The sequence below is a fragment of the Balaenoptera ricei genome, chromosome 17 (assembly GCF_028023285.1).
Source record: "Balaenoptera ricei isolate mBalRic1 chromosome 17, mBalRic1.hap2, whole genome shotgun sequence".
NCBI classification, from domain to species: Eukaryota; Metazoa; Chordata; class Mammalia; order Artiodactyla; family Balaenopteridae; genus Balaenoptera; species Balaenoptera ricei.
The window spans coordinates 40,700,537-40,772,625 of NC_082655.1; positions in this window are offsets into that span (position 1 = coordinate 40,700,537).

The following is a 72,089-nucleotide window of genomic DNA, read 5'->3' on the forward strand; positions in this document are numbered from 1 at the left end:
TGGGATTCCTGCACCTCCCTCACCCATCCCCCCATCCCCACAGTCCAGATAAATATCACCCCTTCTGAGAAGGCATTCCTACTTCTCTATCTCAAAGTTGTGGTCCACACAAGAATGGGTATGGCATGATTGAAAGTAAATATCTGCAAACGATGACTTTGCCTCCGATGTCACTGAGAAAATTGGAGCAGTCATAGGTGATTTTCCCCAGAATCCTGCCACCACATCTTTCTACCATCACTATCTGTCCCCATGCAGCTGACATATTCTGCCTGCCTGCCTGCTGCTGTAGATTAGCATTGTACGCTCCTGTATAAGGCCAGTTCCTCTGTCTGTATCTTTGCTCCCACCCACCCCATGTTACCTACCAAAGGATAGCACTCCAGCAATCCTTCCTGTCTCTCTAGCACCATCAATTTTTTTTTTTCACTCTTTACTGGATCACTCCTATTAGCATTCAGACCAGCTGTTATCTCTCCTATCTTAAAAGATAACCCTTTTCTTTGACCTTACTTTCCTCACCAGTTACCAGCTGATTCCTTTTAATTTCTTTGGCAAAACTGCTCAAAAGAAATTTCTATAGTCACTGTTTCTATTTCTTTTCTCCTATTTTCTCTAAAACCTTATGTCAGTCTAGGTTTGTCCTCACTGCTACTCCAAAACCACTCTTGTCGATGTCACTAATGATGTAACGTAGCTCAGCCTGTGATCCTTTTCTCTGTTTACGGTCACTCTCTTGGTGATACATGAGCCCCAATGGCTTTAAAGGTCATCAATATGCTGATAACTGCTGATTTTATATCTCCAGTCCAAATCTCTCCCCAGTTCCCAAACTCCACTCCACCTGCTTGCTTGACAGCTCCACTTGAATGTCCAATAGGTATCTCAAAATATGTCCAGAACCAAACCTCTGCCCACATCCTGCTCCCCACACAGCTATCTCCATCTCAGATGATAGTAAATCTCTCTTGCCTGTTGCTTGGGCTAAGGTCTTGGAATCGTGACTCCTCTTTTTTTCTCATATCCCATGATCAGATCATGCTAGAGGTGCTTCTGGATATATCCAGAAACTGACTGCTTCTCACTGCCTTCACTTCTCCCATCTATCCTAGAGCCACAGTCCCTTCTCATCTGGACCATTGCACTAACCTTCTAACAAGTCTGTGGTTCTAGACTTGCCCCACTGAGGTCTATGTCCAGCATCAGCTGGAGTCAGCCTCTTAAAGTGTAAGTCAGATTATGTTACTTCTATACTCAAAACTCTGCAGTGCCTCATCATTTTACTCAGGTGAAAAGTAAAGTCCTTACCATGGCCAAAAGGCCCATCATGACCGGTGAATTCTAGGCCTCTTTGACCTCCTCTTCTGCTTCCCTCCTCCTCACTCACTGCCTTACAGCCACTTTGGGCCCTGCTCCTTTACCTCAAAAGCTCTAGGCATGTTCCTGCCTTAGAATGTTAGTTCAAATTTTCTTCTGCCTCCAGAGTTCTTGCCTAGATATTCCATGGCTCACTCATCTCCTTCATGGGCAGAAGTATTGTTTACTTTGTTCCCTAGTGTATCTCAAGTGCCCAGAACTTAGTATATGCACATAGTATATACACAGTAATTCTCTCTCTCCTCACATATACACATACGCTTTCCCCTTGCTCCTTTCCTCCCTTTCTTTTTCTTTTCTTTTCCTTCCCTCACTCCCTTCCTTCCTCTCTTTCCAGACACTTTAAAACAACAAACCCAATTAAAAAGTGGGCAATGAATAGACATCTAACCAAAGAAGATGTAGAGACGGCAAATAAGCATATGAAAAGATGCTTAAAATCACTTATCATTAGGGAAATGCAAGTTAAAAGAACAACAAAATATTCCTATATACCTATTAGAATGGCAAAAATCCCAGAACTGATAATACCAGTTGCCGGCAAAGATGTGAAGCAATGGGAATTCTAATTGATTTCTGGTGGGGATGCAAAATGGTACAGCAATGTTGAAAGACAGTTTGACAGTTTTTACAAAGTTGAACATGGTCTGAACCAGCAGCCGTACTCCTAGATATTTACCCAACCATTTAAAAAACTCATGTCTATGTAGAAACATGCACACAAATGTTTATAGCAGTTTTATTTATAATCACTAAAAACTGGAAGCACACATGTGATACAGTGAAAACGGCACTTTACTTGTGTGATCTTCCTAATAAAATCTTATAACCCCAGTCTAATCATGAGAAAAACATCAGAAAAATACCCAATTCTACAAAATACAAGTGCTCCTCCAAACTGTCAAGGTCATGAAAAATAAGGAAAGGCTGAGAAACTATCATAGCTAAGAAGAGGCTAATAGACACGATGACTAAATATGATGAAATATCCTGCATGAGAGGCTAGAACAGAAAAAAAAGTTAAAACTAAGGAAATCTGAATAAACTATGCACTTTAGTTAATAATAATACACCAAAATTGATAAATTAATTATGAGAAATGCACCAAACTAATGCAAGATGTTAATAATAAGGGATCTAGGTATGGAGAATATGGAAACTCTCTGCTATCTTCACAATTTCTCTGTAAATTAAAAAGTAAAGTTGAACGTGTTTTTTTTTTTTTTTTTTAAACCACTAGGCCACCAGGGAACTCCATAGATGTATATTTTTAAAAAACTCTAAAGCAATCTCAAATTTACAGAATACTTGAAAGTACAAAGAACTTTTATTTCCTAAACCATTTGAGATCATGCCCCCAGATGCCCCATCACACTCAGAAACTTGAGTGTGTAATTTCTACAAACAAGAACATTCTCCTATATACCCACAATACAACCATCAGTATCAGGAAATTAACATTGATGTATCACTACCGTTTACTCCACAGACTCCATTCGAGTTCCGCCAATTATCCCAATAATGTCCTTTATCACAAGGGAGTCAGTCCAGAATCAGACATTGCATTTAGTTGTCAAATCTCTTTAATATCTTTCAATTTGGAATCTTTCTTCAATATTTTCCTGATTTTCATGACCTTGATATATTTTGAAGATTACAGGCCATTTCTGTACAATGTCTCTCAACTTGAGTTTGTATAATGTTTCCTATGACTAGACTCAAGTTATGCGTACTTGGCAGGAATATCACAGAAGCAGTAGTGTTCTTATGACATGACATCAGGTGTGGATTTGTCCAACCACACCATCAAGATGATGCTGGTCATCTTGATCACTTAATTTAGGTGGTGTCTGCCAGTCTCCTCCATTGTAAAGTTGCCCTTTGTCCTTTAGTATTTAATAATTATTTGGGGGGATATACTTTGAGACAATGTAGATATCTTCTTTCTCTTCAATCTTTTGTTTGTTCATTTGTTTCTTTATATCAGTTTGGTTTCTTGGTGTCCTATTGTATTCAATGGGTTATATAATACTGTCATTTTTAATGTTGATGTGTTTGAACCTAAAATCTCTCTAGCTGCTGAGTTTTCTATGCCAGGGTTAGGACTCTTTAGGCTATAGGAGGTGATCAAACACTAAAGCCCTGTATTTCTCTATTGGGTTGGGGAAGGTTTAAAGATATTGCACAGAAAGTGTCAGTTGTGTTACTGTGGATCAATTTTCAGCTCATACTCTAAGCAGGAAGTGCCTTTCCTGCCAAAAGGATTTCTAAATTTCTCTTTCATTTCTACAGTATACATGATACAGATGAGGCAAGAGAGAGAACAGGTCTATAATTGTCAGTAAGGGGCTGAGTCAATACACAGACATTTTAGTTAGGTGTAGAAATGGTGCATACCATTTCTACAGTGGTATGCCTACTTAGGACCATTGAAAAGTGCAGCAAGCAGTGTGCAGGACACAAAGGCCCACAAAGCCTTCTGAGGAGACCACCAATGAGGATTTAAATGCTGGCTTTGAGCAATGAGTAATCAAAGTTTAAAACTTTCAAAAAATTTGTAGCAAGGGTCATAAAGCAAAATGTAGCCAACACTACTCAGATTGAAGAAGCCAGACCATACTAGACCATACTAAGCCTTCAGCCCCTGTAGGGGAGGGTTGCCACCACTTCATGACTCAGTATGCTGGACTGTCTCTCAGGGACTCAACACTCTTTCTCATTCCATTCTCTCCCCTCTAGTTTAGTAGTTGGAAGCCTGGAATTACATTTTCCAAATCCCTACCAGCAAATTCTAGATTAGGTTTTTTCAATGAGAGACATCGTATTAAGATGTAGAGTCGTGGGGTTTTTTTTGTTTGCTTGTTTGTTTGTTTTTATTCAGGAATGGTGAGGCCAACAGACCAGGAGACAACTGCCATTGAAAAGATAGTTTGTTATACTTAGAGATCCCAAGAGGATGGGGCATGCCAAGCCATGGGGGCCACACAGGGATGCATCAGCGTCGGTCAGGAGGCAGAGAGAGTGGGGGGAATATAAGAAGAGCCTTTATGTGATTTCCATGGAAGGAATGGGAGGCAGGTCACCAGGTTTAGGACTGGCTAGTTTGAGTAATTTCAGAGAGCTCTAGGTCGTAGGGGCTGTCCCTAGTTGTCTGGTATCTGGCCTAAGGTGATTAAGGTAGGTGGTTAGTGGCCCAGAGTGTGAGAGCCAATAAAGGAGGCGACTGGGGCTATGGACTCTGGATTGGTTGGTTTGCATGTGAAAAGGATTCACAAGTGATTAGTTTCCTATCTCTAGGAATTAGCTCATCCTGGGACGGGCAGTCACTCCTGTGTCAGCAAGGCCACAAGATGTCAGAGCATCAGAAAATATAGGCACTGACATGAGACGTGGAAGCCTATGCAGAAGCAGATGTCACATACTGTTATTCTGGCAGGAGTAGGCAGACAGGCTTTGGCAGTGGTGAGATTTTGTGGCAATCCCAGAGACACTTCCTGTTAAACACACATCTTGGTGCTCTGACCACTGCCTGGAATTTCTTGGAGTTCCTGTAATTTTCGACCCTCTAAAAGCTAATAGCACCCCTGAAATCTAGCTGTGGCCTTCTCTGACCTTCCCTTTGACATTCTTCCAGTGGTTTTATAAATACCCAATTCCCAGCATTAAGATCTTTCTGCTTGAAATACCTAGAGTGATTTCTGTTTTTCTGACCAAACCCTGACTGAGATTACCGTGTACCTTTTATAGTCCATTGTTGATAAGTATGCTAATTGGACTTCTATCAAGATTCTGGTGCCTAGAATTGGCAAAAGCATGTGCACAATTTCCTTTCTGGAATTCTGCCTTAACAGAGTTAATTCCTCCCTGGTGAGCTGCATGCCACAGAGTCTTTTTATCCTCTGTATTCCCAAAGCACTGTGTCTTTATTCCTACAGTGGTATGCCTATCTAGGACCATAATGATTTATATACAAAATTGTCCTTTCTGTAAGATCTGTGAGCTCCTTTAGGACAGGGACCTTGTATATAATACCTCATGGTGTAGTCTTAGAATTTTACATGCTTCTTGACACACTGAAAATGGATGGATACACTTCACAGTAAGTGAGCATGTCCAGCCTTGGCTATAAGAAGGAGCGCAAACAATTATCACAAAAATGACACCTGTTTATTGATTGTACTATATGCTAGGTGTTTTACGATTGACACACCATTTAATCCTCACAAAAACCTTGTAATGTAATAATATTTAAGACTGAGACTTAGAAAGGTTTGGTCTTGCTCAGAGTCACACAGCTAAAAAAATTGCCACCACCAGGAGGTAAACTCAGTTCTGACAGTCTCCAAAGCCTGGTTCTGTCCATTATACCATTCACCCTCCCTGACAACAAGGCAGGTGTCAAGAACAAGGAAAGAGACAGTGAAATATAAAGGCCAGAGCGTTACAAATGTCAAAACAAGGTGAAGACTCTGTAATACATAGTCATCCAAGCTTAGAATGAGGGAATAGAGACAAGCAGAGGAACTGACCTATTATATGAGGGAAAGAGCTCAGAGGCCAGGTGAGTGAGTGTGTGAACAATGGAGCAGGAACAATTGAGGGGGATCAGGCTAACTGGAGCCATCTTTTTTCCTCTTGTCCTATAAAGTATCCCAGAACTGCACAGTATTGGAAGGCCAGATAAGGAGAGTAGAGGCAGTGAGTGGCTTTACTCACTACATGTAAAATTCCTTAAAGAAATGCAGTCCTGCTCTCCCCACCCTTTTCTTCAACATTGGAAAACAAAACAAACCAACAACCAAAAAAAAAAAAAAACCCCACAAAAAACAAAGTCCACGGAGAGCTACTTAAAACCAATTGAAATATCAACACCCTTGGAAAAAGGGTTTGGGGCAGAGTAAACTCAGTTACTCTTGGAATGAGAACAAGGAAGAAAATGAAGAGCTTGGCTTTCAAGGATTTAGAAAGTTACACAGAGGAACAAATTCCCAGCTGAGTGGGGATTTGTTTTCTCGACTTATCTAAGATCAGAGCTAACTGTCCCAGTGGTTCTGAAGGTCCCTAAATGTTTCTTTCTACTTGGGTGGAGCTCTTTTGGCCTATTTGGAACTGGATGCATCTCTTTGTAAATCACAGTCTATCTTTGTGGTTGCCCACCTACCTCCCTAAGAGCTTTTTGAAGGAAAACATGATGTTTTATTCATCTTCATATTTTCATCACTCAGCACCATTCCTGACTCGTGTTAGTTGAGGAAATTAATGATGATTAAATGAATAAACAAATGCAAATAAATACATAAGTAGATAAATAAGAATGAACTAATTTCCCTAGAATATACCTTATTTCTGTTCTATTTAAAGACATAAACAAAATACTTGTGTCTTAAACTTGTATGTTTTAATGGTAAATAATGGACAGGCTCTGGAAAATATTCCTGGCAAGCAAGGTTGTGGACTGATAGCTTTCAAAACTTGAGCTGCAAGACTGTTTCCTGTTTGGTGGTCTGGCTATTAAGATCTTGAGATTGTCACAGGCAGGTGAGCTGATAGAACTAACGTGAAGTTTTCTCATCCAGTACGGAAATGTAAATGAAATTCAATCTTAGAAAATTGATGGGTACTGAGACTTGACAAAGGGAAAAATTCTACTTGCTGTGATCTTATTATTTTTCTTTAAAACTACGAGGATTATTTCTTCCCTTTACTTTTCCTGCCAACTTCTCACAGAGCAGTGTGCACACATTATCAAATTGTACAATACTGTGTATTGGTTTTCCAGGGCAGAGTATCAAAGGCCTTCATGAGGAAAGAAAAGGTTTTTGTAGAATGACACTGGATACTCTAAACAGTCTCGTGTTCTTTGCCTTCCAAAACCGGAGCTCCTTTTTGATCAGATTTTACATTTGAATATTTTGAATATAAGACATTTAGGGCAGAAGAACAGTGTCCTTATTCTGTTAACATTTGACGTATTTTAGGAAAAAGAAGGGAAACAAGAAAGCCTTAAGGGAAAAAAGAAATCTTTCAGAATAATCAGTATGGATTTATTATTTTTAATTCTTTTATGTATGCAAAATTGGATATGTCAGTAAGTGATCTTGCTTTTATCCTGTTCATCACCTGTATTATTTCAGATCAATGGCTAACTCTGACAATGACTCACCATACTCAATTTAAAGTTATCCAAATCGTTTACAGTCGAATCATTTCCACCTTTTCTTTGGGGACCTAGAAGAAAACAAATATTACATTTGATTTTTTAGGAATTTTTTTTAGTTGACTAGGTTAAAATGTTAAATTTAAAAGATTTGTAGTTATCCACATTGACTGGTGAATTCCATCCTGAAGTTCAACACTACAAATTGTTTTTGAAGAATATATGCCAAGGCAACAACTTCCAACACAGCTCCAGAGAATGAGATCCTTTTATTGATATTATTAATCTCTCACTCTATAGGCTAGCAGTACTCTCCTTCTGACCTCCCTTCCTCTAGCCTCCCAGAACAGTCTAATCAGAAGAGAATAGCCCCAGAAATATAGTCTTGATAGATCGCTGTCATTCTGTAGGACACTTGTTCTCAAAGGAAACTTTCCAGATGTGAATTAAAAGAACACTAACAAGCAATAGGCAGGTCAGAACGTGAATGTCTCCTTAATAAATGTTCTTGGATGACGGAATCAAAGAGTTTGAAATTGAGACCAGCATGTTTCTGTTTTTCCATTAAATTCATAAATAACATTTTCCATTCACCTGTATTTGTTTTAGATGTGCTTCAGCTTCCAGAGGAATTTAAGAGCATGAGTCTTAAAAATGAGATGAACTTAGAGGATCAAATAGTCTTAGGGTTTTTTTAAGCAAGGAAGTTAACAAAGGCCAACTTTTTCAAATATTCTAATGCATATATAAATATTTTTACCAGCTCACATTTTTTTTTCCAGTCTATCCCCCTAGCTACGTCCCTGCTCTAAGTTTTTCTCTCTGAGCCACAGTAGTCCAACTTATAAAGAAAGTAAAACCTTAATACAGAAACACTGTTTACTTTCTTCTTATCTTTTATGCACAGGTAGTATTTTCTACAATAAGAGTCCACAATAAAATAGATTTCTGAGTTTTCTATTAAAAAGCTAAGACTAACCAAAGAGATTCCTTAAACTAGGAATCAGGGTATCATCTTTGGTATCTGCTCTCCAGAAGCTTATAGTCTAGCACCCATCAAAAGTGGAAATGTTTTGTAGTGTATATATGTCCATAGCTAGTGGGAAATAACTGCATAGCACAGGGAGATCAGCTCGGTGCTTTGTGTCCACCTAGAGGGGTGGGATAGGGAGGGTGGGAGGGAGATGCAAGAGGGAGGAGATATGGGGATATATGTATATGTATAGCTGATTCACTTTGTTATAAAGCAGAAACTAACACACCATTGTAAAGCAATTATACTCCAATAAAGATGTAAAAAAAAAAAAAAAGGGTAAATGTACTCCTAGGCTGTGCATCGCAAGTGGCAGTGAGTGGAGGAGAAAATGTGTGCTGTGGATGATGGGAGGAGACAGGGGAGTCAGTAGGACAGGAGCAACTAGAGAAGGCTTCACAGAGGAGTTGAAATTGAAGTTGAGTCTTCAATGACAGTGTGCTTGTTTCCTGTGGATGCTGTAACAAAATACCACACACTGGGTGGCTTAAAACTGGGCCATGCTTTCTTTGAAGGCTCTGGAGGAGAATCTTTCCTTATCTCTTCTAGCTTCTGGTAGTTGCTGACAATCCTTGACAGTCCCTTGTGGCAGCTGAAGTACAATTTCTGTTTCCACCAAAACGTGGTACACTTCCCTGTGTGTGTCTCTTTCTGTGTCTCTCCTCCTTTAAGGACACAAGTCATTGGATTAGGGCCCATCCTAATCCAGTACGGCTTCATTTTAACTTGACTGCATCTGCAAAGACCTTATTTCCAAATAAGCTCATATTCACAGATAATGAGTCTTAGGACTTAAACATGTCTTCTGGGGGGACATGATTCACACCATAACAGACAGTACCTTAGATGATGTTTCTTAGTATCAGAACCTGAAACAGGGAATTGTGAGAGCTGCATTTTGAAGAAAGTGTTCTCACAAGAGGGCGAGAGAGGGAAGCACGTTGGGGTGGGGGCTGGAAGTCAGTCAAGAAAGTGGGCATAACTTCCTAGTGAGGCTGTTCCCATTGGCCCAAGGCAATTCTTGAGCAGGAGGCAGCTGTGAGCATCTAGCAGCCAACACGTGCAGCAGCTGGGGACTGGGGACATCTAAATCGACCTGGTGGGGCTCCAACAGCATTCACTTTATTTCACCCCTGATCCTACCCGGAGCTGCTTGCCTTTCATGACAAGTTCCCTCCAACCAGGCACAATTTCCTTTAAATTCTGGTTGTCGTATTTTATGTTAAAGTTTATGAGGATTAGTGGCTAGTGGCTGCTGCAGTTGGTCCTGAGGATGTAGCTGATTCTCATAAACTCCCTCCCTCTACATGTCCCTTACCCCTTGACTAGAACTTCTGCTGGTCTAAATGGCTCAAAAGGGGAGATGGGTCTGAGCTTCTCTGTCTACCATCAATTTGTCAGGTCTCAGTTGCTCTACTTAACCATTTATAGTGAAAGCCTGGCGTGAGATATTGAGTGACCCAGTGGATCATGAGTACCCAACATATTTCTTCCTACCTCCTCATGATGATCAGGATTAACAACTCCTGCTCTTGTAGTGAGTTCTTTCTGTACCTGCTGCTCTACTGCCACAGGCAGCCCAAAGAGATCAGGTGGCAGTCTTAGCTTTTGATTTAGTGGAACTCTTACTGTATCCCTTGACTGCAGTATCTCTCTTCCAAGACCTGGGACTTTGAGACCCCCATAACCTAAAGTTTTGGAGATGGGAATCACAAATTCCCCAAGTGTGTCACTGGGAGTGGTGGTCAGCTGGGTGACTTCTTACTTCCATGTCGTGGTTCTCAAATCTATGTATTCTTCCTATTGGAGACACAGCACCATGTGATGGTAATTGGTTTAAGAACTATACTACATCCTTAAGGATGACACCTCATCATTGCAAGGTCATCTCTAAGCAGGAACCTTAACTGCCTCTTCAAGAGGCCATTCCAATGCTCACAGTTTCTGGATGATGCCATATACCATCCAGAGATCTGACACCAAATGTGGGGGGTTTTCCACACCAAGCAATTCTCTAATTCTCAGAAAGCACTGACTAGGTGTCTCACAATTTAACCAGTTCTCTGAGTACTTCCTTTGGATTTTCTCTCACATCCAACAGTACCTTTCCAGCACCATAATCTTCATCCCAATTGCCCTCTAAATAGTGCCTTCATTGATTGATTTTAACTCCTCTAAACCAATTTTTACTAATGTATTTGGCTCAAATTGATCATAGTGACTTGAATAGAGGTTTATTTCACAGGTAGGCAACTGATATCTTTGATTTAACAGACCAGCAATGTTAGAATTGACATCTATGTTTTTTCTGTTGAACATTTCTGTATGATAGCAAAATGGCTACACTCATCACATCCATGTTCAAGGCAGGAAGAATGCAGGGGTTTGGCCCGCTGCATCTATAAACTTCTATTGAAACAAACACATTCCCAGGAATTTCCCCAGTAGATTTTCCATTATTACTCATTTCCAGATCTGGAGGAAGCTGGGCATGTGGTATTGTGTTGACTGGCTTAGACTATCATGATCCAACTCCTAGAGATGGGCACATAGCGTCTGTGAACAAAAGTGGGATTTGCTTATTTATTTTTTTTAATTAATTAATTTATTTATTTATTTTTGGTTGTGTTGGGTCTTCGTTTCTGTGCCAGGGCTTTCTCTAGTTGCGGCGAGCGGGGGCCACTCTTCATCGCGGTGCGCGGACCTCTCACTATCGCGGCCTCTCTTGTTGCGGAGCACAGGCTCCAGACGCGCAGGCTCAGTAGTTGTGTCTCACGGGCCCAGTTGCTCCGCGGCATGTGGGATCTTCCCAGACCAGGGCTCGAACCCGTGTCCCCTGAATTAACAGGCAGACTCTCAACCACTGCGCCACCAGGGAAGCCCCTCTCTTTTTCTTGAGCCAGTTCTTTCCTGTCCTTTTTTAAAAGTTGTTGATTTGTTGGAGAAACTAGGTCATTTGCCCTATCCTGGATTTGGCTGGTTACTTCCTTGTGGTGGTGTTTTACTCAATTCCTCTATCCTCTATACAGTCATCCCTCTGTATCTGTGGGTTCTGTATCCACTTATTCAACCAACCCCGGATTGAAAATATTCAGAAAAAAAAAATCCGGAAAGTTCCAAAAAGCAAAACTAGACTTTGCCATGCTCCGGGCAACTCCGGGCAACTATTTGCATTTGTATTGCACTTACAACTATTTACATAGTATTTATATTGTATCAGATGTTATAAGTAATCTAGAGATGATTTAAAGTATACTGGAGGATGTGTGTAGGTTTTATGCAAACACTATGCCATATTATATGAGACTTGAGGATCTGCAGATTTTGGTATCCACAGGGCTCGGGTGTGGGTTGTCTTGGATCAGTCACCCCCAGGTACTGAAGGACGACTGTAATTCCTGTAGATTGGTAGTTAGAATTAGGGACCTTATTATATTAATGTTCCTCAAACATTAATTTCATCTGTTCCTCTTTTTCACTCCTGCTCAAAAGTCTTCAGAGGTCCTTGCCTAGAGCAACATTCCCAGACACGATTGATTAAATCATAGGCTATTAGTGATTAACTCAGTCTCTAGCCTCTCTCCCCTACCCTAAAGTCAGGGGGTGAGCCTGAAATTTCCAACACTGTAGTCACAGGTTGGCTTCCCTGGCAATGAGTCCCCATCCATAGAGGCCTTCCAAAAGTCATCTCATTAACATAAACTCAGGTGTGGTTAAAGGGGTTTGATATGAATCACAAAGATGCTCTTTCCACCTTTATCAATCTAGAGCTGTCTCAGGAGCAGGGGACAAAAACCAAATGGTATAGCAAGAGATATTCCTACTACCCTTACCACTTAGAATATTACAAAGGTTTTAAGAGATCTAGCCAGATTACAAGATGGAGACTAAAACATATATTTCTACTTACATCACACTATTACACTAGTGATAAAAAATAAAGTCAGTTTTAACTTTTTAGTCAATAATATTGCACAAGCAGTGCCACACATTTCCTACTACATTATATTATGATGCCTATAATTTTTAGTAATGCTGTGAGTCAGATCCTTCCATTATCAAGTTTCACCTAATGGTTTTAGAACCCTGTGGGGATCACTGCCTGAAGCCATTATTTCATTAGGAGTGTCAAAATGGTGATTCTCTAATTCTGTTCTTTTTTTAAAAATTTTATTTATTTTTTTATACAGCAGGTTATTATTAGTTATCCATTTTATACATATTAGTGTGTATATGTCAATCCCAATCTCCTAATTCATCACACCACCCCCCCCCCACCACTTCCCCCCTTGGTGTCCATGTTCTCTACATCTGTGTCTCAATTTCTGCCCAGCAAACCAGTTCATCTGTACCATTTTTCTAGGTTCCACATATATGCATTAATATATGATATTTGTTTTTCTCTTTCTGACTTACTTCACTCTGTATGACAGTCTCTAGATCCATCCACGTCTCTGCAAATTACCCAATTTTGTTCCTTTTTATGGCTGAGTAATATTCCATTGAATATATGTACCACATTTTCTTTATCCATTTGTCTGTCGATAGGCATTTAGGTTGCTTCCATGACCTGGCTATTGTAAATAGCACAGCAATGAACATTGTGGTGCATGTGTCTTTTTGAATTATGGTTTTCTCGGGGTATATGCCCAGTAGTGGGATTGCTGGGTCATATGGTAATTCTGTTATTAGTTTTTTAAGGAACCTCCATACTGTTGTCCATAGTGGCTGTATCAATTTACATTCCCACCAACAGTGCAAGAGGTTTCCCTTTTCTCCACACCCTCTCCAGCATTTGTTGTTTGTAGATTTTCTGATGATGTCATTCTAAATGGTGGGAGGTGATATCTCACTGTAGTTTTGATTTGCATTTCTCTAATAATTAGTGATGTTGAGCAGCTTTTCATGTGCTTCTTGGCCATCTGTATATCTTCTTTGGAGAAATGTCTATTTAGGTCTTCTGCCCATTTTTGGATTGGGTTTTTTTTTTTAATATTGAGCTGCATGAGCTGTTTATATATTTTGGAAATTAATCCTTTGTCTGTTGATTCATTTGCAAATATTTTCTCCCATTCTGAAGGTTGTCTTTTCATCTTGTTAGTAGTTTCCTTTGCTGTGCAAAAACTTTTAAGTTTCATTAGGTCCCATTGGTTATTTTTGATTTTATTTCCATTACTCTAAGAGGTGGATCAAAAAATATCTTGCTGTGATTTATGTCAAAGAGTGTTCTTCCTATGTTTTCCTCTAAGAGTTTTATAGTGTCTGGTTTACATTTAGGTCTCTAATCCATTTTGAGTTTATTTTTGTATATGGTGTTAGGGAGTGTTCTAATTTCATTCTTTTACATGTAGCTGTCCAGTTTTCCCAGCACCACTTATTGAAGAGACTGTCTTTTCTCCATTGTATATCCTTGCCTCCTTTGTCATAGATTAGTTGACCATAGGTGCGTGGGTTTATATCTTGGCCTTCTATCCTGTTCCATTGATCTATAGTTCTGTTTTTGTGCCAGTACCGTATTGTCTTGATTACTGTAGCTTTGTAGTATAGTCTGAAGTCAGGGAGTCTAATTCCTCCAGCTCCATTTTTTTCCCTCAAGACTGCTTTGGCTATTTTGGATCTTTTGTGTTTCCATACAAATTTTAAGACTTTTTGTCCTTTTTCTGTAAAAAATGCCATTGGTAATTTAACAGGGATTGCATTGAATCTGTAGATTGCTTTGGGTAGTATAGTCATTTTCACAATATTGATTCTTCCAATTCAAGAACATGGTATATCTCTCCAACTGTTGATATCATCTTTTATTTCTTTCATCAGTGTCTTATAGTTTTCTGCATACAGGTCTTTTGTCTCCCTAGGTAGGTTTATTCCTAGGTATTTTATTCTTTTTGTTGCAATTGTAACTGGGAGTGTTTCCTTAATTTCTCTTTCAGATTTTTCATCGTTAGTGTATAGGAATGCAAGAGATTTCTGTGCATTAATTTTGTATCCTGTTACTTTGCCAAATCCATTGATTAGCTCTAGTAGTTTTCTGGTGGCATCTTTAGGATTCTCTATGTATAGTATCATGTCATCTGAAAACAGTGACAGTTTTAATTATTCTTTTCCAATTTGTATTCCTTTTATTTCTTTTTCTTCTCTGACTGCCATGGCTAGGACTTCCAAAACTATGTTGAATAATAATGGTGAGAGTGGACCTCCTTGTCTTGTTCCTGATCTTAGAGGAAATCGTTTCAGTTTTTCACCATTGAGAATGATGTTTGCTGTGGGTTTTCATATATGGTCTTTATTATGTTGAAATAGGTTCCCTCTATGCCCACTTTCTGGATAGTTTTTATTATAAAAGGGTTTTGAATTTTTTCAAAAACTTTTTCTGCATCTATTGAGATGATCATATGGTTTTTCTTCTTCAATTTGTTAATATGGTGTATCTCATTGATTGATTTGTGTATATTGAAGAATCCTTGCGTCTCTGGGATAAATCCCACTTGGTCATGGTGTATGATCCTTTTAATGTGCTGTTGGATTCTGTTTGCTAGTGTTTTGTTGAGGATTTTTGCATGCATATTCATCAGTGATATTGGTCTGTAATTTTCTTTTTTTGTAGTATCTTTGTCTGGTTTCGGTATCAGGGTGATGGTGACCTCATAGAATGAGTTTTGGAATTTTCCTTCCTCTGCAATTCTTCGGAAGAATTTGAGAGGGATGGGTGTTAGGTCTTTCTAAATGTTTGATTTGGGTTTGTTGTTTTAGGTCCTTTTCTTCTTTTGTGTTTCCCAGGTACAGAAGTTCCTTTAGCATTTGTTGTAGAGCTGGTTTGGTGGTGCTGAATTCTCTTCGCTTTTGTTTGTCTGTAAAGCTTCTGATTTCTCCATCGAATCTGAATTAGATCCTTGCTGGGTAGAGTGCTCTTGGTTGTAGGTTCTTCCCTTTCATCACTTTAAATATGTCATGCTACTCCCTTCTGGCTTGTAGAGTTTCTGCTGAGAAATCAGCTGTTAACCTTATGGGAGTTCCCTTGTATGTTATTTGTTGTTTTTCCCTTGCTGCTTTCAATACTTTTTCTTTGTCTTTAATTTTTGCCACTTTGATTACTATGTGTCTCAGTGTGTTTCTCCTTGGGTTTATCCTGTATGGGACTCTCTGTGCTTCCTGGAATTGGGTGGCTATTTCCTTTCCCATGTTAGGGAAGTTTTCGACTATAATCTCTTTAAATGTTTTCTCACGTCCTTTCTCTCTCTCTTCTCCTTCTGGGACCCCTATAATTTGAATGTTATTGCTTTTAATGCTGTCTCAGAGGTCTCTTAGGCTGTCTTCATTTCTCTTCAGTTTTTTTCTTTATTCTGTTTCACGGCAGTGAATTCCACCATTCTGTCTTCCAGGTCACTCCTCCGTTCTTCTGCCTCAGTTATTCTGCTATTGGTTCCTTCTAGTGTATTTTTCATTTCAGTTACTGTATTGTTCACCTCTGTTTGTTTGTTCTTTAATTCTTCTCAGTCTTGTTAAACATTTCTTGCATCTTCTCGATATTTGCCTCCATTCTTTTTCTGAGGTCCTGGATCATCTTCACTATCATTATTCTGAATTCTTTTTCTGGAAGGTTGCCTATCTCCACTTCCTTTAGTTGTTTTTCTGGGGTTTTATCTTGTTCCTTCATCTGGTACATAGCCCTCTGCCTTTTCATCTTGTCTATCTTTCTGTGAATGTGGTTTTTGTTCCACAGGCTGCAGGATTGTAGTTCTTCTTGCTTCTGCTGTCTGCCCTCTGGTGGATTAGGCTATCTAAAAGGCTTGTGCAAGTTTCCTGATAGGAGGGACTGGTGGTGGGCAGAGCTTGCTGTTGCTCTGGTGGGCAGAGCTCAGTAAAACTTTAATCGGCTTGTCTGCTGATGGCTGGGGCTGGGTTCCCTCCCTATTGGTTGTTTGGTCTGAGGCTACCCAACACTGGAGCCTACCCGGGCTCTTTGGTGGGGCTAATGGCAGACTCTGGGAGGGCTCACGCCAAGGAGTACTTCCCAGAACTTCTGCTGCTAGTGTCCTTGTCCTCATGGTGAGACACAGCCACCCCCTGCCTCTGCAGGAGACCCTCCAACACTAACTGGTAGGTCCGGTTCAGTCTCCTATGGGGTCACTGCTCCTTCCCCTGGGTCCTGATGTGCACACTACTTTGTGTGTGCCCTGCAAGAGTGGAGTCTCTGTTTTCCTCAGTCCTGTTGAAGTCCTGTATCAAATCCCGCTAGCCTTCAAAGTCTGATTCTCTAGGAATTCCTCCTCCCGTTGCCGGTCACCCAGGTTGGGAAGCCTGACGTGGGGCTCAGAACCTTCATTCCAGTGGGTGGACTTCTGTGGTATAAGTGTTCTCCAGTTTGTGAGTCACCAACCCAGCAGTTATGGGATTTGATTTTATTGTGATTGCGCCCCTCCTGCAGTCTCATTGTGGCTTCTCCTTTGTCTTTGGATGTGGGGTATCTTTTTTGGTGAGTTCCAGTGTCTTCCTGTTGGTGATTGTTCAGCAGTTAGTTGTGATTCTAGTGCTCTTGAAAGAGGGATTGAGAGCACATCCTTCTACTCCTCCATCTTGAACCAATCTCTCTCTCTAATTCTATCCTTTATTTATTGGCTGGAATTCCTCTATAAAGATGAACATTACCTTTACATCTATTTGGTATCTCTGAAATACAGCTTCTGTGGGAAAGATAGAATAAATGCTTCTTTTCCTTGATAAAGTTGCACAGCAAATAATTGATGTTCTCACAATCTGAATGATGTCCAACTAAGAATGTTTTTTTTGTAATGTAGTATTATAAACTCAGGGAATTTTATATATTTGATGTGCTTTAAATCCATTGCCATCGTTATTGTTTAAAAATTCTTTTGTAATTGGGAATCCCTTCAAGTTGTCCGTTTGACAGGACCCAGTTAGTCTTTGATACTTTCTAGCATTCTGGCACAAAGCAGTGCTCCAAATAAGGAATCATTCATTTCTTCAGAGATCTCTTGTTCTTTTTCTATGGAAATGGTATTGCAGGCCATTTAATCTGAGTGGTTAGGATGCACATTGCTACTGGATTGTTCTTGGGTCTGAGTATTTTTAGTGGACAGCACTAAGAAATATGATTTTTTTTAAAAGAGACAATTATGTGTTCATTTTAATATTTCCAATTCAAATTTAATATCATAACCCCTATATTGTTAACCCCAACAAACAGTTAATTTTTAGAACAACACTAGAATAATTACTACATGTTGGGAAGGTCAGATGACATACAGGAAAAGATAATGAGAGTCATGAGACCCAACTTTCTGCTCTGACTTAACAAAGTTCTAGTTAAACTCTTTGGACTTCAATTTCTCTCTGTGCAACATAAGTAGGTCAAACATGATGACCACTATAATCCTTCCAGCTCTAAAATTCTCTGCATCTATGAACTTAGACTCTTTACATTGAATAAGCATTTTTTAAACATCTTTATTGGAGTATAATTGTTTTACAATGGTGTATTAGTTTCTGCTTTATAACAAAGTGAATCAGCTATACACATACATATATCCCCATATCGCTTCCCTCTTGTGTCTCCCTCCCATCCTCCCTATCCCACCCCTCTAGGTGGTCACAAAGCACTGAACTGATCTCCCTGTGCTTTGCAACTGCTTCCCAATAGCTATCTATTTTACATTTGGTAGTGTATATATGTCCATGTCACTCTCTCACTTCGTCCCAGCTTACTTTTCTCCCACCCCATGTCCTCAAGTCCATTCTCTACATCTGCGTCTTTATTCCTGTCCTGCCTCCAGGTTCTTCAGAACCGTTTGTTATTTTTTATTTTTAGATTCCATATATATGTGTTAGCATATGGTATTCGTTTTTCTCTTTCAGACTTATTCACTCTGTATGACAGAATCTAGGTCCATCCACCTCACTGCATATAACTCAATTTCATTTCCTTTTATAGCTGAGTAATATTCCATTGAATATATGTGCCACATCTTCTTTATCCATTCATCTGTCGATGGACACTTAGGTTGCTTCCATGTCCTGGCTACTGTAAATAGAGATGCAATGAACATTGTGGTACATGACTCTTTTCAAATTATGGTTTTCTCCAGGTGTATGCCCAGTAGTGGGATTGCTGGGTTGTATGGTAGTTCTACTTTTAGTTTTTTAAGGAACATCCATACTGTTCTCCATAGTGGCTGTATCAATTTACATTCCCACTAACAGTGCAGGAGAGTTCCCTTTTCTCCACACACTCTCCAGCATTTATTGTTTGTAGATTTTTTGATGACGGCCATTCTGACTGGTGTGAGGTGATATCTCATTGTAGTTTTGATTTGCATTTCTCTAATGATTAGTGATGTTGAGCATCCTTTCATGAGTTTGTTGGCAATCTGTATATCTTCTTTGGAGAAATGTTTATTTCAGTCTTCTGCCCATTTTTGGATTAGGTTGTTTGTTTTTTGATATTGAATTGCATGAGCTGCTGGTAAATTTTGTAGGTTAATTCTTTGTCAGTTGCTTCCTTTGCAAATATTTTCTCCCATTCTGAAGGTTGTCTTTTCATCTTGTTTTTAGTTTTCTTTGCTGTGCAAAGCTTTTAAGTTTCATTTGGTCCTGTTTGTTTATTTTTGTTTTTATTTCCATTTCTCTAAGAGGTGGGTGAAAAAGTATCTTGCTGTGGTTTATGTCATAGAGTGTTCTGCCTATGTTTTCCTCTAAGAGTTTTACAGGATGTTGCCTTACATTTAGGTCTTTAATCCATTTTGAGTTTATTTTTGTTTATGGTGTTAGGGAGTGTTCTAAATTCATTCTTTTACTTGTAGCTGTCCAGTTTTCTCAGCACCACTTATTGAAGAGGCTGTCTTTTCTCCATTGTATTTTCTTGCCTCTTTTATCAAAGATAAGGTGACCATATGTGCATGGGTTTATCTCTGGGTTTTGTATCCTGTTCCATTAATCTATATTTCTGTTTTTGTGCCAGTACCATACTGTCTTGATTACTGTAGCTTTATAGTATAGTCTGATGTCCAGAAGCCTGATTCCTCCAGCTCTGTTTTTCTTTCTCAAGATTGCTTTGGCTATTCGGGGTCTTTTGTGTTTCCATACAAATTATGAAATTTTTTGTTCTAGTTCTGTGAAAAATGCCATTGGTAGTTTGATAAGGATTGTATTGAATCTGTAGATTGCTTTGGGTAGTATAGTCATTTTCACAATGTTGATTCTTTCAATCCGAGAACATGGTATATTTCTCCATCTGTTTCTATCATCTTTAATTTCTTTCATCAGTGTCTTATAGTTTTCTACATGCAGGGCTTTTGTCTCCTTAGGTAAGTTTATTCCCAGGTATTTTATTCTTTTTGTTCCAGTGGTAAATGAGAGTGTTTCCTTAATTTCTCTTTCAGAGAAAGAGAAAATCCTATATATCAGTAGTGTATAGGAATGCAAGAGATTTCTGTGCATTAATTTTTTTCCTGCTATTTTACCAAATTCATTGATTAGCTCTAGTAGTTTTCTGGTGGCATCTTCAGGATTCACTAAGTGTAGTATCATGTCATCTGCAAACAGTGACAGCTTTACTTCCTCTTTTCCTATTTGGATTCTTTTTATTTCTTTTTCTTCTCTGACTGCTTTGGCTAAAAATTCCGTAACTATGTTGAATAATAGTGGTGAGAGTGGGCAACCTTGTCTTGTTCCTGATCTCAGAGGAAATGGTTTCATTTTTTCACTATTTGAGAACGATGTTGGCTGTGGATTTGTCATATATGGCCTTTATTATGTTGAGGTAAGTTCCCTCTATGCCTACTTATGGGAGGGTTTTTATCATAAATGGGTGTTGAATTTTGTCAAAAGCTTTATCTGCATCTATTGAGATGATCATATGGTTTTTAGCTTTAAGTTGTTAATATGGTGTATCACATTGATTGATTTGCGTATATTGAAGAATCCTTGCATTCCTGGGATAAAACCGACTTGATCATGGTGTATGATCCTTTTAATGTGCTGTTGGATTCTGTTTGCTAGTATTTTGTTGAGGATATTTGCATATATGTTCATCAGTGATATGGTCTGTAGTTTTCTTTCTTTGTGACATCTTTGTCTGGTTTTGTTATCAGGGTGATGGTGGCCTTGTAAAATGAGTTTGGGTGTATTCCTCCCTCTCCTATATTTTGGAAGAATTTGAGAAGGCTAGGTGTTAGCTCTTCTCTTAATGTTTGATAGAATTTGCCTGTGAAGCTCTCTGGACCTGGGCTTTGTTTCTTGGAAGATTTTTAATCACAGTTTCAATTTCAGTGCTTGTGATTGGTCTGTTCATATTTTCTATTTCTTCCTGGTTCATTCTCAGAAGGTTGTGCTTTTCTAAGAATTTGTCCATTTCTTCCAGATTGTCCACTTTATTGGCATATATTTGCTTCTAGTAATCTCTCATGATCCTTTGTGTCTCTGCAGTGTCAGTTGTTACCTCTCCTTTTTCATTTCTAATTCTATTGATTTGAATCTTCTCCCTATTTTTATGGTTGAGTCTGGCTAATGGTTTATCAGTTTGTTTTCTTCTCAAAGAACCAGGTTTTAGTTTTATTGCTCTTTGCTATTGTTTTCTTCATTTTTTTTTCATTTATTTCTGATTTGATCTTTATGATTTCTTTCTTGGTAACTTTGGGGTTTTTTTGTTCTTCTTTCTCTAATTGCTTTAGGTGTACATTTAGGTTTTTTATTTGAGACGTTTCTTGTTTCTTGAGGTAGGATTGTATTGCTATAAACTTCCCTCTTAGAACTGCTTTTGCTGTATCCTATAGGTTTTGGGTCATCGTGTTTTCATTGTCATTTGTTTCTAGGTATTTTTTTACTTCTCTTTGATTTCTTCAGTGATCTCCTTGTTATTTAGTAGTGTATTGTTTAGCCTCCATGTGTTTGTATTTTTTACAGACTTTTTCCTGTAATTGACATCTAGTCTCATAGTGTTGTAGTTGGAAATGATACTTGATACGATTTCAATTTTCTTTAATTTACCAAGGCTTGATTTGTGACCCAAGATATGATCTATCCTGGATAATGTTCCTTGAGCACTTGAGAAGAAAGTGTATCCTGTCATTTTTGGTTGGAATGTCCTATAAATATTGATTAGGTCCATCTTGTTTAATGTATCTTTTAAAGCTTATTCTTCCTTATTTATTTTCATTTTAGATGATCCATCCATTGGTGAAAGTGGGGTGGTAAAATCCCCTACTATGACTGTGTTACTCTCGATTTCCCCTTTTATGGCTGTTAGCATTTGCTTATGTATTGAGGTGCTCCTATGTTGGGTGCATAAAGATTTCCAATTGTTATATCTTCTTCTTGGATTGATCCCTTGATCATTATGTAGTGTCCTTCTTTGTCTCTTGTAATAGTCTTTATTTTAAAGCCTATTTTGTCTTATATGAGAATTGGTACTCCAGCTTTCTTTTGATTTCCATTTGAAATATCTTTTTCCATCCCCTCACTTTCAGTCTGTATGTGTCCCTAGGTCGGAAGTGTGTCTCTTGTAGACAGCATATATACGGGTCTTGTTTTTGTGTCCATTGAGCCAGTCTATTTCTTTTGGTTGGAGTATTTAATCCATTTACATTTAAGTTAATTATCGATATGTATGTTCCCACTACAATTTTCTTAGTTGTTTTGGGTTTGTAATTGTAGGTCTTTTCCTTCTCTTGTGTTTCCTGCCTAGAGAAGTTCCTTTAGCATTTTTTGTAAAGCTGGTTTGGTGGTGTTGAATTCTCTTAGCTTTTGTTTGTCTGTAAAGTTTTTAATTTCTCCATCGAATCTGAATGTGATCCTTGTTGGGTTGTGTAATCTTGGTTGTAGGTTTTTCTCTGTCATCCCTTTAAATATGTTCTGCCACTCCCTTCTGCCTTGCAGAGTTTCTGCTGAAAGATCAGTGGTTATCCTTGTGGGGATTTCCTTGTATGTTGTTTGTTGTTTTTCCCTCGCTGCTTTGTATTTAATTTTTGATAGTTTGATTAATATGTGTCTTGGCCTGTTTCTCCTTGGATTTATCCTGTATGGGATTCTCTGAGCTTCCTGGTCTTGATTGACTATTTCCTTTCCCATATTAGGGAAGATTTCAACTATAATCTCTTCAAATATTTTCTCAGTCCCTTTCTTTTTCTCTTCTTCTTCTGGAACCCTATAATTCAAATATTGGTGCATTTAATGTTATCGCAGAGGTCTCTGAGACTGTCCTCAATTCTTTTCTTTCTTTTTTCTTTATTCTGCTCTGCAGTAGTTATTTCCACTATTTATCTTCCAGGTGACTTATCCATTCTTCTGCCTCAGTTATTGTGCTATTGATTCCTTCTGGAGAATTTTAAATTTCATTTATTGTGTTGTTCATCATTGTTTGTTAGCTCTTTCGTTCTTCTAGGTCCTTGTTAAATGTTTCTTGTATTTTCTCCATTCTATTTCCAAGATTTTGGATCATCTTTACTATCTTTACTGTGAATTCTTTTTCGAGTAGACTGCATATTTCCTCTTCCTTTGTTTGGTGTGGTGGGTTTTTACCTTGCTCCTTCATCTGCTGTGTGTTTCTCTGTCTTCTCATTTTGCTTAGCTTACTGTGTTTGGGGTCTCCTTTTCGCAGGCTGCAGGTTCATAGTTCCCATTGTTTTTGGTGTCTGCTCCCATTGTTTTTGGTTCAGTGGGCTTTTTAGGCTTTCTGGTGGAGGGGACTGGTGCCTGTGTTCTGGTGGTTGAGGCTGGATTTTGTTTTTCTCATTGGCAGTACCACATCCAGTGGTGTGTTTTGGGGTGTCTCTTACCTTACTATGATTTTAGGCAGCCTCTCTGCTAATGGGTGACTTTGTGTTCCTGTCTTGCTAGTTGTTTGGCATAGGGTGTCCAGCACTGTAGCTTGCTGGTCATTGAGTGGACGTGGGTCTTAGCATTGAGATGGAGATCTCTGGGAAAGGTTTTGCCGTTTGATATTATGTGGATCCAGGAGGTCTCTGGTGGACCAATGTCCTGAACTCGGCTCTCCCACCTCAGAGGCACAGGCCTGACACCTGGCCGGAGCACCAAGACGCTGTCAGCCACATGGTTCCTGAGAAAAGGGAGAAAAAAAGAAAGAAAGAAAGAAAAAATAATAAAATAAAATAATTAAAATAAAAAATATAAAAATTTTTAAAAATTAAAAAGTAATAAAAAGAAAAAGAAAGAAAAAACAGAGCAACCAAACCAAAAAACAAATCCACCAATGATAGGAAGTGCTAAAAACTATACTAAAAAAAAAAAAAAAAGGACAGACAGAACTCTAGGACAAATGGTAAAAGCAAAGCTATACAGACAAAATCACACAAAGAAGCATATACATACATGCTCACAAAAAAAGAAAAAGGAAAAAATTATATATATCTATTTAAAAAAACAAAGGAAGAGAGGAACCAAATCAATAAACAAATCTATCTACCAATGATAATAAAGTTTAAATACAAAACTAAGATAAATATAAGACCAGAAACAAATTAGATGCAGAAAGCAAACCTCAAGTTTACAGTTGCTCCCAAAGTCCACCACCTTACTTTTGGGATGATTCGTTGTCTATTTAGGTATTCCACAGATGCAGGGTACATCAAGTTGATTGTGGAGATTTAATCTGCTGCTCCTGAGGCTGCTGGGAGAGATTTCCCTTTCTCTTCTTTGTTCGCACAGCTCCTGGGGTTCAGCTTTGGATGTGTCCCCACCTCTGCGTGTAGGTCGCCTGAGGGCACGTATTCCCCACACAGACAGGACATTGTTAAAGGAGTGGCTGATTAGGGGGCTCTGGCTCACTCAGGTAGGAGGAAGGATGGGTACGGAGTGCGGGGCAAACCTGCGGCGGCAGAGGCCAGCCTGAGATTGCAACAGCCTGAGGCCCGCTGTGTGTTCTCTGGGGGAAGTTGTCTCTGGATCACATGACCCTGGCAGTGGCGGGCTGCACAGGCTCCCGGGAGGGGAGGTGTGGATAGTGACCTGTACTTGCACACAGGCTGCTTGGTGGCTGCAGCAGCAGCCTTAGCATCTCATGCCTGTCTCTGGGGTCTGTGCTGGTAGCAGTGGCTCATGCCCATCTCTGGAGCTCATTTAGGTGGTGCTCTGAATCCCCTCTCCTCATGCACCTTGAAACAATGGTCTCTTTCCTCTTAGGCAGGTCCAGACTTTTTCCTGGACTCCCTCTTGGCTAGCTGTGGTGCACTAGCCCTTTCAGGCTGTGTTCACACAGTGAACCCCAGTCCTCTCCTTGGATCTGAACTCTGAAGCCTGAGCCTCAGCTCCCAGCCCCCACCCACCCCAGAGGGTGAGCAGACAAGCCTCTCAGACTGGTGAGTGCTGGTTGGCTCCAATCCTCTGTGCGGGTATCTCTCCACTTTGCCCTCTGCACCCCTGTTGCTGCACTCTCCTCCATGGCTCTGAAGCTTACCCCCGCTACCCCCTGTCTCTGCCAGTGAAGGGGCTTCCTAGTGTGTGGAAACTTTTCCTCTTTCACAGCTCCCTCCCAGAGGTGCAGGTCCTGTCCCTATTCTTTTGTCTGTTTTTTCTTTTTTCTTTTGCCCTCCCCAGGTACGTGGGGTCTTCTGCTAGCATTCAGTAGGTGTTTTGTAGGAGTTGTTCCACATGTAGATGTATTTCTGATGTATTTGTGGGGAGGAAGGTGATCTCCACGTCTTACTCCTCTGCCATCTTGAAGGTCTCCTCTGGGTATGCATTTTTTATGCACTTAACAAACATTTATTGAGGGAGTAAATGAATAAACAATGTCCTTAAAAATAATACCCATATTGAACATTTTTTTTTAGTAATTTGTGACTAATAAACATTAGTTGAATGATTTTGTTGGATTTTTCTTGAATGTACTACCTTTTTTAGGCATGGAGAAGAATTCAAGTAAAAATAAAGTGAGATCCCTATCTCAGGGAAATTTGGGCCTGGGTAAGGAAATAAGACCTGTCCCTGGCTTGTTCTTGGTAAAAATCCGCTGAAACCCAGGCTGTATGTTAATCAGGGGTATTATTTCCAAGACATGGGAAGAGCATAGGGCTGAAAGTGCAGCATTTGGATTCAGATAGGTAAAGATTTCCATTTATTAATAGCTATCAGCTTTGGATTTCTCAATAGGTGCTAGATATTATGCTTAATACTTTTAAAGTAAAATCTAATTTAGACTTCTTTTAATGGTATGGGATTTTGGTGTATCAGATTAAAGATGGCTGTAACTTTTGATGCTTCTCCCAACAATGGGTAGAGTTTATATGCCCTCTTCTTGAGTGCAGGCTGGATTTTGCCTGCTTTGACCAACAGAGTACAGAAATGAGTCTATCCCGTTCAGGTTTAGCCTTTAAGAGGACTGGTAGCTCTCAGTTCACTCTCTTAGAGCCCTGAGTAGTCCAATAAAAAGTTTGACTATCCTGATGGGGAGACCACATGGAAAGGCCTGAGGCTCTATGGAGAGGGTTAGGGGCCCAACTGGTCCCAGCCTTCAGACATCCCTACCAAGGTGCCAGGCATGTGACTAGAACCACAGTGGACCCTCTAGCCCAGCCCAGCCACCAGCTGTGACCCTATTCAATGCCAAGTGGAACAGAGTAACCACCTAGCAAAGCCTGGCCCTAACACCTGACGCAAAATCATGAGCTAGAATAAAATTGTTATTTAAAGCAACTAAGTTTTTGAGTAGGTAATTATGCAGCAGTAGATAACTTGAACACTTGGGTAAATAATTTAACTTCTCTGAAGCTCAGTTTCTTCATCTGTATAATGGAGATACCATCATCATTATCATCAGTATCATTTCTGCTTAACATTTACTGAAAGCTTACTATGTGCCAGACATGGTTCTGCATACTGCACATTTAAACTTTCCAAAAACCTTATGAAATATGTGCTATTAATATTCCCAATTTCCAGATGGTAACTGGGGCACGGAGAGGTTAAGTGACTTAAACAAGATCACACAGTTAGTAAATGGCAGAGATAAGATTCAGACTCAGGTGGCCTGACTGCTAGATGAGGTTTATAGAGCATAGAGTACAGTGTCATCCATACAGTGGGGGCTCAGTTTATGATGATGGTGGTGGTGGTGGTGGTGATAGTAGCAGTAATGATTGTTACCATCACACAGGAAAATTGTCTTGGGGAATCTGGTTTTGAGCAAACATCACAAGGAAAGAAAAAAATTGAGATATGTAGGGTGACAGGGAAAATGGCTTTGACTGGAAGGCAAGAACAAGATCTAGCAGAGGGGCATGCAGACATGGTAGAAAATGCTGCCAGGTGAGGGGGAGTGTAGGAGTAGAAAGCAAGGCTAAACTGATGCTTAGACAAGTAATTCAAAGCAGTACTCTATAGGGTCTTTCAACTCAAAAGGAGAAAGTGACAGGCTGGGCCATGGGTAATTTACTATGGCATCCAATCAGGCCACACATTCACGAAATGCGTGACTTACCACTGCTCTGCATTACCATGCTCCTCTCTCCAATTAGGGGAAATACCCTGTTCATTTATGAAGTGGTTCGTGGGCATCTGCATGATCCCACCACTGAGGAGACGTGATGGGGTCATATCAACATGACCAAGGTCAAGTGATCAAAAGTTATTTACAGCCCATTAGGCTCTGTTTGTGTCAGCCAAGCATATCCTGTGCAGCCTTCCTAAATGAAGTAAATATGCTGGATCCCGGGCTTTCAGCATGGCTGTGTAGCCAGGGATATTTGTAATTTATCTGAGAAATCCAAACAGCAACAGCCAAAGTGATGGGTCATCGTGTTCTACCTGAGTGCTCATGGAGAACCTATCTTTTCCTGAGTAAGGATTTCAGAGAATCATCAAGTGTGAATTCTGGAAGAGACCATAATCTAATCCACTCATCTGAGAGATGCATAAACTGACAGCTATCAAAGCAAAAGGATTTGTCCATTAGTGTCAGAGGTCAGTATAGAACTATGTATAATGTTTTGTCACTTCTATTTTCCCTTAGAATATGTAGTGATTCAAGATTACTTAATAGGGGACTTCCCTGGTGGCACACTGCTTAAGAATCCACCTGCCAGTGTAGGGGACAGGGATTCGATCCCTGGTCCGGGAAGATCCCACATGCGGCGGAGCAACTAAGCCTGTGCACCACAACTACTGAGCATGCACTATACAGACTGTGAGCCACAACTACTGAGCCTGCACACCACAACTACTGAAGCCTGCGTGCCTAGAGCCCCTGTTCTGCAACAAGAGAAGCCACTGCATTGAGAAGCCCATGCACCACAACAAAGAGTGGCCCCCACTCACAACAACTTGAGAAAGCCCGTGCACAGCAACGAAGATCCAACACAGCCAAAAATTAATTAATTAATCAATTAAAAAAATAAAAATAAATGTAATCGTTAAAAAAAAGATTACTTAATAAATGCCATTGGAATAACTAGATACCAAACTGAGGTAAATCCTTTAGATTCACATCTTATAACACAAGATAAACTCCAGACTAATGACTTAATTGCAAAACTGTCATCCCAAAGAAAACAGTAGAAACTATACTATGTTTGGAGAAGCATGATATATGTAATTAAGTCAAATTGAAGCAATAAGGTAATTTAACAGATTTGACTACGTTAAAAAATTTTAACTGTACAGTAAAGGTAGCCAACATGCAATCAAAAGAAATATCACAAATTGGGAAGCTCTTTAATAATATAGCAAGATTTAAAAGCTAACTGGCAAGAAACATAAACAGATAATTTGCCCAAACAGGATATAATTATTAAACACATAGGAAAATGTCAAACTTCATTAATAATCAAAGACATAGTTAAAACAAGGTACAATTATATACCTATTAAATAAGCAAAAGTTTTAATTTTCTTGATAGCAAACAATACTAAGTAGATAGTAATGACATCATTTTCTGATGTCATACATTGGTACAGCTATTTTAGGAAATAATATAATAATATTATTAGGAACCATATAATATTTTTATAACTTCGGCTTGGTAATCCCACTCTTGAGAATTTATCCAAAGTAACCCCTTGACTCATTAATGACACCCAAATCTGCTGCTCAATTTCTGATCCTTAGATGTGTTTTAGTTTCTTATTTCCAGTGCAACTCTCCCGGGTACCTTAAACTCTTCCTGTCCAAAATGAATTTCACCTTCTCTCCTCTAAACTGTGTAGCAAGTCCCTTTTAATCTCTGCATCACTAGCACCTAACCCATGCTTTGCACATAGTAGGCATACAATAAAGTTGAATGAACAAACTACACCCATGTTTTTATCTTCCAGGCCAGGCTAGGAAGCTTGAAGTTATCTTTTACTGTTCTTCTCCTTCTTCCTTAGATAAGGTCTGTCACAAGATTTTTTTCTTTCACAATGTCTCCTGGCCTCTCCATTCTTCTCAGATCTTTCTTGCATCCAGGCCCCACACTTTGTTAACTGGAGTAGCCTCCTGATTTATCTTTTGGTTCTCAAGTTTCTCTCTTTCCCAAACCACCCCACGAGAGTATAACCTCTAATTTATCAATACCAATTAGGGATCATCGGTGTAAACAACAGAAAGCAAATCTGTCCAACATAAGCAATAAAAAGGATATTTTGGAAGGTTGGTGGGGAGCTCACAGAATGGGAGGAAGAGCTGATCAATCAAGTATCAGAAAGATCAGAAACCAGGGCTATTCCTTTATTTCAACAACACGGATTTGTATACTGTCTCTCTTGGCTTACCACCATTAGATGAATAGCCCCAAGTGCTTTTCAGGGCAGTAATAATTTTCTTACTGTCCTGTAAGTCCAACAGCAAGGATTATGTAATTTATTTTGCAGCCCTAGAGTACTGAGTGCATAGTATATACTTGACTGACACAGACAAATGACAGGAAAGAAACATGAGCTGACTTGTGGCAGAGTATGGGGTAGGACACTGGGGAAAAGTGACTCCAAAGGAAATCTGGAATTCCATTTCGCTGATCCTGACCTGTATCTACCAGAGCTACTGTCTTCTCTTCTAGGTCTCTGAGAGAGAGCAAGCCAGCAAGGATAATCTGGGAAAATGCCCCCTTGTTGTTACTAGTTAGTACTTTGAGCCCATATTATTATGTAGCCTTCCACTCTGATAAAAGAGCTGGATCAACTATGAGATGGGAGACTTCTTTACTCCTTTTTCTCCTGAGTTATCCATTGGGCTACTAAGAGGCCCTATGTCTGCATCACCATGCCATAAGGAGGAAAGAGAAAGGAAGAGCCCCTTCAAGCCATTCAATAGGAAAGGTCTCAAGAAGGATGAGGTGATCCTCCAAAGGGCAATCCTAATGGAAGGTAAAGTTTGCTCCTATCACAAATTCTGATCTCTTGGCCCTGGTCTGATTGTGAGCCTTGGGTACCTACTGGTGCCCTCCTGGAGGGAGAGAATCATGCTGAATTCACTCTTCCTAGTACAATGGCTCCCCAATCCGGCTGTGCATCAGAATCACTTGAAGAAGCTATTAAAATCTGGGCCCTATTCTGGGTAGAATTCTGGGGAGGGACCTAGGATTCACATGGAAACAAGTTCCCCAGGTGATTTTCAGGCAGTCAACCCAGCACTGGCACATGGCTTGGATTTGAGGAAATACTGCCCTAGAAATTGGGGCAGTGCCATTACACATCACATTTTGTCCTTTCTTGGGTTAACCCAAGAATATCTAGGCTCCATGATCAATCAGAGATGCGAGTGTCCTTTTCCATGGGTGAGAATCACCAAAGTATCAGAAAATTCCTTCATAAGACATTGTAAGGACAATGCTCTTACATATTCTGCTGTAATCAATGAAGTTAGAATATTGTTAGAAATTATGATATCTTGGTAAATTCCAGAATATAGTTTATGCATTTACATGATCAAAATACATTTTCCCTTGCAAAACAAGTTTAGATTAACTTTCCAAATGTATGATACAAAATACATATGTTTTCCTCCAAAATAATTTATTTATAAAATTAAAATACAAGCTAAACAATATACTTAAGCAGATTTGACCTTCAGACTTTATCTTTCCCCAGCCTTTGATTTCCTGAGACCTAGCAAATAATAACAGTTAATATTTGGTGAGCATTTGCCATGTGCCAGACACCGTTCTAATTTTTACTTGTGTTAACTCATTTAATTCTTTCAGTAACCCCATGAAATAGGTACAACTTATCCTTCTGCAGATGAGGACACTGGGGTAGAGAGAAGTTAAGGAGCTTATCCCAGGTCATTCAGCTAGTAAGTGGTGATACTAAGATTCAAACCCTGGAGGTCTTGAGCCCTTGTCCATATTAGCCAAGCCATGCTGCCTTTGTAAGCTTTTCTACACCAATTGCGGCACAGACCTCTCTTCCAGGAAATACCACTTTCCCTATTAAAGTAGATCCTGTCTGTTCCTTCTGGATTAATATGTTCATCCTGCAACCCTAGGGATTCACGGTGAGTTAAAGAGAGAAAGGAGGATTGAGAAATCAAATATCGTGCCATCTACCAAACCAAGAACCTGTAGGTAACCTTGCCCTGAATCTAGAACTGAGCTCTTGTGAATGCCAAGATCAGATTCCTGATGATATTTGTGAAAAGTCGCTCAACAGTTCATTCAGTTGCACTTATAGGTAGAGAATCCCTGTTAGTAGCAAACTCTATCTTTCAAAGTCTCCCCCATAGTTTCTCTGGAACTTTGCTCATGAAAAGACAAGTTGCTCTGGCTCTAGAATGAATGATTATCCCTGCTGACACCAAATTACTTTCTCCAGACCCAATCTCAGTGCAGAAGTCTTCCTTCCCACCTGGGAATTTGCACTGAGAGTTTGGGCTGTTGCTGCAGTGTTTTGCCCCTGAGTGGACCTGCCATCCAGATCCTCGTCCCTCATGCCTGTGTTTTCCCTGATCTTCTGGACCATGTCAGATACTCATCATGATGAGTGAAGCAAACCTCCAAACCCTGCAGATGCTCAGCCAGCCACCTACTATGGGTTTCAAAGAAAATGTGCAAAACGGAATGGACATGCAAATGAACATTTTCTCTGTGGCTCAAATTAACCTGGAGACCTGTGTAGTTCAATCTCAGAACATTGTTGTGTCCCAGAAACAAATTCAAAGTCAAGAGTAAATAAAAGGGATTTCTAGTCTTTATGCTCCAATGAACATTAAAGGAGACACATAGAAATGCTTCCTGAACCTCCTTTCCTCTCATCCATTTCCCCTATTCATGCAGCTGCTCCCCAGTCTCCCCTCCATCCCACATTGTCCTTTTCTCCTCCTTGCCTCCATTCCTTCACTTCCCTCCATCATACCTCATTAAGTCAATCAACTTAACCTTGCTCCCCAGAAGAAAGAAGACTCCTTCAAAATGGACAAGAGGCTTTGGAAATTGAGCTGACAAAGGATTTTCTCTGTGGGAACTTTGGGAAGGTTGAGGCTTGAGTCTCTGAACACTGTTATCTTAATATTTCTTTTCCTTCTCTTCCTCCCTTCTTCCCTTCCTCCCTTCTTCCCGTCCTTCCTTCCTTCCTCCTTCCCTCCCTCCCTCCTTTCTTTCTTTCTTTCTTTCTTTCTATCTTTCTTTCTTCCTTTCTTTCTTTCTTTCTTTCTTTCTTTCTTTTTCTTTCTTTCTTCCTTCCTTCCTTCCTTTCTTCCTTTCTTTCTTTCTTTCTTTCTTTCTCTCTTTCATTTCTTTCTTCCATGCTGTACATTACATGCCCACGACTTACTTATTCTATAACAGGAAATTTGTGCCTTTGGCCCATTTCACCCACTCCCCTCCTTGCCTCTATGTTCTCGCCTCTTCTAGCCATACTTCATTCTGTGGGTCAGTTTGAACACCTTCTCCACCTTATTGAGATAGTGATAAATTTAACAAAGAGCATAGACTTACAATTATAACCTTCAAAAGACAAGAAAATATTTTAGGTAGGTGGGGAATAAATGGTCACACCAAAAATAGACTATGATATTTGTGTTAAGCAAGTTTTTGTGTTTTAAACATTTTCTGTGTACTGAATAATTTCCAATAATCCATACTCTCTAAAATGCAATAAAAACTAGTATATTTTCACAGTAGAGGTTTTTCTTCAAAAATTCTGTGACAAATATATTTAATGTGGTGTTGCCATAATGCCATTTCAGTTTTCTTGCTGGATAAATCCATCTTATGAATGTTGTACAGGAAATCTGGGGTATGTTTTCTGTTTTAGCAATCAGAAATTTGGAGGTACTCAATTCCTTGTTTAAATCTCTTGAAGTAGGGCTTACCATATTAATGGTAATTAATTTATGGCATAATTTAAAGTTGTAGAAATAAAATGTTGATTGCCTCTGGCGACTACTGATCTTTTTTTTTTTTTAACATCTTTATTGGGGTATAATTGCTTTACAATGGTGTGTTAGTTTCTGCTTTATAACAAAGTGAATCAGTTATACATATACGTATGTTCCCATATCCCTTCCCTCTTGCGTCTCCCTCCTTCCCACCCTCCCTATCCCACCCCTCTAGGTGGTCACAAACCACCGAGCTGATCTCCCTGTGCTATGCGGCTGCTTCCCACTAGCTATCTATTTTACGTTTGGTAGTGTATATATGTCCATGCCACTCGCTCACTTTGTCACAGCTTACCCTTCCCCCTCCCCATATCCTCAAGTCCATTCTCTAGTAGGTCTGTGTCTTTATTCCCGTCTTGCCCCAGGTTCTTCATGACTTTTTTTTTTCTTAGTTTCCGTATATATGTGTTAGCATACGGTATTTGTTTTTCTCTTTCTGACTTACTTCACTCTGTATGACAGACTCTAGGTCCATCCACCTCACTACAAATAACTTTCATTTCATTTCATTTCATTTCATTTCTGAAACTTTCGTTTCATTTCTTTTTATGGCTGAGTAATATTCCGTTGTATATATGTGCCACATCTTCTTTATCCATTCATCTGTTGATGGACACTTAGGTTGCTTCCATGTCCTGGCTATTGTAAATAGAGCTGCAATGAACATTTTGGTACATGACTCTTTTTGAATTATGGTTTTCTCAGGGTATATGCCCGGTAGTGGGATTGCTGGGTCATATGGTAGTTCTATTTTTAGTTTTTTTAAGGAACCTCCATACTGTTCTCCATAGTGGCTGTATCAATTTACATTCCCACCAACAGCAACTACTGATCTTTTCTCCGTATCTATGAGCTCTGTTTTTTTCTTCATATGGTATTTGTCTTTCCCTGTCAAACTTAATTCACTTAGTATAATGCCCTCAATGCCCATTCGTGTTGTCACAAATAACAAGATTTCATTATTTTTTTATGGCTGAATAATATTCCATCATATATATATATATATATATATATATATATATATATATATATAGTTTGCTTGTTTTTGTTTTTTCTTTATCCATTCATCCATCAATGTACACAAGTTGTTTCATATCTTGGCTAATGTATACAATGCTGCAATAAACCTGTGGGTACATATATCTTTTTGAGTTAGAATTTATATTTTCTTCAGACAGATACCCAGAAGTGGAATTGCTGGATCATATTGTAGTTCTATTTTAATTTCTTGAGGAACCTCCATACTGTTTTTCATAGTGACTGCACTGATATTTATCTTGTCACATTACCAACTGGAACTTTTTATGAAATGCCTATCTGGTCTTCTTTCCTCATGAGTTAGTTTAGACTGTATTTGGACTGGGAGGATTCTTTTGCCTAGACTATCATAGTGGCTACATGGCTGGGACGAGGAAGAGAAAAGGGAAGCAATTTTTACAAAGGGCTTTTCTAGAAAAGCTAAGAGGACAAGGGAGATTCTGAAAGGAGAGGGAGTCCTGGTGGGCACTCCAGACAGGATCAAGAGCTTTGAACCTCATGGCTTCTCCCACCAAATGCTCCACCCCAGACACCTTGGTCCAACTGACCCACACATCACAACAGAGCTCTTCCTCTTGAGGATTTGGGGACCTGAACTCCCTCTAGAGGTTGAAATGTGCCACTAAGAGCAAGTCATTAGAATATATAATGCATAGGGATTGAAAGGAAGCCAAGTGTGAAAAACTATGCGAATAATGAATTTACTACTTCTAACCCAGTAAAATAATGAAGGCTTCGTAAAGAAGGTGACAGAAAGAATGAGGGAGTGATTGAATGAACGATCATATGGGTGTTCTATTGCTTTAGTTTATACTTGATTGCACAAATTTTCTCATTCTGAATATTTGAAAATACACATGAACTATAGGATGCATATATCTGTTTGGGAGATTAGATATTTCTTGATTCTCTTTCTGGAATTTCTCTAGGTTTCTCCTTGCTATTCTACTTCCCAGCCTGGCTGGCTTCTGTGCAGGAGTGCTTGGCTCTTCCTGAGCTATGGTTTATGAAAGCAGTCCCTTGGAGTCTCTGTTGGGTAGACATAGTTTCATTTTATGTCTGCAATCTTCCAAAAAGTTTTGAAGCTCCCCAAAGCTCTAAATCCAGGACCAGCTATTTTGAAATAGGATAAAGAGACTAGAAAAAGCAAACTGAACTCTATCTCCCCTACCCACCCTTCTTCCATGTTAACTTTAACTGGGGTGATGGTATTCAGGAGAGAGGAGCCACCCAACAAGAAACACAGAATGATTCTTTTCTTCAACATTGTGGGAAATAATGGGTTTGCTTTGAATGCTGTGTGCTGGGGGGCCAGTGATCCTCAAGCAGTTGAACCACTTTCCAAGTTGTTTTTAACTAAACTTTTGCCCCAGGGTTTAAGAAATCTCCCTCTTTAATTGATGTCTTTAGTCAGTGGTTGCTTATAATCAAGAAGATTGCACTTAAAAAGGATAGAGGCTGGTCTTATTATTTGCATTAGAAGATTTTGCTTTGCAATTACAAGCCAGGGAGTCTAGAATCAGTAGATCTTATACAGAGAGAACGGCAGACATTTTAGTGCAAACTGTGCATATTCATCAAGAAAAGCTGTGCTGTGCTGTTTGTAACAAGAAGTACCATTGGCTTTTCATCTTTGGAGCTTCTGATATCCTAGTCCATTTGTTTTATAATGAAATTATTGGTGATATTCATTTATCAAGTACTTACTGCTTAATAGTATGTGCCAGGCATTGTACAGAAAGCTTTGTAAACAATGAGTTGAGGATAGAGTTTCAGGCAAAGAAACAGATTGTTGAATTTAAGGCTATATGATCAGGAAGACTTGGGAAGGACATACATCAGGGGTCAGCAAATTTTTCCATTAGGGGCTAGATAGAAAATATTTTAGGCTTTCTGTTGTGCTAACGGTCTCTGACACAAATACTCCACTCTGCTGAATGTTGAAATGTGAAATTGACCATAGACAACACATAAATGATGAGCATGTGTTGTCTTTTAAGTTGTGTTTATTTTTTTTTTTTTTTATTTTTTTTTTAGAAATTCACGTTCTTTTATTTATTTATTTATGACTGTGTTGAGACTTCGTTTCTGTGTGAGGGCTTTCTCTAGTTGCGGCAAGTGGGGACCACTCTTGATCGCGGTGCGCGGGCCTCTCACCATCGCGGCCTCTCTTGTTGCGGAGCACAGGCTCCAGACACGCAGGCTCAGTAATTGTGGCTCACGGGCCCAGTTGCTCCGTGGCATGTGGGATCTTCCCAGACCAGGGCTCGAACCCGTGTCCCCTGCATTGGCAGGCAGATTCTCAACCACTGCGCCACCAGGGAAGCCTTAAGTTGTGTTTATTTATGGGCATTGAAATTTGAATTTCATGTAATTTTTACATGTCACAAGAATACTCTTTATTTTGATTTTTTTCAACCCTTAACAAATGTAAACACCATTTTTGGCTCATAGGACTTACAGAAACAGGCAATGGAATAGATTTGGCTCATGGGCAGTAGTTTGCTGATCCCAGACGTGAAATAATCTCTAGGACCATCTTGCCACCATTTGGGAAGTACCTGACTGCAATGGAAGAGAGAGAGACCAGTGCATTCCTTTGTCTCAGGTGTGATTGTGTGTAGCAGTCTCACAGAGGCATTAGAGTTGGTAAGATGTTTAATTCTATTCTAAATATTGGAAAGATAATTAGAGAAGGACACTCCCCACACTCCACTCCTCCCCGTATTAGGTGTTCCAATGTGCAAAACCCTTCATTTGAGGTCATTCTTCCCAATGTCTAAACTCAATCCATTGTGCTAGAGGTAAGGGAGTATCACCAAAATGAGACCAAATTCTGAACACTAACGCATCTGAATTGTTTCTCCATAGAACTCGATGGCATGGGAAGCGCTTAGCTGTAGATAAGGATCACAAACAGGAGGGCAGTGTCTGCAGTGTAGGTTTAGAAGGCTAACATATCGGCCTTATTGCTGTCACCTGGAAAGAACCTTGTCAAATTTAAAGCCAATCTTATACTAAAGTCTGATGATGGAGTGAACTGCTTCCAGAGACAGGGAGGTCCGCAAACTAAAATTGGGTAAGGAGGAATTAAAGATCCCTTAGTGATAATGGGGAGAAGGCGATGTGGGATCTGCAACTTGAATTTATAAATTCTAAGACCATCACAGATGATGGCTTTGTGGCACATGTCATCTTGCCTCAATTGGAGAAACAACATGAAAAAAAAGAGAGACTAAAATGCAGTATGTTGTCATGCACAGTATTTTACATTTCAGATCACACAGGTACGACCTCACAACACGGCAGACATAATTACCAAGACCCACAGTTCCCCAGGTCCCTGGGATGAGTAAATGATCACCAAATGGGTGAGCATTTTACATCCAGGTTGAGTTTTTCTCAGTCTCATGAGCAAAGAAGCAGGCATTTTAGTAAAAGTGGATGAAAAAGTGGAGGCGTTTCATTTCATTTAATAACCCAGGCTACGTTTCATTTCATTTAATAACCCAGGCTAACATCCTCTCCCCTGTCAATTTCTGATCTTAGAAACCAAATACCTGCTAAGGGGGATGAAGTCTGAAAAGGGAAAAATTACGCTAAGCTTTAGTTAAGTATGTCCCAGTGGTAAGCATTTAAATTAGAGCACAAGAAAAAAGTTCTCTAAACCAAGTGGAGAAGCCTCCCCTGACCTAGACTCTTAGGGTCCAACCCTAAGAAGAAGGGCAGGTCCCTAAGGCAGCTCTCTCTTGCACTGGCTGGATGAACTGCTGTGTCAGCAGTGCCATGCATCATTAGCTGACCTGGAAAAGCTCCAGCTGCCTTCCTCTTACACTCTCTCTGTACCTCTCACTTTAAAAAAGCTTTCATCAACATCATCCCAGACATCTTTTGTTTTCCCAGCTGGAGAAGCCTTTCTTTCTGTTTGCATCCCATCTCTAGCTAACTAAGTTCTTTTGCCCTTAAGATCTGTAGCCATGAATCAAAGAGAATCATCACCTCTAAACTTTAAAGTGAATCTGAGGGCTTTGGGATTCCATAGCCCATCTATCTTCTTGGAGCTGCCATATTTAGTTACATTTTCCTATCCACTGTTGGTGGTCATTATCTTCCCCACTTTCCATCCACCATATTAGAGACAAAATATGAAGCTCCTTAGAGCAAAGGTTTCTTCTGAGGTTTAGTTCCAATACAGCATAATCCTCTTTGCTTGGTGGGTTTCCCAATCTCTCTGTCAGGCTAGGGTGAGATACATGTCTGGCCTATGGCTGGAGTTATTTACTACATAAAATGATCTCCTGCTGGGGTTTTCTCTGAATTTCCTGCAAATGACTTTACAATAAATCTAGGAAAGGAAATCAATTTAAAAAAAAATTCCTTAAAAAATACCCATTCCTTGCCCACAAAACCTGACACAGAATTCTTGGCTTTTACTGTCTTCATGCATTTTAATCCTTACCATCTAAAGCTAGGTGGAACTTTGAAAGTCATTTGTTCATCCTGTCTCCATAGAGGAGAGTCTGCTCTGATTTAAACATTGTAAAAGCACAAAATTCTGCTATCTCATTCAGGAACTTTGGTACCTCAGGAGTACTTTCTTTTTTTTTTTCTTTATACATTTTAAAGTAATAACTAGGATTATTACTTATAACATTATACCAGAACATATAAGATTTTTAGAAATTTCATGTAATGTCTGAAACATTTATATTAACATATTTCCATACATACATTTGTATGGAAATATGTTAATATAAATGTTTCAGACATTACATGAAAATTCTAAAAATCTTATATTTGTATTTGTATGGAAATATGTAAGGAGTACTTTCTTATAATGATTTCTCCTGCCCATTTCCTGTTATTTTAGATTATAGTAGAAATGGTGAATAGACTATCATTGTTTTCTGAGAGACATAATTTGATATAATGAAAATATTTTCTAGATGAGCTGCTTCCAAGCTGGGGAGTTACTGACATTTCACCACAGCCCTGCCTTTAATACTATGACTCTTACTCTACCCCTTACTTGTTTCTTCTTTTTAAAGTTGGAAAATCCAATGACCAGGTCACAAGAGGAAGAAACCCAGGGAATGAGCACAGTTCAATCTAGACACACACAAAATCGTTAGTGCAAAATTTGCTGCTCACTAAATGATCTTTTGTCTTTTTAAAGTGATCTTAAATATCCACGTAAGTGAGTTTTGAATGAGATTGAAAGCCCTCCCTGGTCTATGGAAACTTTTCTGGATTTTTATTCCCAAATAAATTTTCAAGGTATCAACTGCTCATTTTCAAAAGCTAACTTCCTAGTGTCAAACCAAAAGTAGTGGTTTTGATTATATGAGAGAGCCCTCCAATACCCTCCTATATAGTTTCTGAGCAACAGGAAGGGAAATAGGGAAGAAAGTTAAAGGAAATTGATACCATCCTGCCCTTTGGAAGGTGGGGCTTTTTTTTGTTCCAGTAAACCTAAGGAAAAACTACTGACATGACAATGGTAATACCTTGAATTTTCAAGTACCTGGGCCTCATGGACATGCAGCTTTCACAGAGATTAGTAAACTAAAGCCTGAAGAGGTGGCATTATTAGACAATACTATAGAGCTCATAAGTGATAAGACTCAAATTGCTCAGCTTCTAACAGGGGCTGATATACAGCTGGTGATCATAGGAGTAGCTGTACTGCTTGTTAAAATATTGGAATACATCTCTATAGTTAGTAGATAGCTGTTTCCTTGAGCCTCTGCTGCCCTAGTTCCTCCAGCCTTTGCCTGGGAACTAACCTTAGCTGCAAGCCTCCTTCATAATGCTTCAACTAAAGGTTAGCCCTGGACATAGCAGGCAGCCTCCAGGCCCTGTTCCAACTTTGTGGTGGCTGATATTCATACTGGTTTGTCAGTGCCTGTAGTATATCTGTTACATGTTTTAAACATCACTTTCGCTCTTAATTGTGAAACTTCGCTTCATCTGTATGCGGTCATGGATGTGACCACACATCCTGTGATCTCTACTTGGTGAGTCTGTGAATCCCAGAAGCTTGGATTCTTGATCTTTTGAAGAGCCCAGCCATTCTGAGGGGGCATGAACTGCTTTTATAAAACTTTAGTTTCTGTTTAGGAATCAGAACCTGTTATGGACTGAATTGTGCCCACCCTCTAAACCAAATTTATATGTTGAAGTTCTAACCCCTAATAGCTCACAATGTGATATATTTGTGAATGAGGCTTTAAAGAGGTAATTAAGTTAAAGTGAGGTCTTTAGGATGGGCCCCACCCAGTATGACTGGTGTCCTTGTAAGACGAGGAAATTTGGACACAGACATGTATGGAGGGAAGGCCATGTGAAGACACATGAAGTAGATGGCTATCTACAATTCAAGGAGAGAGGCTGCAGAAGAACCCAACCCTGCCGACAACCTTGATCTCAGGCTTCTAACCTCCAGTATTGTGAGAAAATACATTTCTGTTGTTTGAGCCACCCAGTCTGTGGTACTTCGTTATAGTGGCAAACTAATACAGTACCTCTTCCTGACCTTGTCATTAATTCAAAGATACACTTTCTTAGCAGTATTAAGTTTCTTTGCCAAAGAACATTGTGCTTAGGGTGATCACACATGATAATTTGCCAGGATAGTTCTGGTTTATGCCTGCTGTCCTGGCATAATATTTATAGTGCCCCCTTTATCTCTCAAAAGTATCTCAGTTTGGACAGTAAACTGCGTGGTCACCCCAAATTTGCTTAACTCTTGAGTCCAATATTTGTAATTTTCTCTCACATTCTCAGTCTCTTTCTTGTCAAATACTTGTCACTTTTTTCAAACCTTGATATTTGCTATGTTCTCTGGGTGCCTCTTAAGTAGTCCAGCTCACCATATGGCCCACTAGGCCATGGTGTCATCCAGTGGACATGTGTTGTGTGCAGAGTCCTGAGCAAGTTTCTGTGGAGAGCTGTACAGGAAAAAGACTCCACTCCTCCCCTTGAGGAGTGGTGACCCAACACGAAACATACATAAATCAGAGTCATCCTATGTCATCTTTCTGTCCTACACAAACCATTATTGTATACTCAAGTAATTTTTTGGAAAATGTTCTTAATGCTGTTTAATCTCCCCATCCAGATTCACTGCAGTGAATTTATGGCAGGCTTCAGAATACAATTAATGCACACTTCTATCCTATCCCATCCTGTAGCTGGCTGTGGCAATATAATGCTTTTTGGCAAGCTGACAGAAGAAGGAGAGAAGAGAAACTCTGTTTTCCAGGGAAATGTTAGTGATAAGTGAATTGGCAGTGTTTCAAATGGCACTGGGAAGCTAGTTTATGGTGCTACAAGTGTGGCCTTACCCAAATGTCTCCACTGAAAAACTGCAGTAAATACCCTCTCTTCCTTGCCTCTCATTTGACATTAAAATAATAATAATAATAATAATAATAATAATAATAATAATAATAATAGATATAATAATAATAATAACTGCATTAGCAGCTTAAGAAGTCATTAATCTACCAAGTCAGAACAAACATCACATGTAAAGCTTGAAGGTTGTGACTGAATCAAGAAGGACCAGAAGACAAGAAGACATGAAATTCCTCCTTTCCTATTTCTGTTTTTTTTTTTTTTCTGCAGTAGATTAGCTGCATGAGGTAAAGGGTGGTGGACAGTGTTTAGGAGTCTTTATTCTAAATCAAGTTAAAGATTTCTCTAGAGGCAACATTCCTCTAGAGGAGGCCAGGTTGTGATCTTATCCAAGGTCCATTTGGCTAATGAGGATATAGCCCAGGAGTGAGTCCCCTCAGTTCCATTTCTAAACAGCTTACATTAACTTGGATACATGAACTACCTTCTCGGCCCTCAGTTTCACTATCAGTACAGTGGGCACAATGGCACCCAATGACCCATTTAATTGGGATGTATGAGTGTAGTCTGGGTGCCAGTGAGATTTGTTGTGCGTATCCACATGGGCCATGGGTCCTGAGCAGTCCTGTGTGTTGATGATTCTCCTGGACAGTTTCCCACAGACAATATGTTCTTCATCCTTCCACATATAGATTTGGAAAACTATCCTTTTGAAATAAAGATTGGTGTTTCCAGCCCCAGGAGATAATTTATATAATTATGATGAGGGAAATGAACAGAGCATAGGATGGTTTCCAGCCTTCATGTCCTGTATTTTGTCAAGAGACATTCTGGCAAGCTTGCTTTTTTGTAACATCTCTATTAGATATTACAAAAAATAGAGAATTATTATTCTCTATTAGAGAATTAAAGAAACCTGCTTCTCTGTGCTCCAAATACATTTGAAAGGAAATGCTGTAATTGGACATCATCACTGTCAATCATATTGGGTGTAGAAGAAGGAGGTAGGCCATTAGAAAGGGAGAAGAAATAAGGAATGACCGGGTTGTGTTTTGGGGCAATGCTCTTCCTGTTTGCCTAGTCCAAGTCTTGATGGGATGCATGTGGAGACTGAGGAGCAGTTCTTAAATCTCTGCTCAGAGCTCAGAAATATTTCAGGGTACCATTGGAGCACTAAGAAACCAGTATGGTCAAATACATTATTACTCAATGTTACTATGATTTTTTTAAAAAGAAAAAGAAATGAAAGGATGATTTGGATGAAAAATGTTTTAGATTTATGTCTGTTCTTAGAACTCTGTATCTTTCACTCAGATTTATTAAAAAAACAAAAACAAAAAACCAAAAAGGAAAAAAAAATCTACTTATAACTTTGAAGACCTGGCAAGAAGAAAAGAGCTTTCATAATTTTTTTGCAGGGGTGGGAGCAAACATATCCTGAAACACACTTTGAGATGATCAGTTAAGATGCTCAGAAGTCTCACTCTCACAAAAGCCCATGAAATGGCCCTGCTCTAACCTCATTTGACTTCAAGAAAGTGCATCCATTACTCCGAGGTGGTCCATTTTATTTCTTCAACCAATGAAAGACCTTGTAAGAGTCCTCAACCTACAAACCATAGAGTTTTATACTTAAGAATAGAGGTGCCATGACTTATCCCAATGCTGTCAGGACGTAGCCTTTCCTCACTCTTCATACCCTTGAGATGGGGCACGGGGCTCTGCCTGCTCTGCTTCTGCCTGGGTCTCTTGGGGTCCTTAGGGTTTCTATGTCACTGGGCAGGTAAGGGAGACACTTTTGTTTTCATCCCACCTGAGCTTGTTCTGCTCTTCTTTGCCTTGCTTTGGGAATGAACCAGTAGTGTAATTGCCACTGATAATAACTCCAATTTGTTCATTCAAAAACTGTATCTGTCCCTTCTCACTGGGCCAGATGACCCCTTGGTTCTCAATGACTGCCCTGGAATTGGATTGATTCAGTCCATTCCCAGCCTTGTGCTTAAGACCCTCTCCCCAGGGCAACCTTTGATACCAAATACCATGGGAGAAATAGCAAGAGCCTCTAGGACAATGGAGTTAAACCTTTTGGCCAAAGAAAGGAAATGTGAACTGCCTCTGACCCCTAGGGATGGAGTGATGGTGCCCTGAGAGGGGTTTGGTGATGGTCCAAGGAGACTGTTAGGAGGGAAATTCAGGGTACTGGTTCTCAAATACTTCCAGGCTATTCTCTGGGAAACACCACAGCTTCCTAGTAAAAGTTTATTTTTTAAAAAGCTAGGAAGAGGATCTAAAGAGCTTATGCCAGTTAAATACTGAAAGAGCAATGGCTTCTAACTTTAGGAAGGAGGACAAGATCTCTTACACAGAGAAGGAGAAGCATCCTAGCAACAGCAATTGCAGAGGATATGAGCAGCTCTCAAGAAGCAGAAAGGAGGACAAGTCACCCAGGACCCACAGAACAGGGACAGCCCTGAGGATTTTGGAATTCCAAATTGGAATTCTACTCCACTGTGATTGCCTCCATAGTTGATTGACAGGAAAATAAATATCACACAAGGATAGAATTATTTGATTTAATATCTGAGAATACACTTTGGGAAGTACAGGTGCTTCATTTATATATGTGTTGTGTATGTACAGCACATATATATATATATATATATATATATATATATATAAAATATATGTATAGTATATATTCATCTATATGCACATGAAACACTACTAATAAGATTTATTTTGTAAAATCTCAAAGAAAAAAGATTTCAGTCCAAAACTCACCTATTTCAGGAAGTCTTCCTAGATTAATCTCATTCAAGTGCCTGCATGTAATAGGACTTGATTAGTCTGTGGTTAACTCTTTCATTCAACCCAACACATTTAATGGCAGTTGACGATTTTAATTCTGTTTATTATTCTTGCTTGAGGCTCCTCAGCAATACCATGGTCTCTGTGGTGTGATGAAAGGAGTTATATACATCCTGGCTGCTGTTCAGCTTGGTTTCTAAGGGCCAGATACTGTATTTGGTTCTGAGATTGTCATGGAGACTGATGGACACAGTTACTCTCCTCTCCATGTTCTCAGCCCAGCTCTATCCTAGCACCATCCCTATTGGCCAACCCTCCTGTTTTCTCCCAACTGTATTTCATTGTTATGGGGTTCACTGAAGACCGTGTTTGGCTCTGCCAACACTGCATGCCCCTAGGCAGGCCATGAGGTGTTGATGCCCATGTGGGTGTTGTTATATTATTCTTTGGACTCTGTGATAGTTTAAACTATTTTTCTAAATTGAGAAAAAATACTTCGTAAACTTTTCACACATGTTGGTTATCTTTATAGCAATTAGATTATAAAGTGCCTTGAGAACAGGTACTGTAAGGAATTTCTTTTAATTCCCCCAGCACTCAGTATAGGGCCTTGGATACTTAATGTATGCTAGTTAATTGAATGGGTAAATAAAATGAATGAATGTCCTATATAGTGTCTGTGAGACTGTGGTTAAAAGTGCCATTTGAACACAATGTGGTTTTTACTTGAAAGGCCGTGAAAACTTGCATCAGTAAAATTCTGGCTCAATTGAGGGCTCAAATTAATGAGAGAAAAATGTGTCCGAGTTAATTACCTTAATTCTTTCTTGCACCTCACTTCAACTGCCAAATTTCATGAGATCCAAGACATGATGAGGCCAGAGGAAGTCTGTAATGACAGACACAATAATAGTGTTGGGATTCTACTGTATATTTTTTCTAAACTCCCTTCTGAAATTGTAGTGTTCTGTTTATATCAGTTCATGGAAGCTCCTTCTTAAAGATCCCAAAGTTTCCCTTAATTCTTGGAATAGATCTATAATTTAGTTCCCGCTACTGTAAGCCTGGGGCATTACTGTTCCATGCCTGCATTTTTTTTCATGTAGATCCAGAGAGTTTCCTAGAAACAGAGAATTAAAATGAAAGCTGAGACCTTACCTCAAGTTGGAGGAAATCTAGATGGAAGTATAACTATTGATACCCCTGTGTATCAGTTAGGGTTCTCCAGAGAAAAGAGAACCAGCAAGATGGGTTTATATATGTAGAAAGAGATTTACTACAAGGAATTTGCTCTTGTGATTATGGAGACCAGCAAGTTCAAATCTGCAGTATGGGCCAGCAGCCCGGAGACCCAAGAAAGCCAATGGTGTGGTTGAGGTCCAAAGGCAGTCTGCTGCAGAATTCTCTAGTGCTTGGGGAGGCTGATCTTTTTGTTCTGTTCATGAGTTCAGCTGATTGGATGAGGGCCACCCACATTATGGAGGGCAGTCTGCTCACTCAAAATTCAACAATTTAAATGTTAATCTCATCCCAAAACACTCTCCAGCTTGACACATACAACTAACCACCACATACCATGTGGTACATAGTACTGAACAAGAAGAGAGCTCCCAGAGAGAAGAAAGTGTCAGCCAGAGGTAGCTCTGGTGCTGGCTGGCTTTGGTAGGTATCCAGAGTGGAGGAGGAGAGAGAGGTGTGGAGACAGAACAAATGTGCACAAGTATGCAATGCTCAGTGCTTTTGTGAGGGGTTTAGCATTTGTGGACACCCTCAGCTTCAACCTTGGTGCAGACCTGGAAACTAGTTATTGAGGCTAAGCCCAAACACCACAGCTTGTTCCTAAGAGAATGAGTCCACCTTCAGCTACTGCCCTCTTCTTAGATTCCCATGGAGTTGGTGAGGGCATTAGACAGAGATTCAGTTTAACACTGCCTGGGTGAATTCTTGATGACGGTCACTTCAGGTCACCTTTGCAGTAGCCCAGAGGAAATATTCAATTTAAGCAAATGTATCAGACATGGGTTTCCATTTATCAATCCATGCTGACTGACCTTTAATGAATTAGACAGAAATCCATTCCACATTGCCTGGATAAAGATGTAAGGCTGATGCATAAATCTTGACTTTAAGAAAAGGTAAATTCAAACCAGAGTTGGGAGCTTGTGCCTTCTGAGGCCATAGCAAGGATATTAATGACTCACAGTTACATAATTATTTGAGCCTATTTCTACCTCAAAACCCTAAACTCCATTTCTCATGGTATCAATTCAGACTCTCCAAGTTTGGAGTATTAGTGAAACTCACTGCCTCCCATCCTTGTCCTGTTCAGAGTTTGTCACTGCATTCTGTGTTGGACAGCAGTCTTTGGCTTCCTTTGTTCTTTTGTTTATTTGTGTTCGTTTGGTGGAAGAATAACTCATTCATCCCTCACTGAGCCAGTCTGATTGAAAAAGAAATACAGAACTTGTTTTCAGTCTGTTCCTTTTAAAACTGTCCCCCTTCATCCCAATTTTGCTCTCAAGAGATATGACCATTGTGGAAATTAAATTATAATTAGGGTCAAGGACTTTGAAATAATGACCCCCAGACTGACCCTTCTGTCTGTACTCTTAAGTGTCTCCTGGCGGTGCACCCAGTGTTGTGTTCTGGGCCATTTTAAACCTGTTTCCAGAATTGCCACCTGACACCTAACCATGACACAATGGTTTGCCTTAGTAAATGCATCTGTTATATGGTACAGCACTAAATGCTTTCCTGAAATCCAGATAAATTATGTCTGCTGTTTAGGTAATGTGGCCCAAGAATTCAATTTAGGTGAATTTATCAGACATGGCCTTTCCTTTATCATTCCATGCCGACTGACCTTTAATAAATTAGAGAGAAATCCATTCCGTATTGGTGGATGTACAATCTGAGGGGAAGAGTAATCGGCACCGGATCTACAAACATGCCCCTGCCTAATTTCCTGCCCTTAATGTGCTCCAGTCTGTGACAGGGCACGGGGAGTCTCATTCAAATTGCCTCAGACTCCTGAAGAGTCGTGGGATGTGAAGTTGGAGGAAACGTGAGGGTCTTTATGCCCAAGAGGTGCAGGGAGGGGGACCATGGCTTAGTCATCTGGGTGGGCTTTGCAAGGTTTCTCTTCTGAAAAAAAGGGCTGTGTGATTTTAAGGAGGTGCTTCCCTATCTCTGAGCCTCAGTTTCCTCAGCTGTAAACTGAAGTTGTCGGGAGAGGAGATCTCTAAGGCCCCTTTCACCTCTAAAACCTTTCAGCTGAAGGAGGAGATAGAGCAAGGAACAATGAGTTGTACTCAAGGTCAGGTGAGGCTGGCATTCAGACGGGCCTGACGCTTGACTGGGATTCTGACTGGGATTAAACTAACTAGGTTCCGATGAAATGGATCCAGTTTCCAAGATCAGAGGGATTCAGAAGCAAGCAACGTTAGAGCTCTCTTTTATCCTAGAAGTCTTATTAAAAGAAAGGAAATTTGAAAAAGGTGCCAGAGACGTTCCCTGTAATCCTTGTCCTTGTAAGGATCCATTTTAATTTCAACATACTTAAGATAGTGACACCTGCTGCGTTAGAATAAAACTTAAGCCAACTCAAACTTGAATTTGACAAGATGATCCACAAGAAAATGGTCCATGGTGAAATAACTTCTCAATGGTCCAATAGTAAATCCCATCTCATGCACAAATTCTGAGGTTCACAATCCTGTTCAGATCCCATAAAGGCTCTGAAAAGTCCTGCACTAAAGGAATCTGTTTAACTTTGTGTAACCCAGCAGTTTGAAAACTTTTTGATATTGGGACCCATTTTGTTTGTTTGGGTTTTTTTTTAAATTCAGTGCCTATTAAAATCATTCAGAACTAATATTCCACAGAGGACACTTTGGAAAACGCTGGTTTGACTTTTCCAGGGATCCTCCTGTCTGCTTGTGTGTTATGGTCAAGAACATTTTCATTCTTTCTTCCTTTGGAGAAGTCCATCTCCAAAGTGATCTTCAAGTTGTACTCATCTTCAATTCCTTAGAAAATATGTTTTCCAATTTGGCTCCACAATCCTATCTTGGTGAGATCGATAAAAACTTGTCAAATGTGAAAATCCTTGCTTAAGCTTTTAATATTTAAAGATATCAATTCGGTATATAAATAAGTAGAGAGGTAAACATTTATTTATGTAAAAACCAAGGGCTATTTAATAAAAAGTTTCCCATAGCCCCAACTTCTTTGGAGAAGAAGATAGAACCAGAAACTTCCTTGGAGAAGAAGTGTTTCGATTGATGACATAGAGAAATCCTGGCTACGTTGAGTTCTGAACTAGCTGAGCAGCAGATATGCCGGCTGTGCCCTGGGGATGCCAGGTGGAGGCTGATGGGAGCTGTGCTGAGGCTGAAACCCAGAGCGGAGCACTGAGAAGGTGAGAGTGACTCCTTTAAGCTGGTCCTGGCATCCACAATAATTGCTAACAGACCACATTTTTCCTCACTCTTTTTCCTCCCCTACCCCAATTCCTAGCATGTTAACAGCATACTTTATTTCTGAGTTATTAAAAATTACATCTTTCTTATATTGATTCTTGACAGTTGCCAGCTGACCTCTAATTGGTTCCAGGTCTGAGGTTTCAAATTTACTGATTTTCCTTTTGATATTTTAATCTTTCTTCAATCCCCTCCTCATTCCCTTCCCTGCTCATTGCCTTGTTTTCAGCAGCTGTGAGGACTCTAGCTCCATATTTCTTGTGAAATATTTCTTTATATTTTTAAGGGGAATCGCCAACCAGGGAGATGGGCATTGCCGTGTCTATACTTCTTTGATCTGCTTTGAACAACTGCTTTTTACACCAGAACAACAGGCCTGTGAACTCTCCCAAGACGTAATTTGTGGGTGTGGCTCTTCCTCGTTCTCAGGTGATGCTTGGGCAATAATAAGAATTTAGCATTGAACTCCAAACAGATCATAGGATAAAATGATGTATAGAAATGCGAGCATGCAATGAATTCATTCTGAGCAACTTGGGAAAAATGGGATTGGGACTGATGTGCGGCTGAGTGAACCCGCCGGCTCAGGCACACTGGGATTTGAGATGACAGGGAGCTCCATGAGGTCAGAGGATTTGTCTATTTGTTTAAGGTTGTATCCTCAGTGCTGGTGCAGCTTGAGGCTAACAGTAGGCACTGAATAAATATATGATGAGCTGAGTATGGGTTTTCTTCTTCCTTTTCATGATTCTGACCAACAATCAGAGTTTGGGACTAATTTAGTAAGTAAAGTCTAACAGGAAAATTCCGCATTTCTCCTAAGTGATTTTCCCACTCTTAGCACCATTTAGCAGTTTCTCTCTTTGGCCCAAGAAAATATTCTAAAAACAATATCATCAATAAAACCTCCCTTTAAGAATGCATATTCTGGGCTTCCCTGGTGAGACAGTGGTTAAGAATCCACCTGCCAATGCAAGGGACACGAGTTCAAGCCCTGGACCAGGAAGATCCCTCATGCCTCAGAGCAACTAAGCCCGTGAGCCACAACTACTGAACCTGCGCTCTAGAGCCTGTTAGCCACAACTACTGAACCCATGTGCCGCAACTACTGAAGCCCATGTGCCTAGAGCCTATGCTCCGCAACAAACAAGCTACTGCAATGAGAAGCCCGCGCACTACAACGAAGAGTGGCCCCCACTTGCCACAACTAGAGAAAGCCCGCGTGCAGCAACGAGGACCCAATGCAGCCAAAAATAAATAAATAAAATAAATAAAATTTTAAAATAAAAAAATTATATAAAAATAAAGAATGCATATTCTGAATATACAGATCCATAGAATGTTTGAACCTTAGAGTCAGCTGGGTTCAATGCTTTAATTTTGCAGTGCCACAGTGGGGCTCTTGGAAGTGAACTAATTTCCTGCAGGGAGTCCTGGGCTACACAGAGCCTGGGTGAGCACCTTATCCACGCAATGAACGTTTACTGTGAGCCTATCTTGGGTAAAGCCCACTTCTGGTCACAGGCAAATAAGGGGAAATACGACCTATTCCACGGCCTGCATTGTCTTATAAGCACTTTTTCAACCTGCTAGGTTAACCAACATTTAACAGTTTGGAGTTTTTGTAGTTACAGAAGTTAATAGATTCTCTTTTCCAACTATCCAGGGAAGGGTGGAAAGAAACTGCAGAAGGCAGCATTTGCCTCAGTGAGAACTCTTCCATCAGACCACACTTTTCTTGTGGTCATGGACTATTTCTTATATGACTTGGTGTTCCTAGTACCTATCACAATTCTTTGCATGTAGAAGTGACTCAAGAAACATTACAGAATGTGATAAATGTGAATTGGCAATATGGTAGATTTGTCTATTTGAGCCAGAGTTGTGAACACACTGGATCCAGGCATTAACTTGGGCAAGTCTATCTGGTGGGTCTGTGAAACTAGCCTCCTTGCAATTATCCTGGGCAAAGAGGTCTATAGGAAGGTGTCATTATCCTGGAAAGAAGGGCAGGAATGCAGGGTATATGGAAAACAGCATATTGGAAGTTTTCCAAATCAGCCCTAAGGGGAGAGAGGCTAAAGGCAAAGTTGAAGAAACTGCTTCGATAATGGACTCAGTGCCTTAGTTTGGTTTCCCAGAAACTGACCCTGAGATTTAGTTGCAAGTAGTTTATTTGAAGGATGAAATTAGCATCAATTGAAGAGTAGGGAAGTGATACGGGGAAGGAAGGGCAACCAATAAAAGGTAGGATATTAAGCTGATAACCACAGTGGATTACTTGGACTTAGTCCTGCAGGGAAATTCTGGCAACAGTATAAAACTCAAGCCTTGGGATTATCCCACATGGAGGGGAAGGAGGATAGATCAAGCCTTGAAAGCCACTGGTTGAGGGCTTCTGGTGGTTGTTAATTCCCTGGTACGTCTGGCCTACTACACACGAGGGCAGAGAAGTCTTTTCCAGTTCTGAAAAAATATCCCCTAGTCACAGAGATGCAGATCCTGGTAGCTAGAAGTTAGCTGGAGCAGAGTGAAAGATTTGAGGGACACAGTTGGGGACACTGACAGTGCCTACTGCACTTAGTTTGGTGTGGGGATGACAAGCAGCTTTTCAGAATACAACAAAGAGGGTGACAAGGTGTGGCAGGGAAACATGTAGCTCTGTTACTCTTGCTTCATACGGGAAACTACAAGGAATGCATTGCCTCTTTAAAACCCTGAGGTTTAGAGTTTGAGAGTCCTGGGATGTTGTTGCAGGGGCCCTGATAATGCTGGTGCTGATGAGCTTCCCTCTCTTGGATGATTCACAGGCATTGGCATCAGTGCTGGTGTCAGCAAGGGCAGCCAGGGCAGAACACAAAGGAGTCTTTTGTGACATCATGTCAGACACTCCTGGGGAGTCCCAGATTGAATTGGGGAAGTTTTTGAAGTGGGTCTTACATTACACCAATGGGAGCATAACCTGGGAAGTTAGAATTATTTTTCAAGTGAGTTCATCGGTACATATAGACTAATAAGACCCAGAAAAACTCCAGATATGAGAGTAAATGAGCATAACCCCCATGGGGGCTCCATATGCTCCATACCTCCTCTTCCCACTGCTACCTGAGACCAGGAGCAGGGCCAGGACTTGGAGAAGAAGGTTGTAGAAGATTGACTCATTGGTCTCCAACTCTTCAATCATCCCTATGTTAGAATCACATATCCATGCCATTTGTCACATGACTTTCCTTCCTCCCACTAGAGGAAGAGTATATTTTCCTGCTCCTGGACTTTGGGTTTGGCCATATGACTTACCTTAGCCCATGAGGTTTTAGAGTAAGTGATGTGAGCAGAGGCTTGAAATGTATACTTGGTTGGCTCTCTTGAGCATCTTCCATTTGCCATGAGGACAGACCCCAGATAGCTTCTGTTCCCAGTATGCAAAAGGACATGGGGGCACACATGAATGCAACCTGGAGCCTGGAGCCAACCCAACAAACCTGCACCCCAAAGTACAGCCACTCAGCCAGCTGAGCTCAGATTAAATTAACCAAAACATAGTCTGCCTACCAACCCATGAGGTCCTGACATTTTTGAGGTTGTTTGTTATGCAGTGTAAACTGACTTCTGCAGATGCAATCAATGTGTGTGAACAAGTTCTGAAAATGCATGGAAAAAGGTGAATCCTGGACACTATGGCTGCTCAGGGTAAGCAAACTTGACCACCCAAAATCTTTGACCACATAATTAGCACAGGCTTTGTGAGGAAGCCAAAGTTGGAAAGAAGCTCAAATGAACCAGCAGTATGGGTAGAGGTGGGCCAGAAATTTGAAAGGAAGGCAATAGGGCTTTGCAACACTTAAAGCAATCAAAATAAACAGCTGTGAAACCAGAAAAAGGTAATCCCCAGCCCCGGGGTCTGCTGCTGGGCCGCCTCAGCTTTGGTACATTTAATCTATTGCATTAACACAGCTTTTAGAGTTACAATCCCTCAAAAGGATTTGGACTCCATTTCTATCACAGTTGCCAGGGTCTAAAACTGTCAATTAGAAAACCATTTATCCAAGTATACCCCTCCACTGGCTGTCAGGTAAAAGTTATTACTTCAGCCTTCATCTTGGCCCTTTCTTACATGCAGATCCAACCTCTCCAAATCGGCTTCACCATTCAAATCACATTCCCACGGCGTGTTGCAGAAAGGAATGACTTTGAAACAGTTTGCAACTATGCAAACATTAGTCCTCACGGCTTTGTCTCTGAGAAGGTGTGACGCAGAGGTTTGGTTTGGCGAGGAGCTGGGCAAATCTTTTCCATGACTCCTTTTCTTGCTTTTTTATTTTCATTCCCAGTTCTAGTTTCTTATTGATTGAATAAAGTAGATTCAAATAACCCTTTTAGTCCCCTAGTCATATTACTTTCACACTTCTTATGGAAGAGTGATCAACACAAGTGTCCTTTCTAAAAGTGGGCCCTTCTAGTCCAGGATGCAGAGAACAATTGCTGTTCCTTGCACACCTCCCTGAAATGTGCTACTCCAGGGAGAAGGGAAGCTAGCACTTCCCAAGTGCTTCTGCCTATGTTATCTCATCTATTCCCACAGCCCTCCTGAGAGGAGCGCCCATTAGTTCCACTTCACAGAGGGAAACACTGAGGCTGAAGAGGTGATGTGATGGAACTGGGATTCCAACACAGCCTGATTTATTTGAAAGCCAGCTGCCCTCCTCTTCACACAGTGCTGTTTGGAGAGAGGAAGATTCTATAGGAAAAGATCCTGAGTCTGTTCCCAGGCGTCTTGTAACAGGCTAAGGCCCTCTCCCTATAGACCTGTGTTTGGGCGTGACAAAGTCAGCAGAGTTCTCTTTCACTGTCTGCAGATGGTTGCTGTATTAAACTTTAAATGCATCATGTGTTGTGTTGTACCTGCTAATCTCCTTGCTTCTGCTCTTACCTCCCTAATGTTCTTTCCCCACGAAGCAACACAGCAGCCAGCAGGGTGTTTGTAACCCCTACTTAAAACCTTGCAAGATGTTCCCATCTTGCTTAGGGCCAAATCCCAAGTCCGGGTTTTGACCTACCAAATCCTGCATGATCCAGCCCCTGCTCCCCGCCCCCCACCTCATCTTGCACTGGCAGCCCATCCTCTTATTCATTAGGCACTAGTTTCTCTCTAGGGACACTTCTGTTCCTAGAACATGCCAGCTTTTTCCTGGCCTGAGGCTTTTACAGTTGCTGGTCCCTCTGTCCAGAACATTCTGGCCCCAGATCTTTGCTCAAGTGGGGTTTTCCGTTAGTGTACCCACTCCTTCACCATCCTGGCTAATGTAGACTTGCCTGCTTGCTCCATCTTAGTCACTTTTGGGCTCATGATACAATTTAATTCCTTCATGTCCCATATTACTCTCTGAGTTCACTGTATTTATTAATTTACTTGTTCACTTTTACATCATCTAACTCCTCTCATCAGAGTGTAGGCTATTTGACAAAGGGCAGACCTTTGTCAAACTTGTTCACAGCTCTATCTCCAGAGACTGCGACAGTGCTTGGGGCATGGAGAGTATTCATCAGAACGTATTGACTGAAGAGAAATCTGTGAATGTGCTTTGTACCCACCTTGTTCCATTATCATTTATTTTAATTTTAAGATTTATTCCAGCTGCCCTTTGAGCTGGAAACATGGCAATCATATTTTCCAAACTATTAAAGAGACTACAGATAAATGTGGGAGTCTGGAGCATCTCTGTAGCCTTGTGAGGGCTCAAACACTGCTGCTTTGTCCATCATTCTATCCCTGTGCCTAGCACAGTGCCTGGCATATACATGGTGAGAGAAAGAGAAACAAGTTCAAGGACAAATGGGGTTCTTAGTGGTCCCTATAGTATATCAGCCAAGAATGGAATTTCAGAGGAAGGAACAAAGGGATTATAAATAAAGATAAAAGAGAGCAGTATCTCTCTTTTCTCTTTCTCCCTCTGTGCTCTCTTCTCTCTTACATTTCATGATGAAGTTGTGGCAAAGTGATACTGGAGCAGGGAGGTGCTGTCAGCTTAGAAGTCCAGGCAAAGCCAGTGTGGAACACGGGAATAGGAAACCAAGAGCAGACCTCTTTGTTCTGCCTCTGATCTAGGGCAAGTGCTAAAGAAACAATAGGGTCCTTGAAAATCTTACATGTTAGGAAACCAGAGAGAGATTTGGGAATGAAGCTCCCATCCAAGTGTGATTTTGCCTGGAGTGTCTTTGAATATATAGTTTCAGAAGCCTGGTGGGGGAGTTGGAGATTATACAGGAATTTACAGTTCAGAGATTTTGACCACAGCTCTTCACCTCTGTCCATTGACAACAATAGTATTTGAAAGCCATCAGTGTGAACTTTCTGAAATATTTTTTTCTCTCAGAGAATGGAACTATCTGTTGGTTTAATAAATTGCATAGTAAGAAAAAGAAAGCCTGAGCAATGTAAATGGAAAATTGGGTTAATTAGATACCTTTCAACTTTACAGAAAAGTTGTTTCCAAGTTGAATATTAAGTAAGGTTTCAGGATCTATGTTTTTTTATTTTAAATAAAAGCAGATCAAAATGTATGAGGAGATACGTAAAAAAAAAAAAAAAAAGACTCAGAAATAGCTGCTTTATTTCTTAAATTTGTTTCTACTATTGAAAAAAGTATGTTTCTATGATGGAGGGAGCTCTAAATGGATTTTGACTAGAATAATACAATGGTCAAAACCCTGATGTATAATATAACGGTTTTGGGATGAGAATCTCCTTATGAATACAGCATTCATTTTCTTGTATCTATATATTGGGAGTAAGATCAAATAGATCTAAGTTAACAGTATTTGTTCATCTAATATAATGGACATAACAGAGTGAACAATTGAAATAAATTGCCAACCCATGAAACAAAATGGTTTTAATTTAGAAGGTTTAGACGATGAAAGTTTCATATGAAAAGCCAAAGATAACTGAGTAACATCAGTCATTAAAAAGATACAGTATTAGCAAAATATGCCAATTTTTTCCCTAGGATATTAAAATGGATTCTTCCAATATCATGATGCTTTATCTAACAGTTCTATTCTACAGTATATTCAAACTAAAACATACCATAATTTTTGATTCTTTTTATGATTTAGGTTGATAGACATTTGGGAGTGAATCTCCCAAGCATCCACAATGACCCAACTGCAGTAGTAGACTGAGAAGTGGGGTGAGGGAAGATTTTCTATTCCTGGGCATACAGGTAAAAATTGGACCCCAGTCATCTTCTACCAAAGCCAAGATGAACTGGAGGTATACTTCACCAGTGGATGATCTCTTTTCTACTAAATTTTGTTTTGATGCATTATGTTGACTATTTATACTACAATGTAGTTTATTAGTTGAACTAGTAATTATGATATTGGCAACAAGTCCTAGAATTATATCCTAGTCTTAAGTCCTGATCCATTAACTCTTCTCAGTGTAGGCCTGATATGGAATGGGATGCTTTGATTAATAAAATATTTTGTTTTTATTTTTATTTTTAATTGAATTTTAGTTGATTATTCTATTTTCTTAACTAATATTTATGCTATATGTATTAATATTATAATTATATACAATTAGGAAAAAAACTTGACAGTGGAATTAGGCTGAGTATAATTTATTCTTTACTCTAGGAATAAGGAGGTACTTTAGGATATTGGGGGTTTTAGTACTTCTCATTATATAGGGAAACCCTGTAAAAAAATGTTCTGTCTCACTGGAAAGTTCTGATTACTTGGAGCCTACAAGGGACTGACAAGCTGTAGATCACCTCTCTGTAGAATACTTACGTGGAATAGAACTAATGCTGTGTTGATTCCAACTTTGTACAACTAACCTATCTTCCTTGATACCAACTATTCTATGTATTTAGAATTTGTTATATCTTTAAGGTATCTAAGTTGGAAAAAGGAGGCTTGGACAGAACTGGAGTCCTTGAATAATGCACTTCAGGAGACGATATAGTATAGAGAAGTATCTTTTTGGCAGTCAGGTAGCACTGGTAAGACTTCAACATCCACTGCTTACCACTCATGTCACATGAGTAAGTTGCCAGCCTCTCTTAACTATAAACCTGTGGACATAATATCTTGCAGAGCTCTTGACTTTGGATTAAAAATAACACCATCTGCAAAGTGGTCTTTGGCACTTGTAGAAACTACTACATTTTAATTCTTTGGGCTTTGTGGCAACTATTTAACTTTACTGTTGTAGTGTGAAAGCAGCCATAGGTAAAATGTAAATTAATGGACATGGCTGTCCATTAAAAATACTTCATGAACACTAAAAGTTGAATTTCACATAATGTTCAAATGTCATCAAATATTATTTTCCTTTTGATTTTTTAAAATCATTTAGAAGTGTAAAAACTACCTTACCTCACAGACCACACAAAAATAGGTGGATGCCCAAGAAAGAAAAGCCCAAGACTAGATGGCTTCACAGATTAATTCTACCAATAATTTAAAGAAGAATTAACACCAGTCTTTCTCAAACTCTTCTGAAAAATAGAATAGCATGAGGCCAGAATTATCCTGATACCAAAGTTCAACAAACACAGCACAAGAAAAGTCATCCTTCCAAAAGATTACATGTAAAATAAAAAAATTAAAATAGGTGGAAGGCTAAATTTGACCCATGGGTCATAGTTGCCAACCTCCGCTCCAGATGCTGTAGGAAGTATAAAGGAAATGGAATACATCATCTTTGTTGTTTAGAACATTTTAGCTTTACAGGGATGTCAAGTATTATTCATAAAGGTAGTTGAATAACCACAAAATAATATAAAAATGAATAGCCATTAAAGCAATAAAAATGGGGCAGAGATATGTTGAGTGGGCAGGACATGAAAAGATCATTCATGAAGGTATGATTGATCTCTGAAGACTGGAAGAGATAGATTTATTTGTTCATTTAAACATTTGTTTGATTAGGGGATTACATTTTGAGTTTGGGAATCAAACAGAGACAGGTTGAAAATGGCAGAGAGAAGAGATAGTTTATGGCTATACAAAAAGCATAGAGGTAAGAATGAAAGAATGAATAAGGAGAATAAGGGTAAAGGAGATGAGAGAGAGAAAGAGAGAGTGAGGGAGTGCAATATGGTGATGGGAGATAATAGCTTAGTGGTAGTAAATTAGTTAATGAAAGGTTTTGAAGGTCAGTGGAGAATGGTTAACCATGGATTGAAAGTTAGAGGAGAGCTCTGGACCCCCAGGCCCACAGCCAGCCACCCCAGAATGCCCCAGGTCCTGCAGCCAGTGACCCCAGGACCTGGCCCCACACATTAGTGGGCTGGCGCCAGCCTCAGGACCCCTCAGATCACATAGCCAACCTCGCCAGGACCCAGCCGCCCCATCCCCCAGCAGGAGGCTGGCAGCCACCACACAAGAAGAGACCTGACCAGGGTCCAGCCCTACCTACAAGTGAATCTATAGTAGTCGGCCCTGCCACAACAAAAGTATGTACAGCCCACATAGGGGTCACACCTAGAGCATAAAGCTCTGGTGACCAGAGGGAAGTGTGCTACTGAGCCCCATAGGATGTCTCCTACATAAGGCCACTTCTGCAAGGTCAGGAAATGTAACTGACATACCTACTACATAGAAACAAACATAGAGAATTAGGCAAGGCGAGGAGATAGTGGAACAAGTTCCAAATGAAGGAACAAGACAAAACCCAGAAGAAGAACTAAGAGAAGTGGAGATAAGAAATCTACCTGATAAAGAGTTCAAGGCAATGATCATAAATATGCACAATGAACTTGGGAGAAGAATGAATAAACACAGTGAGAATTTTAACAAAGAGTTAGAAAATATAAAGAAGAACCAAACAGAGCTAAAGAATACAATAACTGAAATTAAAAATACACTATAAGGAATCAATAGTAGATTAGATGATACAGAGGAATGGATCAGCAAATTAGAAGATAGAGTAGTGGAAATCACCCAAGGTGAAAGAAAAAAGAATTTTAAAAAATGACGATAGTTTAAGAGACCTCTGAGACAACATCAAGCACACTAACATTTGCATTTTATGTGTCCCAGATGGAGAAGAGAGAGAGAAAGGGGAAGAGAACTTACTTAAATAATAGCTGAAAACTTCCTAATCTGGGAAAGGAAACACACATCCAGGTCCTGGAAGCATAGAGAGTCCCAAACAAGATGAACCCAAAGAGGTTCATACCAAGATACATTATAATTAAAATGGCAGGAATTAAAGTTAAAGAGAGAACCTTAAAAGCAGCAAGAGAAAAGAAACTAGTTATGTGCAAGGGAACTCTTATAAGACAATGAGATGACTTTTCACCAGAAACTTTGTAGGCTAGAAGGGAGTTGCACAATATTTTCAAAGTGATTAAAAGGAAAAAAACCTACAACCACGAATACTGTACCTGGAAAGGCTATTATACAGATTTGAAGGAGAGATAAAGAGTTTTACAGAAAAGTAAAACTAAAAGAGTTCAGCAACACTAAACTGGCTCTACAAGAAATGTTAAAGGAAATTCTCTAAGGGGAAAGAAAAGAACAGAACCAGAAATATGAAAATTATAAAAGAAAAAATCTCATCAGCAAAGGCAAATATACAGTGAGGGTAGTGGATCAACAAAATATAAAGCTTGTAGGAAGTTTAAAAGAAAAAAGTACTAAAATCATCTATATCCCCAATAAGTAGTTAAGGGATACATAAAACAAAAAGATGTAAAATATGAAATCAAAGGCATTAAACGGTGGGGGGGAGTAAAAATTCAGTGTCATGAAGATGCATTCTAACTTAAGAGATCATCAGGTGAAAATAATCATATATATATGTATGTGTGTATGCGTTTATATATGTGTGTGTGTATATATATATATATATATATACATTGTTGTATATGAACCTTATGGTAACCACACACACAAAATCTGTAATAGGTACACAGACATAAAAAAGAAAGGAATCCAAACATAACACTAAAGGTAGTCATCAAATCACAGGGGAAGAGCGCAAAACAAAAAAGGAAAAAAGAGAACTACAAAAACAACCTGATAACAATTCACAAAATGGCAATAATTATATACCTATCAATAATTACTTTAAATGTAAATGGACTAGATGCTCCAATTAACAGACATAAAGTGGCTGAATAAATATAAAAACAAGACCCATATATGTGCTGCCTACAAGAGACTCATTTCAGATCTAAAGGCACATACAGACTGAAAGTAAGGGGATGGAAAAATGTATGCAAGTGGAAATGAAAAGAAAGCTTGGGTAGCAATACTTATATCATACAAAATACACTTTAAAACAAATTGTGACAAGAGACAAAGAACACTACTTAATGATCAAAGGATCAATACAACAAGAACACATAACAATTATAAATGTATATGCACCCAGTTGAGAGACCTGCAAGATAGAGGAGGAGTAAGATGTGGAGATCACCTTTCTCCCCACAAATACATCAAGAATACATGTACATGTGGAACAGTGCCTACAGAACAACTACTGAATGCTGGCAGGGGACCTCAGACTTCCAAAAAGGCAAGAAAATCCCCACATAACTGGGTAGGGCAAAAGAAAAAAGAAAAAAAAAAGAGACAAAGGAATCAGGATGGGACCTGCCCCTCTGGGAGGGAGCTGTGAAGGAGGAAAAGTTTTCACACACTAGGAAACCCCCTCACTGGTGGGGATGGGGTGGGGGAGCTTCAGAGCCTCGGAGGAGAGGACAGCAACAGAGGTGCGGAGGGCAGAATGGAGAGATTCTGACACGGAGGATCAGTGCCAACCAGCACTCACCAGCCTGAGGCACTTGTCTGCTCACTCGCCAGGGTGGGTGGAGGTTGGGTGCTGAGGCTTGGGCCTCGGAGGTGAGACCCCAGGGAGAGGACTGGGGTTGGCTGCATGAGGACAGCCTGGGGGGCTAGTGCACCACAGCCAGCTGGGAGGGAGTCCAGGAAAAAGCCTGGGTTTGCCAGAGAGGCAAGAGACCTTTGTTGTGGGGTGCTCAAGGGGCAGCCCACCATAAGAGCTTCCCACTCTGTGCACTCACAGATGGCAGGACAATGTCTACGTGAGTGCGAGCACAAGCTGTGGCTGTTATCTTGGACCCCAGAGGCTGCCACCACTGTTGCCAAGGGTCCTGTGTGCAAGGCAAGTCACTGTCCACACCTTCCCAGAAGCCCATGCAGCCCACCACTGCTGAGGGTCCCGTGAACTGGGGCCAACTTCCCTGGGAGAACGCACGGTGCACCTCGGGCTCTTGCAACTTCATGCTGGCCTCTGCTGCTGCAGACACTCCCTGCACATCCCAATTGTGGCTGCTGTATCCTTCCCTCCCACCAGCCTGAGTGAGCAAGTGAGCCCTAATCAGCAGCTGCTTTAAATCCCTCTTGCCTCGGTGGGGAACAGATGCCTGAGGGCAGCCCACATGCAGAGGCAGGGCCAAAACCAAAGCTAAACTCCAGGGGCTGTGAGATCTAGGAAGAGAAAGGGAAATATCCCCGTGCAGCTGCAGATTAAATCCCCACAATCAGCTGGGTAAACCCTGCATCTGTGAAATACCTGAAGAGAAGAGTGTTACCACAATTGAGGCTGTGGATTTTGGGGGCAACTGTGGACTTTGGGGGCAAGTACATGCAGGAGTCAGGCCAGATCAGAGTCTGAGCTGGCCCCACAGTGCCCACAGCAGGGCCAGAGACCTAGCTAGAGGTGTTGGAGGACTTGCTGGGCAGGCAGGGATTGGCCGTGGCTCACTGTGGGCCAAGGACACTGACAGCTAAGGCCACAGGAAAATATGACCACTTCTTTTTTTTTTTTGGTTCTGCTGTTCTTTATTTTTCTTTTAATTGTACTTTTTTATTTGCTTTTTCTTTTCTTTTCTTTTTATGCTTTTACTTTTAATATTTTATTTTATTTTATTTATTTTTCTTTTAATTGTACTTTTTTATTTGCTTTTTCTTTTCTTTTCTTTTTATGCTTTTACTTTTAATATTTTATTTTATTTTATTTATTTTTTTCCTAGTTCTACTATACTTTTTGTTATATTGTGTTTTTTCCTTGTGTATTTTTCCTTTGTTTTGTTTTATTTTCATTTTATTTTTAACTATATTTTCTATTTTTCTATTTTTACTTTACTACTTTGTTTTTTTGTATTTTTTCCTTTTGTTTTCATCTTTCTTTTGTCATTACATTTTTAAAATCATTTTGTGTGTTTGTTTTATGCTTTCATTGCCTTTTTAAAGTTTGATTCTGCATTTGATTTGTTTCTGGTTTTATGTTTTTGTTAGTTTAGTTTTTAGTGTTTGTTTCCATTCTTGGGTTTGTTTATTGGTTTGGTTGCTCTCTTCTTTTCTTTCCTTTTTTGTTTTTATGTCTTTTTGATTTTCGTGGGTATGTGTGTCTGTTTCTTTGTGTGATTCTGTCTGTTTAGTTTTGCCTTTACCATTTGTCTTGGGGTTTTGTCTGTTCATTTCGGTATTTTGGGGGGGTTTTTGTTTGTTTGTTTCTTTGTTTTGTTTTTTCATCCTTTTCTTCTGCACCGAGTGGCTGGCAGGGTCTTGTTGCTTTGCCTATGGGTCGGGCCTGAGACTCCGAGGTGGAAGAGCCAAGCCCAGGACATCAGACCACCAGAGGACCCCTGGACCCATGGAATATTAATCAGTGAGAGCTCTCCCAGAGTTCTCCATCTCAACACTAAGACCTGGCTCCACCAACAGCCAGCATCTTCATGTTGGACACCTCATGCCAAACAACTAGTAAGACAGGAACACAACCCCACCCTTTAGCAAACAGACTGCCTAAGTCATACTAAGCTCACAGACACCCCAAAACACACCACCAGACGTGGCCCTGCCTATCAGAGGGACAAGATCCAGCTCCACCCACCAGAACACAGGCACCAGTCCCCCTACCAGGAAGCCTACACAAGCAACTGGACCAATCTCACCCACTGGGGACCAACAAAAGAAGTAAGAGGAACTACGACCCAGCAGCCAGTGGAAAGGAGACCCCCAAAACATTAAGTTAAACAAAATGAGAAGACAGAGAAATATGCAGCAGATGAAGGAGCAGGGTAAAAACACACCAGACCAAACAAATGAAAAGGAGATAGGCAGTCTACCAGAAAAAGAATTCACAGTAATGATAGTAAAGATGGTCCAAAATCTCAGAAATGGAATGGAGAAAATACAAGAAATGTTTAACAAGGACCTAGAAGAACTAAAGAACAAACAAACAGTGATGAACAGCACAATAAATGAAATTAAAAACACTCTAGAAGGAATCAATAGCAGAAAAATTGAGGCCGAAGAATGGATAAGTGAGCTGGAAGATAGGATGGTGGAAATAACTGCCACAGAGCAGAATAAAGAAAAAAGAATGAAAAGAATTGGGGACAGTCTCAGAGACCTCTGGGACAAGATTAAACGTACCAACATTTGAATTATAGGGGTCACAGAAGAAGAAGAGAAAGGGTCTGACAAAATATTTTAAGAGATTGTAGTCAAAAACTTCCTTAACATGGGAAAGAAGATTGTCAATCAAGTCCAAGAAGTGCAGAGAGTCCCATACAGGATAAACCCAAAGAGAAACAGGCCAAGACACATGTTAATCAAACTATTAAAAATTAAATAAGAGGGCTTCCCTGGTGGCGCAGTGGTTGAGAATCTGCCTGCCAATGCAGGAGACGCGGGTTTGAGCCCTGGTCTGGGAGGATCCCACATGCCGCGGAGCGACTCGGCCCGTGAGCCACAATTACTGAGCCTGCACGTCTGAAGCCTGTGCTCGGCAACGAGAGGCCACGATAGTGGGAGGCCCACGCACCGCGATGAAGAGTGGCCCCCACACCGCGATGAAGAGTGGCCCCCGCTTGCCGCAACTAGAGAAAGCCCTCGCACAGAAACTAAGACCCAACACAGCCATACATACATACATACATAAAAAGAATGTAAGCAGACAAGAATAGCATTAAAAAAATAAAAATTTAAAGTGGAGATCATGGCAAATTAAAAAAAAAATTAAATAAGAGAAAAAATACTAAAAGCAGCAAGGGAAAAGCAACAAATAACAAACAAGGGAATCCAAGGTTATCAGCTGATTTTTCAGCAGAAATTCTGTAGGCCAGAAGGGAGTGGCAGGATATATTTTAAATGATGAAAGGGAAAAACCTACAACTAACATTACTCTACCCAGCAAGCATCTCATTCAGATTCAACAGAGAAATCAAAAGCTTTACAGACACACAGAAGCTAAGAGAATTCAGCACCACCAAACCAGCTCTACAAACAAATGCTAAAGGAACTTCTCTAAGTGGGAAACACAGAGAAGAAAAGGACCTACAAAAACAAACCCAAAACAATTAAGAAACTGGTATTAGGAACATACATATCAATAATTACCTTAAATGTGAATGGATTAAATGCTCCAACCAAAAGGCACAGACTGGCTGAATAGATACAAAAACAAGACCCATATATATGCTGTCTACAAGAGACCCACTTCAGACCTAAGGACACATACAGACTGAAAGTGAGGAGATGGAAAAAGATATTCTATGCAAATGGAAATCAAAAGAAAGCTGAAGTAGCGATACTCATATCAGACAAAATAGACTTTAAAATAAAGACTATTATAAGAGACAAGGAAGGACCCTACATAATGATCAAGGGATCAATCCAAGAAGATATAACAATGGTAAATATTTATGCACCCAACATAGGAGCACCTCAATACATAAGGCAAATGCTAACAGCCATAAAAGGGCAAATCAACAGTAACACAATCATAATAGGGGACTTTAACACCTCACTTACAGCAATGGACAGATCACCCAAACAGAAAATAAATGAAAAAACACAAGCTTTAAATGGCACATTAGACCACATGGACATAGCTGATATTTATAGGACATTCCATCCAAAAACAACAGAATACACTTCTCAAGTGCACGTGGAACATTCTCCAGGGTAGATCACAACTTGTATCACAAATTAAGCATTGGTAAATTTAAGAAAATTGAAATCATATCAAGTATGTTTTCCAACCACAATGCTACAAGACCAGATACCAATTATAGGAAAAAAAAAACTGTAAAAAAATACAAACACTTGGAGGGTAAACAGCATGCTACTAAATAATCAAGAGATCAATGAAGAAATCAAAGAGGAAATTAAAAAAATACCTTGAAACAAATGACAATGAAAGTACAAGGACACAAAACCTATGGGATGTAGCAAAAGCAGTTCTAAGAGGGAAGTTTATAGCAATACAGTCCTACCTCAAGAAACAAGAAACATCTCAAATAAGCAACCTAACCTTACACCTAAAGCAATTAGAGAAAGAAGAGCAAAAAACTCCCAAAGTTAGGAGAAGGAAAGAAATTATAAAGATCAGATCAGAAATGAATGGAAAAGAAATGAAGGAAACAATAGCAAAGATCAATGAAACTAAAAGCTGGTTCTTTGAGAAGATAAACAAAATTGATAAACCATTAGTCAGACTCTTCAAGAAAAACATGAAGAAGACTCAAATCAAAAGAATTAGAAACGAAAAAGGAGAAGTAACAATGGACACCACAGAAATTCAAAGGATCATGAGAGACTACTACAAGCAACTATACGCCAATAAAATGGACAACCTGGAAGAAATGGACAAATTCTTAGAAAAGTACACCTTCCAAGACTGAACCAGGAAGAAATAGAAAATATGAACAGACCAATCACAAACACTGAAATAGAAACTGTAATTAAAAATCTTCTTACAAACAAAAGCCCAGGACCAGATGGCTTCACAGGCAAATTCTATCAACCATTTAGAAAAGCAATAACACCTATTCCTCTCAAACTCTTCCAAAATATAGCAGTGGGAGGAACATTCCCAAACTCATTCTACGAGGCCACCATCACCCTGATACCAAAACCAGACAAAGATGTCACAAAAAAAGAAAATTATAGGCTAATATCACTGATGAACATAGGTGAAAAAAATCCTCAACAAAATACTAGCAAACAGAATCCAACAACACGTTAAAAGAATCATACACCATGATCAAGTGGGGTTTATCCCAGGAATGCAAGGACTCTTCAATATATGCAAATCAGTCAATGTGATAAAACATATTAACAAATTGAAGGAGAAAAACTATATGATCATCTCAATAGATGCAGAAAAAGCTTTGGAGAAAATTCAACACCCATTTATGATAAAAAAAAACTCTCTAGAAAGTGGGCATAGAGTGAACCTACCTCAACATAATAGAGGCCATATATGACAAACCCACAACAAACATCATTCTCAATGATGAAAAACTGAAAGCATTTCCTCTAAGATCAGGAACAAGACAAGGTTGCTCACTCTCACCACTATTATTCAACAAAGTTTTGGAAGTTTTAGCCATGGCAATCAGAGAAGAGAAAGAAATAAAAGGAATCCAAATTGGAAAAGAAGTAAAACTGTCACTATTTGTAGACGACATAATACTATACATACAAAATCCTAAAGATGCCACCAGAAAACTACTAGAGCTAATCAATGAATTTGGTAAAGTAGCAGGATGCAAAATTAATGCACAGTAGTCTCTTGCATTCCTATACACTAACAATGAAAAATCAGAAAGAGAAATTAAGAAACACTCCCATTTACCATTGCAAATAAAGAATAAAATACCTAGGAATAAACCTACCTAAGGAAGCAAAGTACCTGTGTGCAGAAAACTATAAGACAGTGATGAAAGAAATCAAAGACAATACAAACAGATGGAGAGATATACCATGTTCTTGGATTGGAAGAATCAACATTTTGAAAATGACTATACTCTCCAAAGCAATCTACAGATTCAGTACAATCCCTATCAAATTACCAATGGCATTTTTCACAGAACTAGAACAAAAAATTTTACAATTTGTATGGGACAGAAGACCCCAAATAGCGAAAGCAATCTTGAGAAAGAAAAATGCAGCTGGAGGAATCAGGCTCCCTGACTTCAGACTATACTACAAAGCTACAGTTATCAAGGCAGTATGGTACTGGCACAAAAACAGAAGTAGAGATCAATGGAACAGGATAGAAAATCCAGAGATAAACCCATGCACCTACGGTTATCTTATCTTTGACAAAGGAGGCAAGAATATACAATGGAAGAAAGACAGTCTCTTCAATAAGTGGTGTTGGGGAAACCTGGACAGCTACATGTAAAAGAATGAAATTAGAGCACTCCCAAACACCATACACAAAAATAAACTCAAAATGGATTAAAGACCTAAATGTAAGACCAGAGACTATAAAACCCTTAGAGAAAACATAGGTAGAACACTCTATGACATAAATCACAGCAAGATCCTTTTTGACCCACCTCCTAGAGAAATGGAAATAAAAACAAAACTAAACAAATGGGACCTAATGAACCTTAGAAGCTTTTGCACAGGAAAGGAAACCATAAACCAGATGAAAAAACAACCCTCAGAATGGGAGAAAATTTTGCAAACGAAGAAACTGACAAAGGATTAATCTCCAAAATATATAAGCAGCTCATGCAGCTCAATATCAAAAAAACAAACAACCCAATCCAAAAATGGGTGGAAGACCTAAATAGACATTTCTCCAAAGAAGACATACAGTTGGTCAACAAACACATGAAAAGGTGCTCAACATCACTAATCATTAGAGAAATGGAAATCAAAACCTCAATGAATTATCACCTCACACCAGTCAGAATGGCCATCATCAAAAAATCTAGAAACAATAAATGCTGGAGAGGGTGTGGAGAAAATGGAACTCTCCAGCACTGTTGGTGGGAATGTAAATTGATACAACCACTATGTAGAACGGAATGGAGATTCCTCACAAAACTAAACATTCAACTACCATATGACCCAGCAATCCCCCTACTGGGCATATACCCTGAGAAAACCGTAATTCAAAAAGATACATGTACCATAATGTTAATTCATGAACTATTTACAATAGCCAGGACATGGAAGCAACCTAAATGTCCAATGACAGATGAATGGATAAAGAAGATTTGGCACATATATACAATGGAGTATTACTCAGCCATAAAAAGGAACAAAATTGAGTTATTTGTAATGAGGTGGATGGACCTAGAGCCTGTCATGTCATACAGAGTGAAGTAAGTCAGAAAGAGAAAAACAAATACTGTATGCTAACGCATATATATGGAATCTAGAAAAATGGTACTGATGAACCTAGTGGTAGGGTAGAAATAAAGATGCAGGTGTGGAGAATGGACTTGAGGACACGGCAGGGGGCGGGGGGGAATGAGAGGCTGGGACATAGTGAGATTAGCATTGACAGATATACACTACCAAATGTAAAATAGATAGCTAGTGGGAAGCTGCTGCATAGCACAGGGAGATCAGCTCAGTGCTTTGTGATGACTTAGAGTGGTGGGAGAGGGAGCATGGGAGTGAGGCTCAAGAGGGAGAGGATATGGGGATATATGTATGCATATGCGTATAGCTGATTCAATTTGTTGTACAGCAGAAACTAACACAACATAGTAGCAATTATACTCCAATAAAGATGTATAAAATATGTATATGTATCCAACATAGGAGAAGCTAAATACATAAAGCAAATATTAGCAAAAATAAATGGAGAAATTGACAGTTACACAATAATAATAGGAGACTTTAACCACCCTTTTCATCAATTGACAGATCATCTAGACAGAGAATTAGGAAACCGTGGTCTTAAATGACACATTAGATCAGACAGACTTAATAGTTATATATAGGACATTCCATCCAAAAGCAACAGAATACCCATTTTTTTCAAGAGCACATGGAACATTCTCTAGGATAGATCACACACTAGGTCACAAAACAAATCTCAATAAATTTAAGAAGATGGAAGTCATATCAATCTTTTCCAACCACAGTGCTATGAAACTAGAAATTGGCTACAAGAAAAAAACTGAAAAAATGTAAAAACATGTGGAGGCTTATGATATGCTGCTAAGCAACTAGTGGGTCAGTGAAAAAAATCAAAGAGAAAATCAAAATATACCTTGAAACAAATGAAGATGGAAACACAATGATCTGAAATCTATGAGATGCAGCAAAAGCAGTTCAAAGAGGGACGTTTACAGTGATAGAAACCCACCTTACGAAACAAGAAAAACCTCAAAGAAACAATTTAATTTTACACCTTTAGGAACTACAAAGAAAAGAACAAACAAAATTCAAAGTCAGTAGAGGAAAAGAAATAATAAGAGCAGAAATGAATAAAATAGACTTAAAAAACAATGAAGATCAATAAAACTAAGAGCTTGTTCTTTGAAAAGATAATCAAAATTAATAAAACTTTAGGCAGACTCATCAAGAAAAAAAGAAAGAGGGCCCAAATCAATAGAATCAGATATGAAAGAGAAGTTACAACCAATACCACAGAAATACAAAGGATCATAAGAGAATACTATAAACAATTTTACACTAATAAAATGGACAACCTGGAAGAAATGAATAAATTCCTAGAAATGTACAGTTTCTTAAGACTGAAACAGGAAGATATAGAGAATATAAGCAGACCAATTACCAGCAATGAAATTAAATCAGGAATAAAAATACTCCCAATAACAAAAGCAAAGGACCAAACAGCTTCACAGTTTAGTTCCACCAAAGATTTAAAGAAGAATTTCCACTTCTCCTTCTCAAACTATTCCAAAAAATTGGAAGGCCAGCATCATTCTGATACCCAAACCAGACAAAGATACCACAAAAAAATTACAGGCCAATGTCACTGAAGAACATAGATGCAGAAATCCTCAACAAAATATTAGCAAATCGAATTCAACAATACAGTAAAAGGATCATACCATTTGATCAAATGGCATTTATCCCAGGGATGCAAGGGTGGTATATCTGCAAATCAATGTGATACAGTACATTAACAAATTGAAGAATAAAAATAATATGATCATCTCAATAGATACAGAAAAAGCTTTGACAAAATTCAACACCCAGTTATGATAAAACTCTCAAAAAATTTGGTATAGATTGATCATACCTCAACATAATAAAGACCATGTATTTACAACCAATATCATACTCAGTGGTGGAAAGCTGAAAGCATTTTCTCTAAAATCAGGAACAAGACAAGGATACCCACTCTTGCCACTTCTATTCAGCATAGTACTGGAAGTCCAAGCCATAGAATCAGACAAGAAAAAGAAATAAAAAGAATCAAAATTGGAAAGAAAAAAAGTAAAACTGTCACTGTTTGCAGATGACATTATACTATACATAGAAAATCCTGAAGACACCACCACAAAACTATTAGAACAAATAAATAAATTCAGTAAAGTTGCAGGATACAATATTAACATACAGAAACTAACAAAGAATGAGGGAAAACAAACCCCATTACAATTGAATCAAAAACATAAAATACCTTGGAATAAAACTAACCAAGGAAGTAAAAGATCTGTACTTGGAAAACTATAAGACATTGATGAAAGAAACCAAAAATGACACAAACAAATGGAAAGATATACTGTGCTCATGGGCTGGAAAAATTAATATTGTTAAAATGACCATACTCTCCAAGGTAATCTTCAGATTCAATGCAATCCCTATCAAAATACCAATGGCATTTTTCACAGAACTAGAACAAATAATTTTAAAATTCGTATGAAAACATGAAAGACCTCAAACAGCAAAAACGATCTTGAGAAAGAAGAGTAGGCCTGGAGGAATCACACTCCCTGACTTCAGACTATACTACCAAGCTACAGTAATCAGAACAGTATGATACTGGCACAAAATAGACACATAGATCAATGGAATGGAATAGAGAGCCCAGAAACAAACCCACACTTATATGTCAATTAATCTATGACAAAGGAGGCAAAAATATACAATGGGAAAAGACAGCCTCTTCAATCAGGGTGATGGAAAAACTAGACAGCTAAGTGAAATAAGTCAGACAGAAAAAAACAAGTATTACATGATTTCACTTATATGTGGAATCTAAAAAACAAGACAAATAAACATAACAAAATAGGAATATACTCATAAATACAGAGAACAAACTGTACATGTATACATAGATATGGGGGGTGGAGGAATGAATGAAATAGGTGAGGGAGAATAAGAATTACAAACTTCCATTTATGAAATAAATAAGTCACGGGGATGTAATGAACAGCATAGGGAATATAGTCAAAAATATTGTAAAAACTTTGTAAGGTGACAGATGGTTACTAGACTTATTATGGTGATCATTTTGTAATGTGTAAAAATATTGAATCACAGACACAGATACACAAACACACACAGACACACACACAAGAGAACTGGTTTGATCCTCAGACAGTCTGCATAATCTAATGTTTTGGAAAATATATTTTGTTTTCTGTTCTGGAACACTATCCTTACTTTTTACTTTTGGTGAGAAAAAAATGTCAAAGGCCCAAAGAAAGAGAAAAATACTGGATAAAGTCCTAGGTTCAGGAAAAACAAAGGGAAAAAAATTTAAAAATTAGAGGACAATTTAAGTGTTTCTTTTGACTTTGAGTTGCACATATTCCTATTCATTTCTATCTTGTTTTTATTTCTTATATATTTATTATTTATACCTTTCTTACGACCAAAAAAATCCCAACAATGGACTTGAGAGTGCTTTGTGTACTTTCTTTATTTGGGGATTATTCTGAGCTGGTCTCTACGTCCAGATATTTGTCTAGCCAAGTGGCCCATTATCTCTTGCAAAAGGATTTAGATTAATTGCAATAATTATTTGGGGTATGCTAAACTGAACATATTCTTTTGAATGTGACTAGATGAGTTTTTTCCCAATTTATATATTGTCAACACACCAGGAATATCATATTTACAATTCTACATATTTCTATGAGTCACAAAAAAGACCACCCAATCTCACCCCAGGGTGCTCTATTTATGCCTTCTTTCCAGTTAGAAAAATCTATCCTTTCAATTGCTGTTTTGAGCCTGGTTTCTGTCTAGTAAGGTACTTTACCCTCAGTCCAAGATCTGAGCTAATGATCTCTGAGATGTCACCAAAACCTTTTTGGAATTCCAAGTATATAATGTCAATCTTTCCATGCTTACTATGGAAACTATATCCTAGAAAAACTCAGTCACCTATTTCAGTATGACCTATCCCTTATAAAACTAAATTGGCCATTTCTAATAAACGTAAGCTTTTAAAATTGTTCCCTTACTAAACTGTTGGTAATTGTATTCATTAATATTCTTACCATGACCAACAGTACAATTAATATGAAACCAAGGCAGAATATCAAGATGCGCTGGTGTAGTAGGAAAACCACTGGACTCGAAACCTGGGCACCTGGGATTAAAACAGACTCTGCATTTACTCTTTGACTTTGTTCAAGTCACATTACCTTTCTGAACCTCAGTTTCCTCACATGTAATATGGGGATAATAACACTTACCTTAACAGGGTCCTTGTTAAGTTTTAATGAAATGACAAATAATTAGCCCATGGAAGCTACAAAATACATATTCATTATTTGTAATTATGTTT